This window comes from Pristiophorus japonicus, chromosome 2, assembly GCF_044704955.1.
Source record: "Pristiophorus japonicus isolate sPriJap1 chromosome 2, sPriJap1.hap1, whole genome shotgun sequence".
NCBI lineage: Eukaryota > Metazoa > Chordata > Chondrichthyes > Pristiophoridae > Pristiophorus > Pristiophorus japonicus.
Window position 1 is genome coordinate 138,496,960 of NC_091978.1, and position 72,089 is coordinate 138,569,048.

The 72,089-nt window shown below is 46.0% G+C and overlaps 1 protein-coding gene across 2 annotated transcripts; it reads left to right on the forward strand.

The window, feature by feature from the left end:
* The first annotated feature begins 15,225 nt into the window (after positions 1–15,225).
* Positions 15,226–55,290, forward strand: frg1 (FSHD region gene 1). 2 transcript variants are annotated; one of them, XM_070869636.1, is made up of 9 exons: positions 15,226–15,330; positions 15,881–15,948; positions 21,291–21,413; positions 23,325–23,385; positions 28,165–28,279; positions 44,268–44,369; positions 52,609–52,700; positions 54,488–54,598; positions 54,714–55,290. In XM_070869636.1, the coding sequence occupies exons 1-9, from the start codon at positions 15,275–15,277 to the stop codon at positions 54,748–54,750; spliced, it is 765 nt and encodes a 254-aa protein (XP_070725737.1). In that variant the 5' UTR covers positions 15,226–15,274; the 3' UTR covers positions 54,751–55,290. The 2 variants fall into 2 exon arrangements, with proteins under 2 accessions (XP_070725737.1, XP_070725745.1); XM_070869644.1 differs by having other exon boundaries at positions 23,328–23,385.
* Positions 55,291–72,089: the final 16,799 nt, after the last annotated feature.

Consider the following 72,089-nt stretch of genomic DNA (forward strand, 5'->3'; position numbering starts at 1 on the left):
CGCACTCTTGGACCACTGGAAGCCCTCTGCCACCAGTGTTCCTGGCTAACAGCTCCAGGGCCTCCACCATCCCTTCCATGTTATATCTTATTTGTTGGACAAAAACTTGGTGCCAACTATGCTCTTTGTGCTTAGTAGGCTTTTTGCTGCTGGTGAATCTCCCTCATGCCTCCCACAATGGCCAAACAAGCACACAACATACCCACACATACCTTCGGTCTCTCTCAGCTCCCTCTCCTCTTCTGCGCATGTCATGATAATCCTTGACCTCCTGAATTGCGGGAATCGAGTGTTGTCATACCGTTGCTAAGGACGGCGACACTTTACGGCAGAAGGTCAGCGAGATTTAACACTACCGCCCATTTCATATCGCTCACGGTAACGCCCAATTTTAAAAATGGAGACTAGGTGCTTTGAGAATGGGCGAGAAGCCGGCGGTCTGAAAACCCATTTTTACTGCCCACGCCGGAAATAACGCCCATTTTTGGGCAATATGCACAAAAGGTAAAATCTAGCCCTATATCTTTAAGGGGGGGGAGGGAGAGAAATAGATCACACGGGGGAGAAATAAATCGCTGGGTGGGGGTGGGGGAGGAACATTGTAGTTTACATACTGCCAACGTACCATTGGCATAAAACCACCTTTTTTCAGACAGTGTGCAGGTGGTATGTCAGCGGTATGCTATCAATGTTGGACTTTTGGGCAATCTGTAGGGTGCTCCGTGTGGGTGGACGGTATGCAAACCACCCAGTGGTATGTCACTGATGAATTTCCCTTCGGGCGGTATGTGAGATCAATTTCACAATTTTGGGCAGCATGTCGGCAGTCCGCGGGCGGTATGTCCACCAATTTTGGCCCCGTAGTATTTTCTGGTAATCATCTGCAGATTGTCATTTGTTAAATCTGCAGTGATTTAACAATTTGTCAAGAGTTCAACTAATGTTCAGTAACTCCCCCCACCCACCGATGTTCAATTAGCCTGTCAACACTGCCTATCTAGGCTTACACATCGGAATGTCCTCTTGGCTGAGGCAATCGATGGTTCACTGTACCCGCGGGGTTATACTCCAGAAAGATTCAACATTTTCAGAACAGAAAAGGAGGAGGGGGCGGGTGGGAGGGGAGTGCAAGGTAGTAACTCATCTTTATTCAGGGCAGATTTTGCAATCAAATAAAATTAATTTAGCCGAACCCTGCAAATTTGGGGGAAATATTTTGAAGCAATAGAATTTTACTGAATGAGACACTAATGTTCTCTGAATTGTGAGTGAATGGCAACAGTTGGGAACCCTGCAAAAGCAAGGGAGGGTTTCTGTAAGATTTCAGGGTAATAATACTTCTTTGAAAGCAAGGCAAAATAAAACAGAAGACAGGAAACAATTTGAAGAAGACAGAAATATTAACCTCAGTTGTAATATTTCCTTAGGCCTCGAGATTGCTGGGCCAACTGATAATCATTTGTTTCTAATCAAATGCTTGTCCTTGTTCAATGTACATTGGGAGTGAAAGATAAACTAAAAATGCAACCTTTTCCACATAGAGAAAATAAAATGGAGGCATAAAGCTGGCACAAAGTAAGGTAAGTACCTAAAAAATGGGTGGTTCCGATCCTGAGTGATAACGGGCCATAGCGGGCAGTAAAATCAACATTTTTATGGAAATTAGCACTGCAGGGGAATTTTGTTTGATTTTTGGGTGGGAAACGTGGGCAGGTGATGTGCAGCAATGCCGGCAGTAATCGTAGGCCGAAATTACCACCGGCAATAATCGGGAGTAAAACGGGCGACAAACGGGCGGTACACGGTGGTAATTTGCCTTTTTGGCAATAACGGGCAGTAACTGCAATCCCAGTGGAAATTCTAGCCCTTACCGCCAAGTTACTGGCCGTTTCTTGGGGCAATAGCTGATGAAAGCCATTTCCTGGAGACTCGATACGAGAATACGCTGTCATATGTCAGCACCTACCATGATTAGATTGTAGAGGAACAATGCACTAACACAAGGTGAGTTATGTAGCCCATCGTGTCATTGGTGGGGAGCTGTTGGTACCTGTGTTTGCCTTGCGAAAGCTGACACCTGTCTTTGTCAGTTATTTAAGACCGTTGATATCTTTTAAGGAAAAAATAGATAAAATAGGATAAAGCAGAGGAACCACCATGTTTATTTACATGCCTAAAGTTTTGCACGATACAGAGATTGCTCTGGAGATGAATTATGATTTAAAAATTAAAGCCTCAATATTGGTGTTGTCAATTACTTTCCTAATTTGAACTGTCACTACCTACAAAAGTAGTTGTACATCCATGTTGAGTTTTTTTTTTGTTAGTGTGTCTATAACATGGTACATAGAAATAGGTGCAGGAGTAGGCCATTCAGCCCTTTGAGCCTGCACCACCATTCAATAAGATCATGGCTGATCATTCCCTCAGTATCCCTTTCCTGCTTTCTCTCCATACCCCTTGATCCCTTTAGCCGTAAGGGCCATATCTAACTCCCCCTTGAATATATCCAATGAACTGGCATCAACAACTCTCCAATGTAGAGAATTCAACAGATTAACAATTCTCTGAGTGAAGAAGTTTCTCCTCATCTCGGCCGTAAATGGCTTATCCCTTATCCTTAGACTGTGACCCCTGGTTCTGGACTTCCCCAACATCGGGAACATTCTTCCTGCCTCTAAACTGTCCAATCCCGTCAGAATTTTAAATGTTTCTATGAGATCCCCTCTCATTCTTCTAAACTCCAGTGAATACAGGCCCAGTCGATCCAGTCTCTCCTCATATGTCAGTCCTAAAGTAATTCATTGAGAACAGCTTTGACAATAAAGTGCGATATAAATGCAAGGGTCATTTATTGCTGGACAGCCCATCCTTGCCTTTCAATTCTTTTGGTGTTAGATGTGATATTTATCCTGTTCCTTTGCATTTCAGTACATGTATGACAGTTAATTGACTAATGTATCTTTGTAACCCTTGTTGTCCCCATCCCCTCATTATCTTGGTGCACCTGTTGAACAGCAGCTTGTTACCACTACTAGCTGTTACAAATATCAAGTATGGTGTTTTATTGTTATTCTGCAGTTGTTATTTGGGGTTCCAGTTCTATCTAATTAAGCATTTCCATGTCTTTCTCGATTCCGAGTGACTGCCTATGATGATGAATTAGGCATTATCATGACAAAGCCAGCAATTAATAAGAAAAACACTGCATAAGGATCCCTGAACTTCCCTATCCCTTCCTTAAATAGCATGGTGAAAGGATAAAAGTATGTAAATGCCAGTGGTTCTGTTGTTCTTTGGTACATACCCCAGATATCTCTTTACAGCTCTTGTGGGATTACATAGAGTTACATTGGGATAATTTTAACGAGGGTGAGCGCGTGGGTTTGGTTGCGGGTGGGGATTAACATCCAGGAGAGGCGGGTTGTCAATTTCAATATGGTAATCGGTCAATTAGATTGATATTAACATGGGTTTTGCAGTTTAACTTTGGCTCCATGGGTTTCCCGGGATTTGTGGAACTCACCAGTAAAAGCAAGGTGAGAAGACACTGGCAATTAAGGGGGCTGAACCTATGGAAGTACGCCAATAAGTACTCAGTCCTCACAGCTGCTTTCTTATCTGCTTGTGTGAAAGGGTTTGTTCGCAGTACTTGTGCTGAGAGGTTACTTTACATACTTTGGAAGTCTCATTTGCACTTTGGAGCTCTGATCTAAAGATCAGCATGGGTGCTGCTTGGGACCTCAGATGAGGACCAAGATAACCACTAGCAGCACCAGGAGCAGGAGCAGAAGCAGGATCTGTACCAGCAACAGTCTGCTGCTCATAGACCTGTAGCTCCACAGGAGAGAAGGCATCAACAGAGAGGTGCAGCTCACAGGAGGCCCTACCTGGCAAACAGGGTGTACATGCAGAACATAAGCTCCTCCACATGTCAGAACACCAGTGTCCGAGATGGCTCAAGATGTCGCATCAGATGGTGGCGGACATTTGCAGCCTATAGGAACAAGACCTGCTGCCAACTGGTCCTCGTGGCCACGCTTTACCGTGGTTGTCAAAGTCACCAGCGCCCTCAACATTTTTGCCTCAAGATCCTTCCAGGGCTCATCCAGAGACATTTGCAGGATCCCACAGTCGGCGGCACACAAATGCATAAGACAGGTGACTGATTTGGCTTGTTTGCCAATGCCGGCAATTATTTGAACTTCGTCTGCGATGACGCCAGTCAGGATGAGCAGGTGCTCAGGTTTGCAGCTCTGGCAGGCTTCTCACAAGTGCAGGCCACCATCGACGTCACACGTGGCAATTAAGGCACCCCCAGATCACACAGGAGAATGTGTCAACCACAAAGGCTTCCACTCCATCAATGTGCAGCTGGTGTGCAACCACAAAAAGATATTTATGCAGGTGTGCGCAAGATTCCCGTGCAGCTGCCGTGGTGTTTTCATCCTGCGGCAGTCATAGAATCATAGAAATTTACATCACAGAAAGAGGACATTCGGCCCATTGTTTCTGTGGACAGGCACTTCAAGATCCCTCGGTTTCTCTACATTTCTCAGTGTCCTACCATTTAATGTGCATTTCCTTACTTTGTTAGCCCTCCCCAAATGCATTACCTCACACCTCCGATTGAATTCCATTTTGCCACTATTCTGCCCACCTGACCAGTCCATTGATATCTTCCTGCAATCTACAGCTTTCTTCTTCACTATCAATCACATGGCCAATTTTTGTATCATCTGCAAACTTCTTAATTATACCCCCTACATTTAAGTCTAAATCATTGATATATACCACAAAAAGCAAGAGACCTAGTACTGAGCCCTACGGAACCCCACTGGAAACAACCTTCCAGTCACAAAAACACCCATCAATCATTACCTTTTGCTTCCTGCCTCTGAGCCAATTTTGGATCCAACTTGCCACTTTGCCCTGGATTCCATGGGGCCCCGAGTTTGGTGAGATCTAAGTTCCGCCCAAGTACCGCCAACATCCTGATGGTACTTTGGGCAGAAGTTTCGTGAAAAAATGTGGGAAAAACCATCCGGCAGAAAAGATGGGCCTTGCACGCCGATTCTGGGCAGCAGTGGGTGGTAGCTCCCATTCTGGCGGCAAATGCGATCCTCGGCAAAGTACCGCAGAGGATAGAGTCGGGCCCAGGGAGGGGGGAACAGCTTAAATTAAAAATTTTCAAAACAATAAAAAAAACACCAGAAACCCTTCAGAGACCCCATCGACCAAAATCCCTGCAAAAGAAATAAAGAAAAGAAGTGCACTAACCTTTTTTTTCAGGTCTTCATACTTACCGTTCAGGTAAGACCTGCCTCCATGTGGCAGTCTCTTCTGCTGCTGGAGCGGAGGACCGCCCAGACCAAACTGGGGACGCAACGGGGGGATGTGGTGTTGCACGCCAGCACACGTCAGCGCACACCAGTGGATGGTCCCCAGCGGTCTCTCCCAGCCAGCGTGAGAACCTGACCAAACTCGCTCGGCGGGGAGAGCACCCAGAAAACATTGAGACCGCCGAGTTTGGCAGCCGGCGGTGAGTCAACCAAACTCGGACCCTTGGGCTTTTACTTTTGCTGGAATCATTACTAAAGGTGCCTACATACACTACAATTGGCAATACGAGATCACGAACTACACGCTCAACATGTCTAACCTCAGCAACTTTCAGCAATTTATAGAGGCAGGGTATGATACTTAAACTGTGCAGACCTGTAGTCCTTTATTAGCAGCTCCTGAGTGACAAAAACAAGCTGTGAGTTTTCTTTTGTACTGGGTTACCTGCCGTGTGCAGGCAACCACTGGGCCTCCAGCAACAGCACCCTCTTGTGTACCGGTAAGGTGTGTACAGTACAAGGGTACATTCAATGTGGCATAACAGTGTTACAGACATCACACAGTGAACAGGCATGCATACACAACAGTCACCAAAGTAATGCAAACCATTCATGTATGATCTGCAGACACAACAGTTTTGCAGCTGTGTAACTAGCACCAATGTTATTTCAAGCAAAGCACTCGTTTATGAGCTGCTGATTCAACAGTCTTGCAGCTGTGTAGCTACCACGGGCCCTTTCCTGCAGTCTAGAGGGGGGTGGGGACATGGTTTCGACGTCAGCCTGATTGTCTGCCCCGAGGTCAGCGTCCACCTCATCTTCTTCCTCTTCTCCTCTCTCCTGAGGTGGACCGGCAATCCCATCTGGCAATTCTTGTCCCCTCCTGATAGTCAAGTTATGCAGCATGCAGCACACCCCAATGAATTGAGCTACCTGCTCAGGGTGGTATTGTAACTCACCTCCTGAGTGGTCCAGGCATCGAAAGCGCTGCTTAAGCACTCCAATTGTCTTTTTGATGATATTGCGTGTGGTAACCCCACTTTTTAAAAAAGGAGGGAGAGAGAAAACAGGGAATTATAGACCGGTCAGTCTGACCTCAGTAGTGGGTAAAATGATGGAATCAATTATTAAGGATGTCATAGCAGTGCATCTGGAAAATGGTGACATGATAGGTCCAAGTCAGCATGGATTTGTGAAAGGGAAATCATGCTTGACAAATCTTCTGGAATTTTTTGAGGATGTTTCCAGTAAAGTGGACAAAGGAGAACCAGTTGATGTGGTATATTTGGACTTTCAGAAGGCTTTCGACAAGGTCCCACACAAGAGATTAATGTGCAAAGTTAAAGCACATGGGATTGGGGGTAGTGTGCTGACGTGGATTGAGAACTGGTTGTCAGACAGGAAGCAAAGAGTAGGAGTAAACGGGTACTTTTCAGAATGGCAGGCAGTGACTAGTGGGGTGCCGCAAGGTTCTGTGCTGGGGCCCCAGCTGTTTACATTGTACATTAATGATTTAGACGAGGGGATTAAATGCAGTATCTCCAAATTTGCGGATGACACTAAGTTGGGTGGCAGTGTGAGCTGCGAGGAGGATGCTATTAGGCTGCAGAGTGACTTGGATAGGTTAGGTGAGTGGGCAAATGCATGGCAGATGAAGTATAATGTGGATAAATGTGAGGTTATCCACTTTGGTGGTAAAAACAGAGAGACAGACTATTATCTGAATGGTAACAGATTAGGAAAAGGGAAGGTGCAACGAGACCTGGGTGTCATGGTACATCAGTCATTGAAGGTTAGCATGCAGGTACAGCAGGCGGTTAAGAAAGCAAATGGCATGTTGGCCTTCATAGCGAGGGGATTTGAATACAGGGGCAGGGAGGTGTTGCTACAGTTGTACAGGGCCTTGGTGAGGCCACACCTGGAGTATTGTGTACAGTTTTGGTCTCCTAACTTGAGGAAGGACATTCTTGCTATTGAGGGAGTGCAGCGAAGATTCACCAGACTGATTCCCGGGATGGTGGGACTGACCTATCAAGAAAGACTGGATCAACTGGGCTTGTATTCACTGGAGTTCAGAAGAATGAGAGGGGATCTCATAGAAACGTTTAAAATTCTGACAGGTTTAGACAGGTTAGATGCAGGAAGAATGTTCCCAATGTTGGGGAAGTCCAGAACCAGGGGTCACAGTCTGAGGATAAGGGGTAAGCCATTTAGGACCGAGATGAGGAGAAACTTCTTCACCCAGAGAGTGGTGAACCTGTGGAATTCTCTACCACAGAAAGTAGTTGAGGCCAATTCACTAAATATATTCAAAAGGGAGTTAGATGAAGTCCTTACTACTCGGGGGATCAAGGGTTATGGCGAGAAAGCAGGAAGGGGGTACTGAAGTTTCATGTTCAGCCATGAACTCATTGAATGGCGGTGCAGGCTAGAAGGGCTGAATGGCCTACTCCTGCACCTATTTTCTATGTTTCTATGTTTTCTATGTTATGTGGCTTTTGTTGTATCGCTTCTCGGCTTCTGTCTGCGTCTTATGCAGGGGGGTCATCAGCCAGTTGGCGAGGCCATATCCTTTATCACCAAGTATCCAGCATTGATCTTGTGGCTGACTCTTAAACAGGTCAGATACAGTGCTGTCACGCAAGATGTAACGAACAGGGTGGATAAAGGGGAACCAGTGGATGTGGTGTATTTGGACTTCCAGAAGGCATTTGACAAGGTGTCACATAAAAGGTTACTGCACAAGATCAAAGTTTACGGGGTTGGGGGTAATATATTAGTATGGATAGAGGATTGGCTAACTAACAGAAAATGGAGAGTCGGGATGAATGGTTCATTTTCTGGTTGGCAACCAGTAACTAGCGGGGTGCCGCAGGGATCAGTGCTGGGACCTCAACTATTTACAATCTATATTAACAATTTGGAAGAAGGGACTGAGTGTAACATCATCATCATCATCATCATAGGCAGTCCCTCAGAATCGAGGAGGACTTGTTTCCACTCCCAAAGTGAGTTCTTTGATGGCTGAACAGTCTGATACAAGAGCCACAGACTCTGTTACAGGTGGGACAGATATTCGTCAAGGGAAGGGGTCGGTGGGGCTGGTTTGCCGCGCGCTCCTTCCGTTGCCTGCGCTTGGCCTCTCTCTTATGAGTGTAACATAGCCAAGTTTGCTGACGATACAAAGATGGGAGGAAAAGCAATGTGTGAGGAGGACACAAAAAATCTGTAAAAGGACATAGACAGGCTAAGTGATTGGGCAAAAATTTGGCAGATGGAGTATAATGTTGGAAAATGTAAGGTCATGTACTTTGGCAGAAAATATCAAAGAGCAAGTTATTATTTAAATGGAGAAAGATTGCAAAGTGCCGCAGTACAGTGGGACCTGGGGTACTTGTGCATGAAACGCAAATGAATAGTATGCAGGTACAGCAAGTGATCAGGAAGGCCAATGGTATCTTGGCCTTTATTGCAAAGGGGATGGAGTATAAAAGCAGGGAAGTCTTGCTACAGCTATATAAGGTATTGGTGAGGCCACACTTGGAATACTGAGTGCAGTTTTGGTTTCCATATTTACGAAAGGATATACTTGCTTTGGAGGCAGCTCAGAGAAGGTTCAATAGGTTGATTCCGGGGATGAGGGGGTTGACTTATGAGGAAAGGTTGAGTAGGTTAGGCATTTATTCAGAAGAATGAGAGGTGATCTTATCAAAACGTATAAAACAGAGATGAAGAGAATTTTTTTCTCTCAATGGGTTGTAAATCTGTGGAATTCGCTGCCTCAGAGAGCTGTGGAAGCTGGGACATTGAATAAATTTAAGACAGAAATATACAGTTCTTAAATGATAAGGGGATAAGGGGTTATGGGGAGCGGGTGGGAAGTGGAGCTGAGTCTATGATCAGATCAGCCATGATCTTATTGAGTGGCAGAGCAGGCTAGAGGGACCATGTGGCCTACTACTGTTCCTATTTCTTATGTTCTTATGTGCACATCATTCATGCTCCCTGGAAATTTTGCATTTACTGCCTTGATTATTTGCTTGTGGTCGACAACGAGCTGCACATTCAGGGAGTGGAATCCCTTTTGGTTCCGAAAAACCTCTGCATCCTGAAAAGGTGCGTGCATGGCAATGTGCGTACAGTCTATTGCTCCCTGCACCTTGGGGAAGTTTGCTATTCTCGAGAAACCCCGAGCCCTCTTACTCTGTGCCTCCCTGGTCATAGGGAAGCTTATAAAGTCCATCCTGCTTGCTTAAAGGGCTTCAGTCACCTGTCGAATGCAGTAATGTGTGGCATGCTGAGAGATAGAGCAAATGTCGCCAGCTGAGGCCTGAAAGGAGCCCAATGCATCGAAGGAAAGTGCCACAGTTACCTTGACCTCAACGGACAGTGTGATCTTGATGGTGCTGTTAGGCTGCAGATCTCCCCTAATGAGCTGGCATATCTCAATGATGACCTCCTTTTGGAAGCGCAGTCTCCTAAGGCACGTGTCCTCGGACAAGTTCAGGTAAGACCGCTTCTCCCTGTAACTTCGGCGGGTGTAAGTTCTCCTCCTCCTCAGTCTGCCACCTCTTTGAGCACATAATGCTCTTCAATGAATCTTCTCCCATCTCTAGTCTGCAGCATGTGAGTAGTCATCAATATTGGCTGAGAAATTATAGGCCCCATTACAATTACTATTATACCTATTCTTCACAAACAATAAATTTTTCTACTAAAACTCATAAAATAAATTCAATTCATCCACATTATGATAAGATGTTTCTTCAGATTTTAAAATCACCTTAAAAGAACTTACAGATTAAATCAAAACTCCCCAGAACTTGAAGCAGCCTTTTATATGAAAAGTCTTCCAATTTACAAAATGACATCCATACCGTTGGGTTAAGGTCAGGTGAGTGTAGCTTTTTTTCAGCGAACTTTTTGGGCGAGTGATATTTTCGACGATATATGGACGATATGCCGAAAATAAGGCTTGGTCATATTATGGGCAGTTTCTGGGCATTAGTTTTGTTTAAAAATTGTATTCTGTGCCTTTACGGCATAAAAATATGGGCAGGCTGTTTAATTAATTCTCGCCGTTAACTTGATGCCGAAACTAATGCTGGCGATAAATGAGCGATAAATGGATGTTAGTTTCCATTTTGGGGAGAAATGGGCGATAAATGGCCGTTATACTTCATCTCAGCATTAAAATGGGCGGTAAGTGGGTGATAGCAAAGCGAAACTGATGAAAAGTCTAGCCCATGGTCTCTAATAGGCCCTACTCTTTCTTTAATTATTCTCTTGCTCTTAATGTATTTATAAAACATCTTTGGGTTTTCCTTGATTTTACTTGCCAATATTTTTTCATGCTCTCTTTGCTTTCCTAATTTCCTTTTTAATTTCACCCCTGCACTTTCTGTACTCCTCTGGGATTTCTGCAGTACTGAGCCTTCGGTATCTATCATAAGATTCCCTTTTTTTCTATATCCTACCCTGTATGCCCCTCCCTGATCTCTTCACACCTCAAAGCAGAGTTGCCTGCTGGCTGCCTGGAGACAAGTGTTTTCCACTTAAAACGATCTGATGGCACCTCTTAGAAACCCAAGGAATGAGACCCAGGAGCGATACAATAAATGCCATATGATCACCAGATGTGTCATTGAACAAGATATCGGCAGGGTGCAGCTGCACTTCAGATGCCTGGATAGATCTGGAGGCACCCTTCAGTATGCAGCAGCTAGGATCTCCAGAATGGTTGTGATGTGCTGTCCTCTGCACAACATTATGCAGCAGCGAAGTTTGGACCTGCAGGAGGAACAAGATGTCCCCCAAGGATCTATCCTTGGCCCCATCCTATTTCTCATCTACATACAGCCCCTAGGCAACATCCACCAAAAATACAGCATCAGTTCTGCCTTCCATAAACTTGAGATCATCCATAACTCTGCTTCCCATGTTCTAACTTGCACTCAAGTCCCATTCACCCATTATCCCTGTGCTTGCTGATCTTCATTGGCTCGAGATTAAGCAACACCTCCATTTTAAAATTCTCCACCTTGTTATCAGTAGTGTCAGCTGTGGCTCAGTTGGTAGCACCCTCACCCCTGAGTCAGAAGATTGTGGGTTCAAATCCTACTCCAAATACTTGAGCACAAAAGTTTAGGCTGACACTCCAGTGCAGTACTGAGGGAGCACTACACTATCAGAGGCACCGTCTTTTGAGATATTAAACTAAAGCCCCCCTGATTGCCTTCACAGGTGGATATTAATGAAGAAGAGCAGGGGACTTATCCCCGGTGTCCTAGCCAATATTTATCCCTCAATCAACATCACTAAAACAGATTATCTGGTCATTATAACATTGTTGTTTGTGGGAGCTTGCTGTGTGCAAATTGGTTGCTATGTTTCCTACATTACAACAGTGACTATACTTCAAAAATTACTTAATTGGCTTTAAAGTGCTTTGGGACATCCGCTGATTGTGAAAGATGCTATGTAAATGCAAGAATTTTTTCTTTTCCAAATCCCACCATGGCCTAGCTCCTCCCTAACTCTGTAATCTCCTCCAGCCCTGCAACCCTCCGAGATATCTGCACTCCAACAATTCTGGTTCTGAGAATCCTCGATTTTAATTGCTCCAGCATTGGTGGCTTGTAAGCTGCCAAGGCCCTCGGCTCTGGAATTCCCTTCCTGAACGGGAACGTTGTGCATTGTAATATAAAAACAGAAAATGCTAGAAATCTCCATGGGTCAGGCAGCATCTGTGGAGAGAAACATAGCTAACGTTTCAGGTCGATGACCCTTCGTCAGAACTGGCAAAAGTTCGAAATGTAACAGATTCTTAAGGAAGTGCAGAGGCACTGAAAGGGGAGGGGAGGAAAGAACAAAAGGGAAGGTCTGTGATAGAGTGGAAGGCAGGAGAGGTTTGAGAGACAAAACAGATGATGGGCTAAATTGAGATGGTAATGGCACAAATTAGGAAACAAAAGATGAGTCTGGATAGAGTGTGAATGAAAGAATAATTACCAGCTGCCGTGGGAAACAGAGAAAAAAATAAAAATAAAAAGGGGGGCTTTGTAAAAAAAAAAGGGGAGGAAAGGGAACAAAATATGGGCAGAGGTTATGATCTGGAATTGTTGAACTCGATGTTGAGTCCAGAAGGTTGTAAAGTGCCTAAACGAAAGATGAGGTGCTGTTCCTCGAGCTTGCGTTAAGCTTCATTGGAACAGTGTAAGAGACCGAGGACAGAGAGGTCAAAGTGGGAGTGGAGTCGAGAATTAAAGTGACAGGCGACCGGAGGCTCGGGTTACCCGTGCGGACTGAATGGAGGTGCTCCGCAAAGCAGTCACCCGATCTGCGTTTAGTCTCCCCAATGTCGAAACCACATCATGAGCAGCGAATACAGTATACTAAATTGAAAGAAGTACAAGTAAATCACTGTTTCACATGGAAGGAGTGTTTGGGGCCCTGGACAGTGGGAAGAGAGGAGGTAAAAGGGCAGGTGTTGCATCTCCTGCGCTTGCACAGGAAGGTGCTGAGGGAAGGTGTGGGGTGCTGGGAGTGATTGAGGAGTGAACCAGGGTGTCGCAGAAGGAGCGGTCCCTTCGGAATGCTGAGAGAGGAAGGGAGGTGCAGATGTGATTGGTGGTGGAAATGGCGGAGAATAATCCATTGAACATGGAGGCTGGTGAGGTGAAAGGTGAGGACAAGGGGAACCCTGTTGTGATTCTGAGAGGGAGGGGAAGGGGTGAGAGCAGAAGTGCGGAAAATAGAACGGACTCAGTCAAGGGCCATGTTAACCACAGTGGAGAGGTGTTGGGGTAAAAGGAAGACTTCTCTCCCTCGAGGCGGACTACCTGATATAGGTAATCGACACCTTGCCCGTCGCCCTCCGTATAACGACCACAGACTTAAACAAACGAAACCTTAGGTTCAACTGACTTTATTTCGAGCAAATGCAAGGGAAGGTTCAATCGTGGAACCTTCAAAATACAAGTTTCGAGAATAATTTATACAGGTTTTGGAGAGGAGCTACCCTCCTACAAAATCATCGATAGGTCTATTGCTATCAGCAGAGTTACATTGATTTGTTGACTCTTATCAGACTGGCTCTGAATGGTACATGCAATTGTCCATCTCCCATCACATGTTAATTGTGTTTGTTCCATGATTTGCACTTTGCCATAGTCTATATGACGCTTGAAGTAACTGTTCCAAAATACTGGCTTTCTTATCTCTTCCTCAGAGACTTCTAATCAAAATTGTAACTGCTGACTTCTGCTGTTTTGTTAAGTGTTACTAAGGTTAACCATACAGTTTTAATGCGTTATAAGTGTGTTATACCTCCATACAATAGGCAATTATTCCTCAGATCCTCCTAATACTGATTAGTTCACTACCTTCAGCATTGTGTTCTGACCAACTATCTGTCTGCTCTTTGCCTGCTATATCCCTTACAAGGGGAATCCTTGGTTGAGGAAAAAGCAAGACATATCAGAGGCACTAGTGTGAAAGGTGGCGTTGTCAGAACAGATGCAACGGAGACGGAGAAACTGGGTGAATAGAATGGAGTCCTTACAGGATGCAGGGTGGGAGGAAGTGTTGTCCAGGTAGCTGTGGGAGTCAGTGGGCTTATTGTGAATGTTTGTCATTAGTCTATCCATGGCAGCTGATAATGATTCCGTTATTCACACCCTATCTAGACTCATCTTTTGTTTCCTAACTTGTGCCATTACCATGTCAATTTGGTCCATCATCCCTTTTGTCTCCCAAATCATTCCTGCCTTCCACCTTATCACCTTTTGTTCTTTCTTCCCCTCCCTCCTTTCCTTGTCCCTTGCACTTCCTTAAGAAACTGTTACATCTCAAACTTTTGCCAGTTCTGAAAAGGGTCATCGACCGGAAAAGTTTCTCCACAGATGCTGCCTGACCCGTGGAGATTTCCAGCATTTTCTGGGTTTTTTCAGATTCCAGCATCCGCAGTATTTTACTTTTGTGTTGATGTTGTGGATCTTGCTGTCCACTGGGTGTCGCTGTCATCATCATCATAGGCAGTCCCTTGAAATCGAGGAAGATTTGCTTCCACTCTAAAAGTGAGTTCTTAGGTGACTGAACAGTCCAATATGAGAATTACAGTCTCTGTCACAGGTGGGACAGACTGGTTGAGGGAAAGGGTGGGTGGGGAGTCTGGTTTGCCGCACGCTTCTTCTGCTGTCTGTGCTTGGTTTCTGCATGGTCTCGGTGACAAGACGGTCCACTGGGTGTCGCTGTATCCGTGGGTCCTCCCACTGGGTGTCGCTGTAACCCGGGTCCTCCCACTGGGTGTCACTGTAACCCTGGGTCCTCCCACTGGGTGTCGCTGTGACCCTGGGTCCTCCCGTGCACTGGGTGTCGCTGTAACCCTGGGTCCTCCCACTGTATGTCGCTGTAACCCTGGGTCCTCCCGTGCACTGGGTGTCGCTGTGATCCTGGGTCCTCCCGTGCACTGGGTGTCGCTGTGACCCTGGGTCCTCCCGTGCACTGGGTGTCGCTGTAACCCTGGGTCCTCCCACTGGGTGTCGCTGTGACCCTGGGTCCTCCCGTGCACTGGGTGTCGCTGTAACCCTGGGTCCTCCCGTGCACTGGGTGTCGTTGTAACCCTGGGTCCTCCCGTGCACTGGGTGTCGCTGTAACCTGGGTCCTCCCACTGGGTGTCGCTGTGACCCTGGGTCCTCTCGTGCACTGGGTGTCGCTGTGACCCTGGGTCCTCCCACTGGGTGTCGCTGTAACCCTGGATCATCCCGTGCACTGGTTGTCGCTGTGACCCTGGGTCCTCCCGTGCACTGGGTGTCGCTGTGACCCTGGGTCCTCCCGTGCACTGGGTGTCGCTGTGACCCTGGGTCCTCCCGTGCACTGGGTGTCGCTGTAACCTGGGTCCCCTGCGCCGGTTACTGAGGCTCACTCCCAATATGGCGGAATATGCCTGTGTGAAGAGCACGAAGCTGGTGCTGAAAGGGGTGAAAAGGTTAGAGTTTAAACTGTGAACAACGGACCAGAGTGACAGCATGGGCGGTATGTGAGAGTCTGAGCCCCGGGGCGGGGGCTCTCCGGACAGGCTGGTCCTGGAGAGTGGGGCTGGTATTTGCAGGAGGGGCTGTGAGGGCTGCTGAATGATAATGTACATCCTCTGAATTGCACAGAGTTTGTGTGTCTGTTTATCACAGTCATTGAGTGAAGTGCCAGTCTGGAGGCGTGTTCTCCATCATGTTTATTGTTGTAGTTTGTGGGAGTACTTTTACTGCAGTATCTGCAAGTCTCCCCGCCCGCCCCCGACTACTGCCACCCACTTAGGCCTGCAACAATTTTGAGATTTATTTCCTATCATGCAACAGGGAAATCGTTTACCAGTATAAATTGTAATTAATACAGCTTACTTTTATTTTACAACCCAGAACTTATTTTCTGCCAGTTTTGCATTTGCATAAGTGAAGCTTATGGGGTCAGGCGTCATAGCTCCAACTCTTTTTTTTATATAAGATTTACATGCTCCAATCAATCGTTATATTTTTCTTTAGCAAGAAGAAGAAAAACAAAGGAAAAAGAAAACGAGAGGAGGAGGAGGAACAGTTGGTTGATATTGTTGGTGAGTCTGGTAACAAAATGTCTCTTTGCTCTTTTGGGTTTTCCATGTATATCTTCCAGCCACGGGATTTGAACATGAGAAAACTGTACATTACGGTCTATGCAATGGGCTCTTGGCTGGGAGTTCATCAATACAGTGTCTGCTTCAAGCAGCAGCACAAACGTCAACCAATTTAGAAATTGTTCACAGAAATTGTACATTACAGAAGCTGATCTATTATTCCATAAATTGCAATGTGATCTTCACTAATTTTATAATGCAATAGTGTATTACAATTAAATATTTTCTGAGAATTATGTTAGAATTTAGATTGTTTTTAATCCAAAATGTTTCCTTAAACCAGTCATTACAAACCTAAACAGGAAAACAGTTGAACAGTTGAGGTATAAATATATTGATTTTTTTTTAAGGGGTGGATTGTACACAGTAATGTTGTCCCTGTAATATATTTTAACATGGCATTTACAGGACGGAATGTTGACAGCACAGTTCCTGCCAGGCATTTTACCTACTGATCGAACCTTATGTGTGATCTTTTATAACTCATGAGGTTTGTAAGTGCAAGTGATTGATGTAGGAAGGGAACCCCCACAGTGATTGCTGTTTATGGAACACTCTTGTCAGGTTTACAGCTGTTCCAGAATGGGAATGTCATATTGTGTTTCCTTGCCTATGCAAATTATTCATAGAAACATAGAAAACATAGAAACATAGAAAATAGGTGCAGGAGTAGGCCATTCGGCCCTTCTAGCCTGCACCGCCATTCAATGAGTTCATGGCTGAACATTCAACTTCAGTACCCCATTCCTGCTTTCTCGCCATACCCCTTGATCCCCCTAGCAGTAAGGACCTCATCTAACTCCTTTTTGAATATATTTAGTGAATTGGCCTCAACAACTTTCTGTGGTAGAGAATTCCACAGGTTCACCACTCTCTGGGTGAAGAAGTTCCTCCGCATCTCGGTCCTAAATGGCTTACCCCTTATCCTTAGACTGTGACCCCTGGTTCTGGACTTCCCCAACATTGGGAACATTCTTCCTGCATCTAACCTGTCTAACCCCGTCAGAATTTTATATGTTTCTATGAGGTCCCCTCTCATTCTTCTGAACTCCAGTGAATACAAGCCCAGTTGATCCAGTCTTTCTTGATAGGTCAGTCCCGCCATCCCGGGAATCAGTCTGGTGAACCTTCGCTGCACTCCCTCAATAGCAAGAATGTCCTTCCTCAGGTTAGGAGACCAAAACTGTGCACAATACTCCAGGTGTGGCCTCACCAAGGCCCTGTACAATTGTAGTAACACCTCCCTGCCCCTGTACTCAAATCCCCTTGCTATGAAGGCCAACATGCCATTTGCTTTCTTAACCGCCTGCTGCACCTGCATGCCAACCTTCAATGACTGATGTACCATGACACCCAGGTCTCTTTACACCTCCCCTTTTCCTAATCTGTCACCATTCAGATAATAGTCTGTCTCTCTGTTTTTACCACCAAAGTGGATAACCTCACATTTATCCACATTATACTTCATCTGCCATGCATTTGCCCACTCACCTAACCTATCCAAGTCGCTCTGCAGCCTCACAGCATCCTCCTCGCAGCTCACACTGCCACCCAACTTAGTGTCATCCGCAAATTTGGAGATACTACATTTAATCCCCTCATCTAAATCATTAATGTACAGTGTAAACAGCTGGGGCCCCAGCACAGAACCTTGCGGTACCCCACTAGTCACTGCCTGCCATTCTGAAAAGTACCCATTTACTCCTACTCTTTGCTTCCTGTCTGACAACCAGTTCTCAATCCATGTCAGTACACTACCCCCAATCCCATGTGCTCTAACTTTGCACATCAATCTCTTGTGTGGGACCTTGTCGAACGCCTTCTGAAAGTCCAAATATACCACATCAACTGGTTCTCCCTTATCCACTCTACTGGAAACATCCTCAAAAAATTCCAGAAGATTTGTCAAGCATGATTTCCCTTTCACAAATCCATGCTGACTTGGACCTATCATGTCACCTCTTTCCAAATGCACTGCTATGACATCCTTAATAATTGATTCCATCATTTTACCCACTACCGATGTCAGGCTGACCGGTCTATAATTCCCTGTTTTCTCTCTCACTCCTTTTTTAAAAAGTGGGGTTACATTGGCTACCCTCCACTCCATAGGAACTGATCCAGAGTCAATGGAATGTTGGAAAATGACTGTCAACGCATCCACTATTTCCAAGGCCACCTCCTTAAGTACTCTGGGATGCAGTCCATCAGGCCCTGGGGATTTATCGGCCTTCAATCCCATCAATTTCCCCAACACAATTTCCCGGCTAATAAGGATTTCCCTCAGTTCCTCCTCCTTACTAGACCCCCCGACCCCTTTTATAACCGGAAGGTTGTTCGTGTCCTCCTTCGTGAATACCGAACCAAAGTACTTGTTCAATTGGTCCGCCATTTCTTTGTTCCCAGTTATGACTTCCCCTGATTCTGACTGCAGGGGACCTACATTTGTCTTTACTAACCTTTTTCTCTTTACATATCTATAGAAACTTTTGCAATCCGTCTTAATGTTCCCTGCAAGCTTCTTCTCATACTCCATTTTCCCTGCCCTAATCAAACCCTTTGTCCTCCTCTGCTGAGTTCTAAATTTCTCCCAGTCCCCAGGTTCGCTGCTATTTCTGGCCAATTTGTATGCCACTTCCTTGGCTTTAATACTATCCCTGATTTCCCTTGATAGCCACGGTTGAGCCACCTTCCCTTTTTTATTTCTATGCCAGACAGGAATGTACAATTGTTGTAATTCATCCATACGGTCTCTAAATGTCTGCCATTGCCCATCCACTGTCAACCCCTTAAGTATCATTCGCCAATCCATCTCAGCCAATTCACGCCTCATACCTTCAAAGTTAGCCTTCTTTAAGTTCCTTTTCTAGGAAGTGGAAATCACATTTATTTGTTGACTAATTTGTTATTTATAGAATAGATACAATAGACATGATCTTCACCGTTCAACAACTACAAGAGAAATGCAGGGAATAGCACCAATCCTTATACATGGCCTTCTTTGACCTCACAAAGGCCTTTGACACTGTCAACCGTGAGGGAGTATGGAGCATCCTCCTCTGTTTCGGCTGCCCCCAAATTTTTTGTCACCATCCTCCGCCTGCTCCACAACGACATGCAAGCTTGATCCTTACCAACGGATCCATCACAGACCCAATTCACCTCCGGAACGGGGTCAAGCAAGGCTGCATCATTGCGCCAACACTCTTCTCGACCTTCCTCACTGTAGTGCTTCATCTCACGCTAAACAAGCTCCCCGCTGGAGTGGAACTAAACTATAGAACCAATGGGAACCTGTTCAACCTTCGTTCCCTCCAGGCTAGATCCAAGGTCGTCCCATCCTCTGTCATCGAACTACATATCGCGCACATTCAGAGACTGAACTCCAAGCTATCATCACCATCTTCACTGAGCCATATGAAAGCATGGGCCTTAGACTATACGTCCGTAAGACAAAAGGTCCTCCACCAACCTGATCCCGCCACACAGCACTGACCCCCATTCATCAAAATTCACGGCGCGATCTTGGTTAATGTGGACCATTTTCCATACCTCGGGAGCCTACCAGCAGCAACAGCAGACATCAACGATGAGGTCTAACACCGCCTCCAGTGCGCCAGCGCAGCCTTCGGTTGCCTGAGGAAGAGAGTATTCGAAGACCAGGACCTCAAATCTGGCTCCAAGCTTATGGTCTACAGGGCTGTAGTGAAACCCGCCCTCCTATATGGCTCAGCGACGTGGACTATATACAGTAGACACCTCAAAGCACTGGAGAATTACCACCAACGCTGCCTCCGCAAGATCCTGCAAATCCACTGGGAGGATAGACGCTCCAACGTGTTCTCGATCAGGCCAACATCCCCAGCATCGAAGCACTGACCACACTCGACCAGCTCCATTGGGCGGGCCACATCGTCCGCATGCCCAACACGAGACTCGCAAAGCAAGTGCTCTATTCGGAACTCCTACATGGCATGCGAGCCCCAGGTGGGCAGAGGAAACGTTTCAAGAATACCCTCAAAGCCTCCTTGATAAAGTGCAACATCCCCACCTGTACCCTGGCCCAAGACCGCCCTAAGTGGAGGAAGAGCATCTGGGAGGACGCTGAGCACCTCGAGTCTCGTCGCCAAGTGCATGTAGAAAACAAGTGCAGGCAGCAGACAGAGCGTGCGGCAAACCAGACTCCTCACCCACCCTTTCCTTCAACGACTGTCTGTCCCATCTGTGACAGAGACTGTATTTCCCGTATTGGACTGTACAGTCACCTGAGAACTCACTTTAAGTGGAAACAAGTCTTCCTCGATTTTGAGGGACTGCCTATGATGATGATGATGATGAATTTCATTTGTACCATAGGTTTGATCTTGGTGGTATTAATGTTGGCTTACCCAATAGTGGTTCTTGAGTTTCTGGTATCCCTGCTAATGAATAATTCTCATTTTCCTTGCAACACCCCCCTCCCTCCTTATGCATGTTTTCCTTTCTCCAATTCTGTCCTCATTTTTTAAAAATCTGCTCTGTCTTTTTATGGAGCTCCCTGGTGTGAACAGTAGTTCCCCGAGCCCTTCAATTATACTAATATGACTGAGACTTACATCATTCATAATGTGTCTAAAAGTAGAAAGAACGCAATTCCAATGGGGCAACAGTGAATTACAGGAAATAAACAATTTCTGATTGGCCAAGTGAGTTATGCAGCCAATATGATTCAGTTTATTTTGCAGTTTTTAATGCCAAAGCTTTCTACAGTATTTATAATGTAGGTTCTTTCCCAAGATCATGTACTAAATAACTGTTACCTTGATTCACCTAGCAGCACTCTCACTTGTGTCAAAAAGCTGTGTATTCAAAAATCCCATCCAGAGACTTGAGTGCATAAACTATGCTGACACTTCAGTGCTGTACTGAGGGAGTGCTGCATTGTCACAGGTGTCTTTTTGATGAGATGTTAAACCAAGGTCCCATCTGCTTGTTCGGGTAGACATAGAAGATCTCATGGCACTATTCGAAGAAGAGCATAGGAGTTCTCCCTCGACCAACATCACCATATCAGATTAACTGGCATTTATCTCATTTGTTTTTTGTGAGACCTTGCTTTGTACAAATTGGCTGCTACATTTGCCTACATAATCAAAGTGGCTACAGGTTAAAATAATTCATTGCCTCTGAAGTACTTTAGGTTGTCATGCAGTCATGCTAGGCGCTAAGTGAATGCAAGTTCTTTCTATGTGTTGCTGATTTAATTTTTTTCAAATGTGTCTCTTTTTATATTTTCATCTTAGGAGGATGGTGGGCAGTTCAGAATTTTGGAGAAATTACAGGAAGTGTGGCAATAGAGATGGGAACAGGCACCTACATCCATGCTCTCGATAATGGTCTTTTTACTCTTGGAGCACCACACACAGGTTTGTTGGCACAATTTGAAATGTTTTAATCTGGGCTAATCTTTGCTCTTAAATCGAAATAACATTGTAAAGTTCCTTCTCGTGTATTCATTAGCTGAATCTCTCACTTTATTGGTCTGATATCACTACAAAATTGTTATATTAGCAAAGCATTTCTGGTAATATCTATAGTTAGATTGATTTGTTAAATAATACAAACTGCCATTTAGAATGAGCAAAAGTAATTGTATTTGGACTGGTAGGTTTGTGCATTGCTGTCTATGTAGCCTCTTAGTAATTGACTTTTTCAAAACGATATTTAGGGGGAGACCATCACCCCTGTGCTCGCTGACCTACATTGGATCCCGGTTAAGCAACGCCTCGATTTTAAATTTCTCATCCTTGTTTTCAAATCCCTTCATGGCCTCGCCCTTCCCTATCTCTGTAATCTCCTTCAGCCCCAAGATATCTGCGCTCCTCTAATTCTGGCCTCTTGAGCATCCCTGATTTTAATCGCTTGGCCATTGGTAGCCGTGCTTCAGCTGTCAAAGCCCCAAGCTCTGGAACTCCCTCCCTAAACCTCTCTGCCTCTCTACCTCTCTTTCCTCCTTTAAGACACTCCTTAAAACCTACCTCTTTGAACAAGCTTTTGATCATCTTTCCTAATTTCTCCTTCAGTGGCTCGGTGTCAAATTTTGTTTTATAACGCTCCTGTGAAGCGTCTTGGGACGTTTTACTACGTTAAAGGTGCTATATAAATACAAGTTGTTGGTGAAGTTGTAGTAGACTTGCCATCTGGGTAATAACGAGTGTTGTTGGATCGACTGTTCAATTTTTATTTCTGTTGATTTCAATGTTGCACGCCCAATGTCGGATTTATACCAGAGCAGGAAGTTGAAAATCTACCCCTTCGCCTCTTTGTTTTTCTGGAATGTGCACCATATGTTGCCAACAAATTGGGAAACCTGCAACTTCCATCAGTACTGCTTTGAATTGGAAGTCAGAAGGTTCAGAACAGACGAAGGGTCATCAACCAGAAACGTAACTCTGCTTTCTCTCCACAGATGCTGCCTGACCTGCTGAGATTTCCAGCATTTTCTGTTTTTATTTTAGACTAAAGATTTTCCTCCTTTCTCTGGAAACACACTCGACCATTACTTGCCATTTCTCAGCTGTGTTGGAGCTGAAATTGGGAACTCAGTGGAGTGAGGAACATCAAGCCCATCTTTTACACTCCGTGATACCTTATGTACAGGAGATTTGTACTTAAAACAAGTTCTGAGTGTCTATTGAAAAAATTCTCAGAAATAAGTTACAAGATATCAGTGCTTTTAAACTGTAACTATTCATTATGTATTAGCTTGGTTCAATGATGGCACACATTCAAAAGTTGTGGGTTCAAGCTGCACTCCAGGACTTGAGCGCATAACTTAGGCAGACTTCACCACAGTACTGAGGGAATGCTGTATAGTTGGAAATGCTGCGTTTCAGCTAAGACATTAAACCAAGGTCTCATTTGCCTCTTCTGATGGACGTAAAAGATCCCATGGTACTAATCAAAAAAGAGCAGGAGAGTTCTCCTGGTGCCCTGGCCAACATTCATCCCTCAACCAACACCACCAAAATTGGATTAATTGGTCATTTCTCTGATTGCTGTCTGTGCACAAATTAGCTGCTGCATTTGCATTCATAATGGCAGTACTACACTTTAAAATTATTAATTTGCCGTAAAGCACTTTGGGATATTTTGAGGACATGAAAGGTGCTATATAAAAAGAACTGTGCTTATTCATTCTTTATGGAAAGAGCAAACTTTTAGAAGTAGTTATAGTGCTGCAGCTTTCAGCATCATTTGCTGCATGGCAGTAATGAACAATTGTCTTTCTCATTGTAAGATATTATCTTCCTGTATATATTTTTTTTCTTCCACAGCAGATAATGAAATCCCTGATCCCCCAGAACAGTTAACAGCTATTAAATTATCTGAAACCAGGTGAGAAATACAAGTTACATTTTTTTTAATTTGTTTTAAGAGGAGGAAGAATTATGCACCTCATTTACCCCATAATGGAGGACCCCCAGCAGATAATGGAAATTGACAGGTACAATATGGTCCTTTGAACAGATCCTCAGACTGTCTTTGGTAAATGGCTGTTTGGAATGCAGAACATTTTGGGGAGCAGGCAGCTAGAAGTGAATTGGAACAGCTGCCCTTCGAGCCAGAGGGACCCGGATACTTGCTGTATTAACATAAATGACAGTTTGTTTCAGTTAATGCACCGCTTGGCGTTACCAAGTTATACCAAACAGGACGGTCCCAGGTCTAAGCCCCTTATCTGTTCTGAGCTGACTGACTGCAGCCTCCCTGGGGGAAAGAATTCAATTTTAGCAGCTGCTGCTTATAAAAAACCTACTCTGCCAGAGACCTGGTTACTCTGCAGCATATCACTCAGGAAATTGATAGACCACGGTTTCCTGCCGGGCAGGCTATATATACAAAGTTACTGTATCCAATACTGTCACCGGCTGGCTTTAATCTTGCTCAGTCCATTCACTTGGTGCACTCAGTTTGATTTGAAAATTTGCTGTGTCCTGGATCTGGACCACACCACAAATAAGAGGTCTGTATATTCCTTGGCTTGTGATCTCTGCCAACTTCAACACTTTGCAGGATCTCTGGTTCATTATGGGATTATCCTTCTGTAATGTCTGTAAGTGACTTGGATAGGTTAGGTGAGTGGGCAAATGCATGGCAGATGAAGTATAATGTGGATAAATGTGAGGTTATCCACTTTGGTTGTAAAAACAGAGAGACAGACTATTATCTGAATGGTGACAGATTAGGAAAGGGGGAGGTGCAACGAGACCTGGGTGTCATGGTACATCAGTCATTGAAGGTTGGCATGCAGGTACAGCAGGCGGTTAAGAAAGCAAATGGCATGTTGGCCTTCGTAGCGAGGGAATTTGAGTACAGGGGCAGGGAGGTGTTACTACAGTTGTACAGGGCCTTGGTGAGGCCACACCTGGAGTATTGTGTACAGTTTTGGTCTCCTAACTTAAGGCAGCGAAGGTTCACCAGACTGATTCCCGGGATGGCGGGACTGACATATCAAGAAAGACTGGATCAACTGGGCTTGTATTCATTGGAGTTCAGAAGAATGAGAGGGGTTCTCATAGAAACGTTTAAAATTCTGACGGATTTAGACAGGTTCGATGCAGGAAGAATGTTCCCAATGTTAGGGAAGTCCAGAACCAGGGGTCACAGTCTAAGGATAAGGGGTAAGCCATTTAGGACCGAGATGAGGAGAAACTTCTTCACCCAGAGAGTGGTGAACCTGTGGAATTCTCTACCACAGAAAGTTGTTGAGGCCAATTCACTAAATATATTCAAAAAGGAATTAGATGTAGTCCTTACTACTAGGGGGATCAAGAGGTATGGCGAGAAAGCAGGAATGGGGTACTGAAGTTGCATGTTCAGCCATGAACTCATTGAATGGCGGTGCAGGCTCGAAGGGCCGAATGGCCTATTCCTGCACCTATTTTCTATGTTTCTAATCAGGAAAGCCATTAAATTAAACTACAATGGAATGAAGACTAATTCATTAATCTACCTTAATGAATGGTATTCGTTCAACCAATCCATTCACTGAAATGGATGGCCATATATATAAAATCACTCACTGATAGTAGGTGCAGTGAAGTCTCATTGTGATAAACTAATTTCCTGCATCTGTTTTACCAACAAAAAAAACTCTGATGCTTACAAAAGTTCCTTTTTTAAAAAAAAATTGAAATGAACCCAGAATGTGCTATCAGGAACTTACTTCCAGATTTGCTAAGTTCAATGGTACCACTATTTTTTAATCATGAAAGATGTAACAATTTAATTTATTCTTGAAAGAAATAATTTGTTTAAAAATGTCTTTTTCCCGATATTTTCTGTGGGTGACACATGATCTAGTGTTTGTTCACTGCTTTCATGTCCATCCTAAAGAGTTACTTTCCCGTTGACTTTGACATGGATACAAAGCTACCTTCCTGTTGGTTCTTGTGCAATCATATCCAGAGACCCAAGGAAACAATAGCAGCAGCAATGTTAAATCAAAGCCAAAGTGGAAGTAATATAACTGATTCCTTCTGCTTTCCTGACTCGGCCTCAACTTCACGCCGCCCCCCCCAGAAATATTTGTGGATAATCAGCTAATACAAGCTAGATAATCAAGGTCAGAATGAACCTGGTGTACTTGCTCTTGGATGCTGATACCATTTCAGCAATTCATAAAACATTGGGGTCAAGTTTTGGCCTGAGTTGCTCCTATTTTTTTGGAGCAACTAGTTTAGAATGGATCATCTTATAAATTGCAATTCTCGGCATTTACTTTGCTCCAGTTCTAGTCAGTTAGAACAGTTCCATTTTAGAACATTTTTTTTTACAAAAGGGGGCGTGTCTGGCCACTTAAGCCTGTTTTGCAAGTTTAGGCAGTAAAAACTTATTCCAAACTAACTTAGAATGGAGTAAGTGTAGATTTTTGTACACTCAAAAACCTTGCCTACACTTGGAAATCAAGCATAGGGAACAAGAGATGGGAGGAGGGATGGGGAGTTTACAAACATTAAACACTTCACTTTTACAAATAAAGAGCCATCATCAATAATAAACCAATAAATCAATCCAAAAAAATGTAAAATTAAAAATCACTCAATAAATAAAAAATTATTTCTACTCACCTACTGCAGCACCGGGAAGAAGGGGGGGGCGACAGAAGAGGAGAGGGGAGAGAAGAAGATGGAGGGGTGGAGGGGGGAGAGAGGAAGAGAAGAAGATGGGGAGGGGGAGGGGAAGAGAAGAAGACGGGGGGGAGACGATGATGACGATGCCGGGCCCCGCCGAGGACTTTGGGCAGGGCCCGCCACCAGGTAAAATGCGTCAGGCCACTCGGCCTGCGATAGGGGCGACGTCCCTTTGGCCTGGCATAGGATCGTCGCCCCGGAGACAGGACGCGCTGGGAGGGCCAGGAGGTACTGCGCACGCGCGCAGCTGCTGGCACTGTTTTTGGTGCAGGGCTGTAGCTCCGCCCCCAGCAGCTCCTGCTGCGCCATGCCGAGGTGGAAATGGGTCTACAGCTATCGGAGAATCGCAAGGTAAGTATTCGGCGCAATTTATGTTCTATAAATTAGGCGGGCCTCTCCGATGTGCACAGTTCTAGCGGGCATCTGAAACTTGAGCCCACTGTCACTGAGATTGAAGAGACTGTAGACTAAGTCAGTCAGCAGGTGAGTACTTCTATTCAGCAAAGTGAAAGATGTGCATAATTGCAGGGCAACATATGATTACAATTTGTGCTCATACTCACAAACAAATTTATTACACATACAAAAATGTAGATTAATGTGTGTGCATATCTATTTAGATATGGGCAGTACATAAATTACAGTATGTATTTGAGATATATTTGAATGAACTAGTTACATTTGCTTTGCATACAATTTTACAGGACTTCAAGAATGAATTATAGAGAATTTAAAATAATTTATTAAAGTAAATTTTTGTAGTGTCCCCATAAATGCCTTAGTACAATTCTTAAAGTTTTAAATACAGATGGCTATTGTGACGATATGAACATACAGGACCAGAGAAGATTATTTTGGTTCCTCTACCTAGCTCCAGAGTGCAGAATCAGAATGCACTGTCCCTCACTTGTTTTATTTCGCCAAATGCCAACCATTTTCCTCTTATAATTACTGCGGTTATGAGCCTAGATCGCCTCACTGGGCAGTCCATTCCAAACATTCACCACCCTCTGTCAGATAGTTCCATCTGATTTGTCCATTCACCTTCCCTCTTCAGAGCTTGATCCCCTGCCCCCCTCCTCTCCCAGTCATTCTCTGGGCCTTGGTAAACAATTCTCAGAGTTCAACCATGTTGATGCACTTGAACTTGAACACCTCAGTAAGATCTCTTCTCACAAACTCAATTCTGCAGCCTTTCCTTGTAGCTTAGATAGCTGATGAATCTATCAGACGGGCTGCACAGTTGCTACCTTTTCCAGTGAAATTATATCCTTCCTGTAATATGGCAACCAGAACTGCATGCAGTACTCTAGTTGGGAATAAATCAGTGCTATATACCTGTTCAATATCATGTGTGATTTGCATTCTATTCTATGTACTGTGGAATCCAAGATCGGATTTGCCTCATTTACCAGGCTATGCTATGCAACACCAACTTGCATTGATATAATGCCTTTAATGTAGTAAAACGTCCCAAGGCGCTTCACATGAGCATGTCAGAAAAAATTTGATGACCGATGATCTCAACAATCTGCTAAGACTACAAGTTTATCAGCAATCAGTTCTTTTGTTCACGTTTTATAAATTCATCATACAGTTGCTCTGCACTGTTTGTGTATTTTATATTGATACGCTTTTGTATCAAAAATCCCAACAGCCCCATTGTCAATGATCATATTTGTAATTTCAGTTAGAAGGAGACATTAATATATGTTACACAAGTAGAAAGGTATTTGCTGTTATTACTATCAACTATAATGCATTAAAAGCAAGGCAAATATGTGGGATTGCAATATTTAATAAACTTTGGCCTATGGTAATCAGACACCTCGACAGTTTGTAACGTCAATATCATGCTGAGGAACATAGAATTTATGTAAAATACACTTGTAATAACTGTAAATCAAAGTACTGTATATTTAAAACTTTTTTGTGCATTAATATTGCAGAATTTATTTTCACTATTTTTGGTTTCCTATAGAATAGCGCTGAAGTCTGGCTATGGCAAATATATAGGAATAAATTCTGATGGAGTTGTTACTGGACGATCAGATGCAATTGGGTCAAGAGAACAGTGGGAGCCAGTTTTTCAGGATGTAAGTTGCTTCTCCTTATTTCTATTTTGAGGGTACTGTTAAATAGCCAATTATATACTACTTTCTCCTTTCCCTTATTCCAAATACAGAGCTTCAATCAACAAAGCCAATACAAAATACTGGTTCAGCCTCAGCTGCAGTTTGGGGTTCAATTCTGGGTACCACACTTTAGGAAGGAAGGATGTCAGGGCCTTAGAGCGGATGCAGAAGAGATTTACTAGAATGGTATCAGGGATGAGGGACTTCAGTTAGAGCAGATAAGGTTAAGAGAAAATTTGATAGAAATGTTCAAAATCATAAACAGTTTTGATAGAGTAAATATGGAGAAACAGTTTCCAGACTGCTTGTCCAATGGATGAGCAGAAATTTACTCCAACTAAATATTGGGAAGACCGAAGCCATTGTTTTCAGTCCCCACCACAAACTCTGCTCCCTAGCTGGCAACTCCATTCCTCTCCCTGGCTACTGTTTGAAGCTGAACCAGACTGTTCGCAACCTTGGTGTCATATTTCACCCCAAGGTGAGCTTCCGACCACATATCTGCACCATCGTTAAGATTAGCTATTTCCACCTCCATAAAATTGCCTGACTCCACCACTGCCTCAGCTCATCTGCTGAAACCCTCATCCATGCCTTTATTATCTCTAGACTTGACTGTTCCACTCACTCCTGGCCGGTTTCCCATCTTGCATGTTCCATAAACTTAAGCTCATCCAAAGCTCTGCTGCCCGTGTCCTAAGTCGCACCAAGTCCTGTTCACCCATCAACCTCGTGCTTGCTGACTTCATTGGCTCTCAGTTAAGCAACTCCCTGATTTAAAAATTCTGATCCTTGTTTTTAAATCCTTCCATGGCCTCGCTCTTCCCCATATCTGTAATTTCCTCCATATCTATAACAACCCTCTGAGATATCGGCGCTCTCAATTTTGACCTTTTGTGCATCCTCAATTTTAATCGCTCCACCATTGGTGCCTTCAGTTGCCAAGACCCTAAACTCTGGAATTCCCTCCCTAAACATCTCCGCCTCTCTACCTCTCTTTCCTTCTTTAAGACGCTCCTTAAAAGCTACCTTATCTGACTAATGTCTCCTTATGTGGCTCAGTATAAGTTTTGTTTGAAAACGCTCCTCTGATGCACTTGCGCCGTTTTACAACATTAAAGGTGCTATAAAAATGCAAGTTGTTGTTGCGGCAGAAGGGTCGGTAACCAGAGGACAGAGATTTAAGGCGATTGACAAAAGAACCGGAGGCGCATGGGGAAACTTTTTCTAACACAGCAAGTTATGATCGGGAATGCACTTCCTGAAAGGGGTTGGAAGCAGATTCAATAGAGAATTGGATAACTACTTAAAGGGAAATAAATTGCACGGCTATGGGGAAGGAGCAAGGGAGTAGGATCAATTGTATAGCTCTACCGTCGAGCTAGCACAGGCACGATGGACTGTATGGCCTTCTGTGCTGTGTCATTTTATGATTCTAGGAATGTTAAATTATATAGCCAAAACAGAATGCACGTCAAAGGAATAAAAGCAAAATACTGCGGATGCTGGAAATCTGAAATAAAAACAGAAAATACAGGAAATACTCATTAAGTCAGGTAGCAACTGTGGGGAGAGAAACAGAGTTAACTTTTCAGGTCGATGACCTTTCGTCAGAACTGTACGTCAGAGGAAGTTGTGATCAAATTGTGAAGTGCTCTGGTCAGATTGCACCTTGAGCACTGTATCCAGTTCTAATTGCCAAAACACATGGGAACATTCACACATTGAAGACAGTGCCAAGAAGAGCCAAAATACTAATCCTTATTTTAGAGGTCTAAGTTACAAGAAAAGACAGCCTTAGAGGAAAGTATTTGAGAGGTCATCTTATAGAGATATTCAAGATTGTAAATGATATGGAAAGGTTATATGGAAGATATGGAAATGAATTGGGAAAACTATTTTAAATGAATTTGAGAGAGGTCATAGGTTCAAACAACTAAAAGGCAAATCTAGGACTGAACCACGAACAGGCAGATTGTGTGTTACATAGTAAATCTGCCTCACTGTGTGATATATAATTAAAAGTATTGCATAGGCAGCCCAGCATATATAGGGTGTTACACCTCAAAAGTATAAATTATTTTTTTTTTTGATTGGCTTAGGAAATCATTATCTGTTAATTTAATGTCACTGCTCAAATATAGATCAGCAGAAAAAGATACCATTCAGCAACCAGAACTATAATCAATCAATCGCTTGAAAAAAGTTCTTTAGTGGACATATTGATTTGCAATTAAGTCCACACTGCCCAACTGAAAATAACATTTGAAACATAAATGTTTAAAATTTAAACAATTCTGAAAAAGAACACTAAACTTGCACACATAGGGCTAGACTTTCGGCACATCACCATTTAGCGCCCATATAAGCGCTGAAATGCGGGCTATCGCCCATATTTGATGAAAAGTGGAAACTAGCGCTCGATTATAGCCCATTTATCACCGGCCCAACTTTCAGCACACATGAATGAGCTGCATCACCCAGCCTATTTAAAAAAAAATACATCATCCTCGTGCAAGGCCGAGAATAGTGCTTATAATGGAAACTTGTGCCCGATTATGGCCCAGATTATTGCCGATCGTTACTTTTGGCATTTCGCCCAAATAATCGCTGGCCGAAAAAGATGTTGAAGAAAAGCTGCAATCACCTGACCTCGGCACTACGGACACCATTTTCTAACTGAGGATCTGTAGTGAAAGGCTGCTTCAAGTGCTTATGAGGAGAATCAATTTGATTTTAAGGGCCCTTTTGACTCTTACCAATCATCTAATCACATTTGTATTTGTTGAGGACAAATTAAAGGCATTTATAGCGATTTATAGTGATGGGGCCTGTAATTTCTCAACCAGTATTGATCACTAATCACATGCTGCAGAAGAGAGATGGGAGAAGGTATATTGAAGAGCATTATGTGCTCAATCAAAGAGATGGCAGACTGCTGCAGAGGAGGAGACGTTGCACCCAACGCATTTACAGGGATAAGAGATCATACCTGGACTTGTCCGATTACACGTGCGTTAGGAGGCTGTGCTTCCGAACGGAGGTCATCAGTGAGATATGCCAGCTAATTGAGGGAGATCTGCAGCCTACCAGCACCATCAGGACCGCACTGTCCGTTGAGGTTAAGGTTACTGCAGCACTTTCCTTCTACGTATCGGGCTCCTTTAAGATGTCGGCTGGCGACATTTGCGGTATTTCTCAGCACGCTACACATTGCTGCATTCGACAGGTGACTGAAGCCCTTTACGCACGCAGGATGGACTTTATAAGCTTCCCTGTGACCAGGGAGGCACCGACTGAGAGGGCTTTGGGTTTCTCACGAATATCAAAGTTCCCCAAAGTGCAGGGAGCAATAGACTGTAAACACATCGCCCTGTGAGCACCGTTGCAGGATGCAGCGGTGTTTCGGAACCAAAAGGGATTCCACTCCCTGAATGTGCAGCTCGTTGTCGACCACAAGCAAATAATCATGTCAGTAAATGCATATTTTCCAGGGAGCATCCATGATGCACACATCTTGCGTGAGAGCACTGTCTCTCAGCTGTTTAAGAGTCATCCACAAGGTCACGGTTGGATGCTGGGGGATAAAGGAAATGGCCTTGCCAGCTGGCTCATGACCCCCACCTGCGTAAACCCCAGATGGAAGCTGAAGTGCTACAATGAAAGCCATATCACTACACGCAATATCGTCAAAAAGACAATTGGAGTGCTTAAGCAGCGCTTCAGATGCCTGGCCCACTCAGGAGGCACCCTACAATACCACCCTGAGCAGGTCGCTGAGTTCATTGTGGTGTGCTGCATGTTGCATAACCTAGCTATGAGGAGAGGACAACAATTGCCAGATGGGACTGCCGGTCCACCTCAGGAGGGGAGGAGGGGAGAACAATCAGCCTGGCGATGAACTCACGCCCGCGCCCTCCCCCTCCCCCCCCTCACCCGTAACACTGGAAAAGCCTCATGGTAGTTACGCAGCTGCAAAACTCTTGCGTCAGCAGCTCATAAATGAACGCTTTGCGTAAACTTACATTGGTGACAGTTACAGTTTCGTTACATTTCATCCTTGCCTGGCCATGGCCATTGTTTCCAACCATTGCATTAATGTTTTACCTTGCATTATTAGAAGACACTCCCTCCTGCACCTTGAGCCCTCCACGCCCTTGTATTAACCCCCCGTTTCCCAGTAACTCTCCGAGTAATGGGACCAAGACGTCTTGCAGCAGGGGACCTCAAGGCCTGCTGCTGTGGAGGGGGATGACATCGGCAGAATCTCCTCAGTGGCTGGAGAAGACATTTCCGAAGAAACGTCTTCCGAGTCAGAAGGAAGTTCTCCCTCCTGTCTCGCATCTGTCGTGGTACTTGGTGGGACGGCACCGTCTCCCGAAACTATCGCAAGTCGCAAGGCATCGATAGCGTCGGTCATTCGCCCCATTACCACAACTATCCGATCCATGCATTCTGTTATTCATGCGGACATTGTGGCAATATTTCCGGTCAACCCACGAAGTGCCTGGAGGAGCGCTCTACCTATGTCGATGCTCGCCCTTGACGGTGAGACCATGTCCTCGTTTGGATCTGCCTGTCGCAGTGCATGCCTACCTCGCCGACTCAACCTCCGCAGGTTCTGTGTGGGCACTGGATGCCTTGGAGTGGCCTGCTGCAAGCCGCTTGGCCCCGCTACTTCATCTGTAGATGAAAACGTGGCCGCAGGTACCACAGATGACTGCTGCTCATCCTCCTCCTCCTCCTCGGTTTCGTCTTCTGCACCCGTGGTGATGACCACCTGCAGCGGCAGAAGGGTTGTTGCAGGGGCCTCCCTTTGCGCCTCGAGAGTCTGGGGAGCTGGAAAACATAATTGAGGTTATTGGAAGAGAAGGGTTGACATGAGAATGCTTGCGCTGCGCTGGCATATGGACGAGGGGCAACACTACTGCAATAAATATGAACGAGAGATGTTACATATGATTAACCTGAGAGTACAGAAGCTGCATGCATAACATTACATCATTCATATATTACAGGTTGAACCTCCCTTATCCGGCACCCTTGGGACCTTGCCTGTCCCGAACAAGGGAGTTTGCCGGATGAGGGAGGTCAGGTGTTTAGGTGGACTGCGCCTTTAAGTGCCGTTGCTGGAATAAGTATGCGTGTGCGCCGATTGGTTGGACTGATTGTCAGTTAGTCAGTCAGCCAATTAGTGTGCAGGGTGCCCCAAAGAACCAACGGACCCCGAAGAGCCGGTGGGTCCCGGTTCAGTCAGCGAGCTGGCAGGCCTCTGAACAGTAGGCGGACCCCAAAGAACCAGCAGGTTTCGGAACAGTCGGCGAACCTCTGAACGATCGGCGGGCCCTGGAGAGTCAGCGGGCCCAGAAGGGCCGGCGGGCCTCGGAACAGTCGGCGGACCCAGAAGCGTTGGCGGGCCCAGAAGATTCGGCCCGACCCCCTGAGGGAGCGCTTTGTGGAGGGCGGCTGGCCCAAGGACTGTGGTTGCAGCAGGGCTATGAGGATGAAGCAGCCGATTGAGGAGAAAGATTATATTGGTGAGTGAAATTTTGACAGTCGCATTCTGCACATGCGCCACCCAGCGGCCGGGAATGGTACCGGACGAGGAGCGGTGCCGGATAAGGGAGTCCCTGATGAGAGGATCAATCTGTATAATGAAATTCCATTAAATTAGTTTAAATTACCACTGATTTACCACTGCTTTACACCTTACTCACGTGGTGCAACAATGGGATCTGCACCAACACGGGTGGCAGAACGGCTGAGAGTGCCCACTAGTGCTGCAACACGTTCTTCCAAATCAGTGAGCGGGTGGAGCTCAGCAGGGCCTCCTCCAGTCCGCCCAATTCTTAGATATCTTCCTCTGCAAATGTGACAAGAGCATGGCATAAGGTAATTGACTAGGTACTATCACAGAAACACAACAGATATTGTTATCCACAATTAGTCACCCTGCATTCTATTCTTAACGTGAAATGCAAATACGGTTTGTATCCACAATGGATGCATGGTTATAACATCTACATTCAGAGAAAATATTTAATAAGATCGTGTTTAGGACGAATACTTGACACCAAACATCTCGTGTACAATCTCCAGGAAAGGCCCCATCCACGGGCCGTGCCATTCGGCGCCAGAGGGGAGTTAGGCGGTTTATTTGAATCGATGGAGGTCCCCTGGGCGGGGGGAAATCAGGACTGTAATGGGAGGGGGCATCGTCTCCATGGGCTGTGCTCGGAGACCTCAGTGTGGCCGGAGCTAATGTCCCAAAGTGTCCCAGGGCAGACAGTGAGCCAGGGCAGCTCTCCCCCAGTTTAGGCTGGGTCACTGTGAGTGACAGCAGCCGGAGAGACTCTCACAGTCTGGGTAAAGGTGACCGGACCACTCAGTGCTCAGTCATGCCCCATCCACCAACGTAACCAAAAAAGAGACGGTGCCCAAGTTAAAGACTTCCACATTGCGCACACAAATTCTCCTTCTAAACTAACGTGGTAGAAATGCCGAATGTTTGTGGTCTGTCTGTTTCCCGTCATTCTTTTAAATAATAATTAATACTGTTGATTAAATGTAAGGCATCTGAGCAAAATTAGACTTCAAGGGCGCAGGTTCCGACCCCAGTCCAAATCTTAGCAGGGAAGCTACCAAGATTACCCAGCTTAATTACAATCCGGCAGATTTACATTCTAATTAATTCAGTGGACCACTAAAATTTAAAATGTAATAATTTTATACTTACTCTCACCGAAGCAACCAGGCTGTTTCACCTCTTCCGGCACTGGTCTGTCTCACGCCTATCATGGGCCACTGAGGATACAATCACTACAATATTGCCCCATATTTTCTGATAGGTGCAGGGGGGAGGTAGGCATGCACTGCGACAGGCAGATCCGTTTTTCGGCGGTCTCCGGGTGGTGCATCATTTTTTTTACTGCTGAGGTCGAGTGGGCGGGAGTGTCATCCCACTTTTCTCAGCGGTAACAGGAGTGGAGTGCAGCGGGTAGAGGAAGCCTTTTGACTCCGGAATCTACAGCTCCCGAGTTGTGCACACACAGCTGTCAAGCTCTGCTCCCCGAGAGGCACCGACGAGAGGCCAGCGACTGCCGACCTGAGGTGGTGGGGGGAGGGGGGTGAGAGATTGCTGTGGGGGGGATGAAAGAGACAGGTGTGGGAGAGATTAATAAAATGTTTATTATCGTTCATTAATAAAGGAGTAAATAAGGCTTTACTAGACTATTTATATTATTGCCTAACACTAGAAAATACTACAATCCATTTAAAAATACATCAAACTGTGGAGAACTATAAAGATCAGTGTGGTATTAAACAAACCTGTCAGCTCTGTGTACATACCGCCCACTTAAGATCCACTTAAAAGCACCTTCTCCAGGACGGTACGCAGTTCCGGTGGTATGTTGGCGGTATGTCATGAAACTTGCACTTTTGGGCAACATGTTGGCAGTCTGCAGGGGCAGGCGGTGTGCATATCACCCGGTGGTATATCATTGATGAAACTTCCGCCGGGCGGTATGTCGGCGATATGTACCAGTTTTTTGACTAAACTTGTGTTTTGGGGGCGGTAAGTGGGTGGTATGTCGATGAATTTCGGGCCCTTAATGTTAGATGGAAAATATTGTGACACGGTAGTGACGTTTAGATAGAGTTGCATATTGTGTGCGATATTTAAAAACTGACCAAATTTGCATAAAATGTTGGAATCAATTATTAAAGATGAAATAGCAGCGCATTTGGAAAGCAGTGTCAGGATCGGTCCAAGTCAGCATGGATTTATGAAAGGGAAATCATGCTTGACAAATCTTCTAGAATTTTTTGAGGATGTAACTGGTAGAGTAGACAAGGGAGAACCAGTGGATGTGGTGTATTTGGACTTTCAAAAAGCTTTTGACAAGGTCCCACACAAGAGATTGGTGTGCAAAATTAAAGCACATGGTATTGGGGGTAATGTATTGCCGTGGATAGAGAACTGGTTGGCAGACAGGAAGCAGAAAGTCGGGATAAACGGGTCCTTTTTAGAATGGCAGGCAGTGACTAAAGGGGTGCCGCAGGGCTCAGTGCTGGGAGCCCAGCTATTTACAATATACATTAATGATTTAGATGAAGGAATTGAGTGTAATATCTCCAAGTTTGCAGATGACACAAAGCTGGGTGGCGGTGTGAGTTGTGAGGAGGATGCTAAGAGGCTGCAGGGTGACTTGGACAGGTTCGGTGAGTGGGAAAATGCATGGCAGATGCAGTATAATATGGATAAATGTGAGGTTATCCACTTTGGTGGCAAAAACAGGAAGACAGAATATTATTTGAATAGTGACAGATTAGGAAAAGGGGAGGTGCAACAGGACCTGGGCGTCATGGTACATCAGTCATTGAAGTTTGGCATGCAGGTACAGCAGGCGGTGACGAAGGCAAATGGCATGTTGGCCTTCATAGCTCGAGGATTTGAGTATAGGAGCAGGGAGGTCTTATTGGAGTTGTACAAAGCCTTGGTGAGGCCTCACCTGGAATATTGTGTTAGTTTTGGTCTCCTAATCTGAGGAAGGATGTTTTTGCTATTGAGGGAGTACAGCGAAGGTTCACCACATTGATTCCTGGGATGACAGGACTGACATATGAGGAGAGACTGGATCAACTAGGCTTGTATCCACTGGAGTTTAGAAGAATGAGAGGGGATCTTATAGAAACATAAAATTCTGATGGGATTGGACAGGTTAGAGGTAGGTAGAATGTTCCCGTTGCTGGGGAGTCCCAGAACCGGGGTCACAGTCTAAGAATAAGGGCTAAGCCATTTAGGACTGAGATGAGGAGAAACTTCTTCACTCAGCGAGTGATTAACCTGTGGAATTCTGTACCGCAGAAAGTTGTTCAGGCCAGTTCGTTAGATATATTCAAAAGGGAGTTAGATATGGCCCTTACGGCCAAAGAGATCAAGGGGTATGGAGAGAAAGCAGGAAAGGGGTACTGAGGTTGAATGATCAGCCATGATCTTATTGAATGGCGGTGCAGGCTCGAGGGGCCGAATGTCCTGCTCCTGCATCTCATTTCTATGTTTCTAAAATATGAAACACTGAATAAGTTAATTGAAACATTGTAGAACATATATCTGTAACAACAACTTGAATTTATAATGGCGCATTTAACAGTAAAACATTCCAAGGCGTTTCACAGAAATGTTATCAAAAAAAATTTGACATCCGACCACATAAGGAGATACCAGGACAGATGACCAAAAACTTGATCAAAGAGGTAGGTTTTAAGGAGCCTACTAAAGGAGGAGAGAGAAGCAGAGAGATTTAGAAAGGGAATTCCAGAAGTTGGTGCTTAGGCAGCAGAAGGCACGGCTACCAGTGATGGAGCGATATACCAGGAATACACTTGGCATGTTTCAGATTTAAAAGAATAATATTTATAGCTTGCGAGTATTGTAATTGTTGTAAAGTTGTCTCCTGCGACTGCCTCTAGGATAACTGTCGATGCGGAATCCAGTGATATGGAGATCAGTCGAGAAAGTGGAGTTGAGGTTGAAAATCAGTCATGAACTTATTGAATGGTGGAGTAGGCTCGAGGGGCTGTATGGCCTATTCCGACTCCTCATTCTTATTGTTATATATATAAACTTGTATTTACTCAGTACAGCCACCAGAGGGCTCGTCCCCTGGAGTCCCAAGGGATCCCATAATCCCTTGGGAGCACAGGTATTGAAGGCCTCATTGAAACATCGAACATAGAACACAGAGAAAATAGGTGCAGGAGTAGGCCATTCGGCCCTTTGAGCCTGCACCCCAATTCAATAAGATCATGGCTGATCATTCACCTCCATACCCCTTGATCCCTTTAGCCATAAGGGCCACATCTAACTCACTCTTGAATATATCTAACGAACTGGCGTCAACAACTCTCTGCGGTAGAGAATTCCACAGGTTCACAATTCTCTGAGTGAAGAAGTTTCTCCTCATCTCAGTCCTAAATGGCTTACCCCTTATCCTTAGACTGTGATTCCTGGTTCAGGACTTCCCCAACATCGGGAACATTCTTCCTGCATCTAACCTGTCCAGTCCCGTCAGAATTTTATATGTTTCTATGAGATCCCCTCTCATTCATCTAAACTCCAGTGAATACAGGCCCAGTCGATCCAGTCTCCCCTCATATGTCAGTCCTGCCATCCTGGGAATCAGTTTGGTGAACCTTCGCTGCACTCCCTCAATAGCAAGAATGTCCTTCCTCAGATTAGGAGACCAAAACTGATCACAATGTTCCAGGTGAGGCCTCACCAAGGCCCTGTACAACTGCAGTAAGACCTCCCTGCTCCTATACTCAAATTCCCTAGCTATGAAGGCCAACATGCCATTTGCTTTCTTCACCACCTGCTGTACCTGCATGCCAACTTTCAATGATTTATGGACCATGACACCCAGGTCTTGTTGCACTGCCCCTTTTCCTAATCTGCCATTCAGATAATATTTTGCCTTCGTGTTTTTCCCACCAAATTGGATAACCTCACATTTATCCACATTATACTGCATCTGCCATGCATTTGCCCACTCACCTAACCTGTCCAAGTCACCCTGCAGCTTCTTGGCATCCTCCTCACAGTTCACACCGCCACCCAGCTCAGTATCATCTGCAAACTTGGAGATATTACACTCAATTCCTTCATCTAAATCATTAATGTATATTGTAAATAGCTGGGGTCCCAGCACTGAGCCCTGTGGCACCCCATTAGTCACTGCCTGCCATTCTGAAAAGGACCCGTTTATTCCGACTCTCTGCTTCCTGTCTGCCAACCAGTTCTCTATCCACGGCAATACATTACCCCCCAGTACCATGTGCTTTAATTTTGCACACCAATCTCTTGTGTGGGACCTTGTCAAAAGCTTTTTGAAAGTCCAAATACACCACATCCACTGGTTCTCCCTTGTCCACTCTACTAGTTACATCCTCAAAAAAATTCTAGAAGATTTGTCAAGCATGATTTCCCTTTCATAAATCCATGCTGACTTGGACCGATCCGGTCACGGCTTTCCAAATGCACTGCTATTTCATCCTTAATAATTGATTCCAACATTGAAGCCTCACAGGTTGAAGAGGCACTCTGGAGACCTGCAATAAAAGACTATGGTCACACTTTACTTTGAGCTCACAATGTTCAGTCTAACTCTTTCTCCATACATAACAACTGGTGACGAGATACAGGTAGTGAACCCAAAGATGCAGAGAACAGTGGGCAGCCTGGAGAAATTCTCGGAGGGAGATGATTGGGAAACTTTTGTGGAGCCACTCGACCAATACTTTGTAGCCAACGAGCTACATGGAGAACACTGTCAAACAAAGGGCGATCCTTCTCGCCGTCTGTGGGGCACCAACATATGGCCTCATTAAGAATCTGCTTACTCCAGCGAAACCCACGGAGAAATCATACGATGATTTGTGCACACTGGTCCGAGAGCATTTGAACCCGAAGGAAAGCGTTCTGATGGCGAGGTACCGGTTCTACACCTGCAAAAGGTCTGAAGGCCAGGAAGTGGCAAGTTATGTCACCGAACTAAGATGCCTTGCAGGACATTGCGAATTTGAAGGACATTTGGAGCACATGCTCGGAGACTTTTTCGTACTTGGCACTGGCCACGAAACCATACTTCGCAAACTTTTGACTGTAGAGACCCCAACCTTGAGTAAGGCCATAGCGATAGCCCAGACGTTCATTGCCACCAGAGACAATACTAAGCAAATCTCTCAGCACACAAGTGCTGCTACAAGTACTGTAAACAAAGTGATGTTTTCAAATCCCAACGTACAGGGCAGGTCTCACATACCTGCAGCTGCACGTCCGCAGATGTCTGAGTCCACCACCAAAGGGGATGAATGCAAGGCCATTAACATCTTGTTGGCGCTGCGGGGGTGATCATCATTTCCATTCATGCCGATTCAAAGGGTATGTTTGCAAGGGCTGTGGAACAATGGGACACCTCCAACGTATGTGCAGGCGAGCTGCAAATCCTGCTAAACCTCCAAACCACCATGTTGCAGAGAAGGACAGATCCACGGAGGATCACGACGAACCAGTGCCTCAGACCGAGGAGACAGAAGTACATGGGTTGCACACATTCACCACGAATTGTCCCCCAATAATGCTGAATGTTGAACTAAATGGACTCCCGGTGTCAATGGAGCCGGACACTGGCGCGAGCCAGTCCATCATGGGCAAAAAGACTTTCGAGAAACTGGTGCAGCAAAGGCCTCAAGGCCAGTCTTTGCTCCAATTCGCACGAAACTAAGAACTTACACAAAGGAACTGATTCCCGTAATCGGCAGTGCTACCATAAAGGTCCCCTACGATAGAGCGGTGCACAAGCTACCACTCTGGGTGGTACCGGGCGATGGTCTCACGCTGCTCTGCAGGGGCTGGCTGGGAAAGATACGCTGGAACTGGGGCGGCATCTGAGCACTATCGCCCGCTGACGATACTTCGTGTGCCCAGGTCTTAAACAAGTTCCCTTTGCTGTTCAAACCAGGCATCAGGAAATTCCAAGGAACAAAAGCGCAGATCCATCTAATTCCGGGGGCGCGACCCATCCATCACAAGGCGAGAGCAGTACCATACATGATGAGAGAAAGGGTAGAGATCGCGCTAGACCAGCTGCAAAGAGAGGGCATCATCTCACCAATCGAGTTCAACGAGTGGGTCAGTCCTATTGTCCCAGTCCTCAAGGGAGACGGCACCGTCAGAATCTGTGGCGATTACATAGTAACTATCAATCGTTTCTCCCTGCAGGACCAATACCCACTACCAAAGGCCGACGACCTCTTTGCAACGCTGGCGGGAGGAAAGACGTTCACGAAGCTGGATTTGACTTCAGCCTACATGACTCAGGAACTGGAGGAATCATCGAAGGCCCTCACCTGCATCAACACGCTCAAAGGTCTTTTCATTTATAACAGATGCCCATTTGGAATTCGAACAGCGGCGGCGATATTCCAGAGAAACATGGGAAGCTTACTGAAGTCGGTCCCGCGCACCGTGGTCTTCCAGGACGACATCTTGGTTACAGGTCGGGACACAGTCAAGCATCTGCAGAACCTGGAGGAGGTTCTTAGTCGACTCAACCACGTGGGACTCGGGTTAAAATGCTCGAAATGCGTTTTCCTGGCACCTGAAGTGGAGTTCCTGAGGAGGGGGAGGATCGTGGCGGACGGCATCAGGCCCATCGATTCGAAGACGGAGGCAATCGCGAACACACCGAGGCCACAGACCTCGAGGTGACGAAGCTGCGGTCGTTTCTAGGACTCCTGAACTATTTTGGTAACTTCTTACCAGGTCTCAGCACACTGTTAGAACCACTGCACGTCTTACTGCGTAAAGGAGACGAATGGGCATGGGGCAAAAGCCAAGAAAATGCCTTTGTTAAAGCTAGAAAATTGTTATGCTCAAACAAATTGCTTGTGTTGTATAATCCATGTAAGCATTTGGTATTAGCATGTGATGCGTCATCATATGGCATCGGGTGTGTATTGCAACAAGCTGATGATTTTGGGAAATTGCAACCAGTAACTTATGCATCCAGGAGTCTGTCTAAGGCTGAGAGAGCCTACAGCACGATTGAAAAAGATGCGTTAGCATGTGTCTATGGGGTAAAGAAAATGCATTATTATCTGTTCGGGCTAAAATTCGAATTGGAAACTGACCATAAGCCACTCATATCCCGGTTTTCCGAGAATAGGGGGATAAACACCAGTGCATCGGCCCGCATCCAGAGATGGGCGCTCACATTGTCCGCATACAACTATGCCATCCGCCCCAGGCCAGGCACAGAAAACTGCGCCGATACTCTCAGTAGGCTGCCATTGCCCACCATGGGGGTGGAAATGGCACAGCCCGCAGATCGAGCCATGGTTATGGAAGCATTTGAGAGTAAGCAATCACCCGTCACCGCCTGGCAGCTCAAAACCTGGACGAACCAGGACCCCTTATTGTCCCTAGTCAAAAACTGTGTGCTTCACGGGAGCTGGTCCAGTGTCCCATGGAAATGCAGGAAGAGATAAAGCCGTTTCAAACACGCAAAGATGAAATGTCTATACAGGCAGACTGCCTTCTGTGGGGCAATCGAGTAGTGGTTCCCAAGAAGGGCAGAGACACCTTCATCTGTGACCTCCACAGTACCCACCAGGCATCGTAATGATGAAAGCGATAGCCAGATCCCACGTGTGGTGGCCCAGTATCAATGCGGACTGAAGAGTCCTGTGTTCACAGATGTAATACATGCTCGCAGTTAAGCAATGCACCCAGGGAGGCGCCGCTAAGTTTTTGGTCTTGGCCCTCCAAACCGTGGTCTAGGGTACATGTCGATTATGCAGGCCCGTTCTTGGGTAAAATGTTCTTTGTGGTTGTAGATGTGTACTCTAAATGGATTGAATGTCTTATAATGTCGGCTAGCATGTCCGCTGCCACTACTGAAAGCCTGCGGGCCATGTTTGCCACACACGGCCTACCCGATGTCCTGGTGAGCGACAACGGGCCGTGTTTTACCAGTGCTGAGTTCAAAGAATTCATGACCCGCAACGGGATCAAACATGTCACATTTGCCCCGTTTAAACCAGCGTCCATTGGTCAGGCAGAGAGCGCAATGCAAACCATCAAGCAAGGCTTGAAAAGGGCAACTGAAGGCTCACTGCAGACTCACCTATCCCGAGTCCTGCTTAGCTACCGCACGAGACCCCATTCGCTCACTGGGATCCCATCTGAACTGCTCATGAAAAGAGCACTTAAGACAATGCTCTCACCCTGATCTACATGAACAGGTAGAGAGCAGGCGGCTTCAACAAAGTACATAAGCATGATAACGCAAATGTGTCACGCGAGATTGAAATCAATGATCCTGTATTTGTATTGAGTTATGGACAAGGTCCCAAGTGGCTTCCCGGCACTGTTGTGGCCAAAGAAGGGAGCAGGGTGTTTCGGGTCAAACTTTCAAATGGACTCAATCATCAGAAACACTTGGACCAAATCAAATTCAGGTTCAGGGACTATCCTGATCAACCCACTTTGGGCCCTACCTTCTTTGAACCCTCCCCCCCCAACATACACACCAGTGGCAACCAGCACCATGGTTGGCCACGAAGCAGAATCCATCATCCACAGCAGCCCAGCAGACCCACCATACCAGGCAGCCCAGCAAGGCCAGCTGCACAGCAGCCCAGCGAGGACCCAACAGTTTATTCACCAACACCAGCTTTCACATCGAGACGATCAACCAGGGCAAGAAGGGCCCCAGGTCGACTCACCTTGTAAATAGTTACACTGTTGACTTCAGTCGGGGGGTGGCGGGCGGGTGGTGTTATATATGTAAACTTGTATTTATTCTATACAGCCACCAGAGGGCTCATCCCCATGGAGTCCCAAAGGATCACTTGGGAGCACAGTTATTTAAGGAGGCCTCACAGGTTGGAGAGGCACTCTGGAGACCTGCAATAAAAGACTACAGTCACACTTTACTTTGAGCTCAGTGTTCAGTCTGACTCTTTCTCCATACATAATACTTATGTTCTTGTGTTTCCATGTACATGAGAATGTGTGACGTATGACCTATGACCTGTTGTGTAGGTTAGGACCAATGTGCCCTGTAATTTTTTTTGGGTGTGGGCCCATTCACAGTTTTGCACATGCGCAAACTTTAACATTGCAAAAGCTAGTCCCGGGCTGCGTGGGACCGGCAAAGAGCTGCGCAGCCACGCAGCTTATAAGGGAACGTTGGTTAAGTCTACAGTATCGTGACCTATAACTATTCAAATAGTGTAACTTTGAGTCTTTTTTCTTGCATACATGACTATCGTCTATTGCGTGTGTATGTATGTGCTTGCAGACAGATTTCAATAGTATTTATAAAGCATGCATATTTGTATGGTTACAGCATTGTATACTCACTAGCTTTTCTTTTCCCAGGGAAAGTTGGCATTAATGGCTTCAAACAGCTGCTTCATCTCTAATGATGAAGGTGACATTATTGCAAAGCGAAAAACAGCCGGAGAGGAGGAGATGATAAAGGTATTCCTGTGGATTCTGGTTTGATTGTAAATTAAACCAGAGGATAACCTGTTTCTTCCACTTTTCTTTTTAAGTTGATGTGGCTTCACTCTCACATGCCTGATTTGATTTATTACCAAGTAACAAATTCTACATTCTGAATGACTTAGTTGTAATTACTGAAAAGACACTGGTGTGCCAGGATTCAAACAGTTAATGCACTGAATCTAAATAATAGTGGATGCAGGTTTCCTATTATCAGTCTGTGTGTATAAAAACATAGGAATTGATGGATGAAAAAAAGACCAAGATCCATCTAGTTCACCATCTTCAATCCTGGTAGTTGCACGAAAGAATAATGGAGTTGTTGACTAATGATAGCAATCAATCTGTATCAATGGGTCTACAACAGACTCCGACATGAAGCAAGGAAAACTCCAATTGTAGAGAGATTTGGGAACCATAGGTCCAAAGTCACCTGTTCCTCCCAAGCATGCTACACCACATATGCCATGTCTCAAATTATTCATGTATATGATGGTATACAGTATTATGTTCTGAAAAAAATTACAAATTTGCATCTGTTCCATAGATTGATTACTCATCACTGAAATAGAGCTGATTGTAGAATGCTTTTATGATCTAAATAAAATTATTCACTTCAATAACCATCCACTAGTTCTGTGCTTTTCTACCTTTTATGTACTTGAACTATATTGAAAGCCTTGTTGGAATATAGATGAACAATGTCACATATCATTTATGCACAAGCTCTGAAACCACCTCAAGGAGTTCTAACAGATCCTTTTGCAATTTTCTGCACTTTTTTTCAAAGTTCACTATATTTCCTATCCTAGTATAATCTGAAAATTTGCATATACTCCCCTCTATTAAATATAGGTCATTTATACATTGAATGAAAAGCTGGAATTCCAGCATGAATTACTAAGGACATTATTTTTTTGCCAATCTAAAAATAATCCTTGTATCCCAAGTCTCTGCCTTCTATCTTCCAATCAGTTTCCGATCCTTTTCATGAAGGAACCTTCAATTCCATGTGTTTCCGTTTTAGCTGGTAATCTCATCTATGAATTTTGAAATTGAAATTAAATTTCTAAGTTGTTAAATATCAAAATTGTTAAATATATCCTTTAATCTGTGCAGTCTCAGGCATAACAGATTCTTCAAAGGCGTGGAGGGAGGAAAAATTGAGTTGTTCCCTGATGCACTTGTGCATCTTTCAGTATTTGGTTCAAAGTGGTATTGGAGCATGTCATCCCCCTGTCCATTGGCCACAAGTGCTTAGCCCGGAAGGGAGGAGACTACCTGCAAATAGATTATTTTTATTATTTCATTAATATATATTAGCTTTGAGCTAAGTAACAAGTTGTTCATTGATATCTAAAACCATTGTTTTTTGGCATAGTTAATCTGTATACCTCCTTCTGAGTTCAAATTAATGTAAATGAACATCAAACATCAGATTTCCATTGTTTCTGCCTCTTTAATATGAAAGACAAATGATGCCTTTTACCAGGAGGCTGGCATTTAATAGCTGCTTCAGAGTTTACACTGAGCCTGCTTCACACAATCACTTTCATCAATTAAAGCCACTTATTGGCTGGTCACAGTTATTCTTGGGTAATGTTGACACGAGGTTTGGCATTTCCCAATGAAATAATTTGAGATAATCTAAAATGTTCACTGTGCTATATTTAACAGACTGAAAAATGCTATCATATTCTGGCTGAATAAAAGATAGAGTGCACTTAATTAATTAACAAAATCATTGACTACTGTATAAGAGCAAGCTATTTAGCCTATCATAACTGTGCTGTTTCTTTGCTAGTCAATACAAACTAATCGACTGCTCCACTGTTTCCCAACACCATGTATCTTCCTCTTTAAATATTTATTCAGTTATGCTTTCAATACAATTCAATTACTTCTGAATGTATCTGGCCAGTGTGCAATGTTAACTTCTATAACCTTTCTCTCTGTGTGGGAGATTTTTACAGAGACACCCTTCTACATATAGCAGACAAAGAACTACACCTTCTACAAGAACAATTGAAAGAACTAGAATAAAACTAAGAACTGAAGACTTTAGTCGCAAAACACCAACTTGCATATCCTCCATTTCCAAAGAAACCTCCTCAATTCTGTTGACCATTGAGTGACATGATAGAAGAGTTCACCTCTTGTTGTCAATCACCTCACACAATCCCTTCAGTATCCCAGATGACCTCCAAATCAATGAAGCAACAACACCTGGACATGCCGGGTCACATGTTTATTCCCTAGCTTCTCACCTAGAGATCTGCACATTTTTCCAGACCAATTTCTTTTTTTAGTTATTTCTACAATTCTATATGCTTACATTCCCTTTTGTATTATCTACTAGCTTATTTCCCCCCTTTTTACCTTCCCATTGCATTTTCTATATTCCTCATGATTTTCCTTAGTCCTAGTTTTATCATATGCCACCTTTGTTTCAGTTGGCTTTAATCTCCATCTTTCTCCACATAACTCTATTCTTTGATGCATTCCCATTTTATCTTCTAGAAATATATTTATTTTGTACTCTATGCATCTAATATTTTAAGAATCTGACTGCTGATCTGACAATCCAGTTTGGTAACTTTTCTGACCAGTTAATTTGCACCAGATCCTTGCTATTATCATTGAACTTTGCCTTTTCCAAATTTAGGACCCTTATCTTTGACTGTTCATAGTCCTTTTACAGTCTTACTTTGAACATAACTATGTCTCTATTTCCCAATTGTTCTCACAATCTGACATCAGATATTTGCCCCACTTCCTTTCCCAGAACCAAATCAAACAATGTTTCTTCCCTTGTTTAATTAGAAACGTACTGACCTGGGAAGCAGTCTTACTTGCATTTTAAAGATCATTCGCCACTTTCATCACTAGCATTTTATCCAAGTTTATCTTGGGATAGTAATAAGCACCCAATATTATTGCCCTTTGTTTTCACTATTTGCTGAACTATCAGCAAATCTAAATCCCTATCTTATCTCCACACTTTGATCTGCATTATACACCGAGAATTTTACAATTTTCATTTTATTCCTTAACTCAATGCATTTAGATTTTTAATATAAGACCCTGGAACATCCTTACTTTCTAACACAATGATAGAAAGAAAGACTTGCATTTAAATATAGCGTCTTTCATGACCACGGGATGTCTCAGCACTTATTAGCCAATTAAGTTCTTTTGGAGTGTAGTCACTGTTGTAATAGGCTCCTTTATTAATGTTGCCATCGTTCCATGTTATGTCTCCTGAAACTATTATAACCAGGAATAGTAACTTTCCAATATGATAGAAAGAGAAAATGCTGGAAATACTGAGCAGGTCAGGCAGCATCTGTGGAGAGAGAAACCGAGTTAACGTTTCAGGTCGATGACCTTTCATCAGAACTGGAAAGTAGTGGCAGTAATTTTGCTTTTGTAATAGTAATTTTCCAGTCCTATTGAAACTGAAGCCATGAGTCTGTTGTAACTAATGTATTAGACATAGAAACATAGAAAATAGGTGCAGGAGTAGGCCATTCGGCCCTTCTAGCCTGCACCGCCATTCAATGAGTTCATGGCTGAACATGCAACTTCAGTACCCCATTCCTGCTTTCTCGCCATACCCCTTGATCCCCCTAGTAGTAAGGACTTCATCTAACTCCTTTTTGAATATATTTAGTGAATTGGCCTCAACAACTTTCTGTGGTAGAGAATTCCACAGGTTCACCACTCTGTGTGAAGAAGTTTCTCCTCATCTCGGTCCCAAATGGCTTATCCCTTATCCTTAGACTGTGTCCCCTGGTTCTGGACTTCCCCAACATTGGGAACATTCTTCCTGCATCTAACCTGTCTAAACCCATCAGAATTTTAAACGTTTCTATGAGGTCCCCTTTCATTCTTCTGAACTCCAGTGAATACAAGCCCAGTTGATCCAGTCTTTCTTGATGGGTCAGTCCCGCCATCCCGGGAATCAGTCTGGTGAACCTTCGCTGCACTCCCTCAATAGCAAGAATGTCCTTCCTCAGGTTAGGAGACCAAAACTGTATACAATACTCCAGGTGTGGCCTCACCAAGGCCCTGTACAACTGTAGCAACATCTCCCTGCCCCTGTACTCAAATCCCCTCGCTATGAAGGCCAACATGCCATTTGCTTTCTTAACCATCTGCTGTACCTGCATGCCAACCTTCAATGACTGATGTACCATGACACCCAGGTCTCTTTGCACCTCCCCTTTTCTTAATCTGTCACCATTCAGATAATAGTCTGTCTCTCTGTTTTTACCACCAAAGTGGATAACCTCACATTTATCCACATTATACTTCATCTGCCATGCATTTGCCCACTCACCTAACCTATCCAAATCACTCTGCAGCCTCATAGCATCCTCCTCGCAGCTCACACTGCCACCCAACTTAGTGTCATCTGCAAATTTGGAGATACTACATTTAATCCCCTCGTCTAAATCATTAATGTACAGTGTAAACAGCTGGGGCCCCAGCACAGAACCTTGCGGTACCCCACTAGTCACTGCCTGCCATTCTGAAAAGTACCTATTTACTCCTACTCTTTGCTTCCTGTCTGACAACCAGTTCTCAATCCAGGTCAGCACACTCAATCCCATGTGCTTTAACTTTGCACATTAATCTCTTGTGTGGGACCTTGTCGAAAGCCTTCTGAAAGTCCAAATATACCACATCAACTGGTTCTCCCTTGTCCACTCTACTGGAAACATCCTCAAAAAATTCCAGAAGACTTGTCAAGCATGATTTCCCTTTCACAAATCCATGCTGACTTGGACCTATCATGTCAGCTCTTTCCAAATGCACTGCTATGACATCCTTAATAATTGATTCCATCATTTTACCCACAACCGATGTCAGGCTGACCGGTCTATAATTCCCTGTTTTCTCTCTCCCTCCTTTTTTTAAAAAGTGGGGTTACATTGGCTACCCTCCACTCCATAGGAACTGATCCAGAGTCAATGGAATGTTGAAAAATGACTGTCAATGCATCCGCTATTTCCAAGGCCACCTCCTTAAGTACTCTGGGATGCAGTCCATCAGGCCCTGGGGATTTATCGGCCTTCAATCGCATCAATTTCTCCAACACAATTTCCCGACTAATAAGGATTTCCCTCAGTTCCTCCTTCTTACTAGACCTTCTGACCCCTTTTATATCCGGAAGGTTGTTTGTGTCCTCCTTAGTGAATACCGAACCAAAGTACTTGTTCAATTGGTCCGCCATTTCTTTGTTCCCCGTTATGACTTCCCCTGATTCTGACTGCAGGGGGACCTACGTTTGTCTTTACTAACCTTTTTCTCTTTACATATCTATAGAAACTTTTGAAATCCGTCTTAATGTTCCCTGCAAGCTTCTTCTCATACTCCATTTTCCCTGCCCGAATCAAACTCTTTGTCCTCCTCTGCTGAGTTCTAAATTTCTCCCAGTCCCCGGGTTCGCTGCTATTTCTGGCCAATTTGTATGCCACTTCCTTGGCTTTAATACTATCCCTGATTTCCCTTGATAGCCACGGTTGAGCCACCTTCCCTTTTTTATTTTTACGCCAGACAGGAATGTACAATTGTTGTAGTTCATCCATGCGGTCTCTAAATGTCTGCCATTGCCCATCCACAATCAACCCCTTAAGTATCATTCGCCAATCTATCTTAGCCAATTCACGCCTCATACCTTCAAAGTTACCCTTCTTTAAGTTCTGGACCATGGTCTCTGAATTAACTGTTTCATTCTCCATCCTAATGCAGAATTCCACCATATTATGGTCACTCTTCCTCAAGGGGCCTCACACAACGAGATTGCTAATTAATCCTCTCTCATTACACAACACCCAGTCGAAGATGGCCGCCCCCTAGTTGGTTCCTCGACATATTGGTCTAGAAAACCATCCCTTATGCACTCCAGGAAATCCTCCTCCACCGTATTGCTTCGTTTGGTTAGCCCAATCTATGTGCATATTAAAGTCACCCATTATAACTGCTGCACCTTTATTGCATGCACCCCTAATTTCCTGTTTGATGCCCTCCCCAACATCACTACTGCTGTTTGGAGCTCTGTACACAACTCCCACTAACGTTTTTTGCCCTTTGGTGTTCTGCAGCTCTACCCATATAGATTCCACATAATCCAAGCTAATGTCCTTCCTAACTATTGCATTAATCTCCTCCTTAACCAGCAATGCTAACCCACCTCCTTTTCCTTTTATTCTATCCTTCCTGAATGTTGAATACCCCTGGATGTTGAGTTCCCAGCCCTGATCATCCTGGAGCCACGTCTCTGTAATCCCAATCACATCATATTTGTTAACATCTATTTGCACAGTTAATTCATCCACCTTATTACAGATACTCCTTGCATTACGACACACAGCCTTCAAGCTTGTTTTTATAACACCCTTTGTCCTTTTAGAATTTTGCTGTACAGTGGCCCTTTTTGTTCTTTGCCTTGGGTTTCTCTGCCCTCCACTTTTCCTCATCTCCTTTCTGTCTTTTGCTTTTGTCTCCTTTTTGTTTCCCTCTGTCTCCCTGCATTGGTTCCCATCCCCCTGGCATATTAGTTTAACTCCTCCCCAACAGCACTAGCAAAGACTCCCCCTAGGACATTGGTTCCGGTCCTGCCCAGGTGCAAATCGTCCGGTTTGTACTGGTCCCACCTCCCCCAGAACCGGTTCCAATGCCCCAGGAATTTGAATCCCTCCCTGCTGCACCACTGCTCAAGCCACGTATTCATCTGTGCTATCCTGCGATTCCTACTCTGACTAGCACGTGGCACTGGTAGCAATCCCGAAATTACTATTTTGAGGTCCTACTTTTTAATTTAGCTCCTAGCTCCTTAAATTCGTTTCGTAGGACCTCATCCCTTTTTTTACCTATGTCGTTGGTATCAGTGTGTACCACGACAACTGGCTGTTCTCCCTCCCTTTTTAGAATGTCCTGCACCCGCTCCGAGACATCCTTGACCCTTGCACCAAGGAGGCAACATACCATCCTGGAGTCTCGGTTGCAGCCGCAGAAACGTCTATCTATTCCCCTTACAATTGAATCCCCTATCACTATCGCTCTCCCACTCTTTTTCCTGCCCTCCTGTGCAACAGAGCCAGCCACGGTGCCATGAACTTGGCTGCTGCTGCCCTCCCCTGATGAGTCATCCCCCCCCAACAGTACCCAAAGCAGTGTATCTGTTTTGCAGGGGCTGACCACAGGGGACTCCTGCACTACCTTCCTTGCACTGCTCTTCCTGCTGGTCTTCCATTCCCTATCTGGCTGTGGACTCTTTCCCTGCGGTACGACCAACTCGCTACACGTGCTACTCACGTCATTCTCAGCATCGTGGATGCTCCAGAGTGAATCCACCCTCAGCTCCAACTCCGCAACGCGGTCCATCAGGAGCTGGAGGCTGATACACTTCCCGCACACGTAGTCGTCAGGAACACTGGTGTCGTCCCTGAGTTCCCACATGGTACAGGAGGAGCATAACACATGACCGAGCTGTCCTGCCATGACTTAACCCTTAGATAAGCAACAACAATGCTAAAGTTTACTCACTGTTATAGAAGAGAAAAAATAAAAACTACTCACCAATCACCAGCCAATCACTTACCCCCTTGGCTGTGACGTCACCTTTTTGTTTCTTTCTACTTTTTTGCCTTCTCCCTGTAGCTGCACAAGTACGCCTCACCAACGAACTCCCGACTCCTCTCCACGCACCTCTCGCCGACGCTGGGCCCCGGACTCCCTGCTGTGCCTTTTACAGGCCTCACCAACGAACTCCCGACCCTCTCCACGCACCTCTCGCCGACGCTCAATTGAGGGCTCGTCCGGGATTGAGTCCTTCCAAATAGTCATTAATGTTTCTAAATGCTTCAATTCTGTTTGGAATGATTTGTACATTCACAAGCATACCACTCAAACTTGACTCCATTTTGGTTAAACATTGTACCTTATTTTTTCTGATTTTCTTTAATTTTTTTAACATGCCTCGCCCCTTCTAAAACAGTGTCCTTATTTCTCACTACTACTTTCTTCTCTGGCAATAATTTCTTACTATTTTTCATTAAACCTTCTGCTTCTATTTCAGCAGCTTTGTTAATCCTGCTCTCCCTCTCTATGCTAAATGTATATAGATTAGCCGGGTCTGACTAGGTACATTTTTACACTTTATTTGCATTTTTTTACATTTTTAAACTTACATTTTTGTTTTAAACAGATCCGTTCCTGTGCTGACATTGTAATAAAGACAAAAGATGAGCTTATAGATGAAGACAAGGGTAATGTGAAGCAGTGTGAAATCAACTATGTGTAAGTACAACTATTTTGGTTGTACCTGTAAATCAAATGCCCCCTTATTAAAGGGGCACTAAAACCGACAATTTAAACAAATTAACTTTTAACAATAATGGTTCAAATTAAAATTTGGTTGCCGGGGGTGATGATGCACTCCGGTCTCTCCAGTGCCCATCTCTCGCAGAAGGCCGAGAGAGTATGTATAAGTACATAGAAACATAGAAAATAGGTGCAGGAGTTGGCCATTCGGCCCTTCGAGCCTGCACCACCATTCAATGAGTTCATGGCTGAACATGCAACTTCAGTACCCCATTCCTGCTTTCTCGCCATACCCCTTGATCCCCCTAGTAGTAAGGACTACATCTAACTCCTGTACAACAGTTCTGAGCAGGATTGAGCTACACCACAGAATAGAATTTACATATTTATACTTTTTTAAATTTACTACGGGTAGAGAGAATGGATAGCTGCAGAATGATAACGACCTTTCATCACCAAATCAAGGTTCATATCCTGCTCAAAGATGAAATGAGTACTTATTTTCCTTGGTGCCTGGTACCTAATGAAAATTATTTGGGATCGTTTTTACAGTTTCTTATGAAACAGTCCACAGTACAAAATTGTTTCCAATCTTTCTCTGGTCGATCAGGTGAACAGTCAGGTTTTATTCTTGTTCCTTGTAGCGTTATTTTTTTAGAAATGAGTGGCTTGCTAGGCCATTTTAGAGGGCAGTTAAGAGTCAACCACATTGCTGTGGGTCTAGAGTCACATATAGGCCAGACCCGGTAAAGATGGCAGATTTCCTTCCCTAAGTGATATTAGTGAACCAAATGCGTTTTTAACGACAATCCGATAGTTTCACTAGCTTTTTATTACAGATTTTTTTATTTAATTAAATTTAAATTCCACAGCTGCTGTGATGGGATTTGAACTTGCGTCTCTGGATCATAAGTCCAGGCTTCTGGATTTCTAGTCCTGTAACTTAACCACGATGTTACCATTCCCGTTTCTAAAGTAAATAGTCCCAGTTCCAGTTTTCTAAGCCAATTCTGTGTGTTCAGTTCTGGGCATCGCACTTTAGGAAGGATGTGAAGGCTTTAGAGAGGGTGCAGAAAAGATTTACAAGAATGGTTCCAGGGATGAGGGACTTTAGTTACATGGATAGATTGGAGAAGCTGGGGTTGTTCTCCTTAGGCCAGAGAAGAGTGAGAGGAGATTTGATAGAGGTGTTCAAAATCATGAGCGGTCTGGACAGAGTAGACGGTGAGAAACTATTCCTATTGGCAGAAGGGTCGAGAACCAAAGGATCTACGGTGATTGGCAAAAGAACCAAAGGCGATATGAGGAAAAACTTTTTTTACACAGCAAGTGGTTAGGATCTGGTATGAACTGCCTGAAAGGGTGGTGGAGGCAAATTCAATCATGGCTTTCAAAGGAGTTAGATAAATACCTGAGGAAAAACATTTGCAAGGCTACAGGGAAAGGGCAGGAGAGTGGGACTAGCTGAAGTGTTCTTGCAAAGAGCCGAATGGCTTCCTTCTGTGCTATGATGAGCCTCCCCTGATAACTGTCAATACACAAATCAAAATTAGATTGATTTATCATGTTTGGTTTCATGGTGAATTCAGTGTATTGCAAAAAAAAAGTTGAAGTATAAAAATTGAAACTTGATCCAGAGTTGTAAGACTTGGAAAAAGTGTATGAGATCTAGTTTTTGAATGTACCATCGCATTGTGCTGCTGTTTATTATTGTGCTAAAGGCTTATTTCAGGTTCCCATTGTATTTCATTCTTCCGTTGCAGAAAGAAATTCCAGAGTTTTCAAGATCAAAAACTTAGAGTAAATGTAGAGGACAGTAAAATGCTGAAAAAAGCCAGGCAAGAAGGTACTTTCCATGAGGCCTTGCTTGACAGGTATGTGCTTGAGTTTTTAAATTTAGCAATTAGTAAGAAGGCTTTAAATTTTAAATTCTTCACACATTTTTATCTTTACGCATTCATAATGAAATTTCTGTGTTTTGCTCTGCAGGCGATCCAAAATGAAAGCTGACCGATATTGCAAATGAAGCAACGGATATGTTTTATTACCTTGATATTTTCACTGGATGTGTGACTATCTTTTTGTCTACAAGACTACTTGCATTCATACAGAACTGGCAGTGCTGTACAACCAGCAGGAATATGTGTAATGTAAACCTATTTTATAAATTACCATTTTACTTTTGTAGGTTGTACTATGTTGGTAGCCTTGAATGGTTACTGGTTATTGTTGTAGATTAATCCTATTGTAAGAATGAACTGCATATGTGTTGCATTCCACTTCATTGTAGTGACCGAGTGTACTGCATTCCAACAAAACTTTTATACTGGCAGATACGTCAAGGAAGGGAAGAGTGAAAGGCAAGCTCAAACACAGACTCTTTGTCAGAGTTATATAAACTGTACTGTTCTGTACACAGCATTTATAATATCTTAATTAGTTCCATTATTCCCTTATTTCATACTTGCTAAATCACAATCCATGCTGTTATCCTGTCAGTGATTTAAGTCTTCAATTTGGGATACGGACAAACCACCAAATGTCAAAAACCTCAGTGTATTAAACATGTATAACATTAAAATATGTATAAAATTAACATTAAGCTTCTGCTATTCTGATTTGTTTTTAGTTTTAGGCTGCAAGGAGAAAATTGAGTACAAACCTAGCAAGCATGTGTCTCAAGATAAATGATAGATTAACAGAGTTATGGTTTGATCTATTCTCTTCTCAAAAGATAATGTGCTCATATTTGTTTTATTTATGCCATATAGAATAGCACACGCAGTTGCATTCCTAATGCATTTTTTCAATGAGAGTGCAAGTCAAGTGTAATCACCTGCTTGGCAAATGAAGGAAACCAAACATTTAATGAATCCTGTTCCTCTAATTTTGCTGTACTAAAATAACCTTGTAAAGGGTTACAGTTCAGATCTTTGATATGAGAAATGGGTGGACATTGGATGAAGCTCTAAAGAGGGAAGGTGAATAGCCAGATCAAATAAAACAATTTTTCACAAAGGTTGGTGAATGTTTGGAATAGACTGCCCAGTGAGACGATCTAGGCTGATAACATCAGTAATTCCAAGAGGGAGTTTGTACAGGCATTTGGTTAAATCAGTTGAGGGATATAAGCAGTGAATTATGTGACCAGTCAGATGGACCTACGTGGTCTTTTTCTGTCCTGTACATTCCTATGTTCCTAATCTGGGCTAGATTGTGGAGGTATACAAAAAATGTACCAAGTCTACACATTAGAGCTTAAAAAGCTGACAGTTGTATAAACTGGCAGTTCAGCTTCTTTCTACCCCTCCCATTGATTGACTACAAGAGACTTTCAGTCCCTCTACAAACTTCCAACACTCAGTCACCAGTAGTGATATTTTGAGTATCACATGATCTGATTGCAATCAGGAAGCCATTCATTACTTACAGAGATCATTTCATCTTTAACCAGAATATTCTATAACTGAAGAAAATCGCTAACCACATTTTCTAACCAGAATATCCCATAATATGGTTGGAATAAATACCTTTTTTTTTAAATTCTAGAATATTAGCTGTGCCATGTTTTGGGATTGTTTGACAATTTTTCCACAGAAAGGACCTGGGGAAAAAAATTACTTCTAACTGTTGGGCTTTAAAAGCAAAGTGTATTCACACCCGTTTTTTAAAAGGGGCATTGAGATAATAGGTGGTTAAAGTGCTCATGGGCCAAGTTTGGATTTTTTCCCCCCCAGAGACTAATTTTTTTTTTCATTCTCTGGATCCAGGCATCGCTGACAAGGAAGGTATTTATTGCCTTTCCCTCGTTGCCTTGAGAAGATGATGATGGGCCGCCTTTTTGAACTGCTGCAGTTAGTGTGGTGAAGGTACTCCACAATTCTATTTTGTAGGGAGCTCCAGGATTTTGGCAGGGACTATGAACTAACTAGCAATATATGTCAAGCAAAGGGGAATTTGGAGGTGATGGTGTTCCCATGTACCTACTGCCCTTGTCCTAGGTGGTGGAGACTGTGAGTTTGAGAGATTCTGCTGAAGAAGCCATGTTGACTTGCTGCAGTGCATCCGGTGGTAGGAAGAGTGATTGTTTTAGTGCAGAGGTTTTCAACTGGGGGTCCGTGGCCTCTTGAGAATCCACAAGAAAAATACACCATCGTGTAAAGGTGGGATTGAGCTGAGCAAACTGGAGACTTCAGCCCCACTTCGCTCCGAACGACTGCGAGGCCGGCCCCTGCTCGCTGAGAAGGAAGAGAGACGGCGGTTGCTGAGCGCAGATCCCCTGGCTTGAGCCCTCCATCCTCCACTCTTCTCTTGCCAGGTATGTACGTCAGTTCCATTTCAGATTTGATTTTTTTTCTCCTATTTTTGTTGTTTCTGCAGCAAGTCAACATGGCTTCTTCAGCAGAATCTCCCAAACCCACGGTCTCCACCTCCTAGAAGGACAAGGGCAGTAGGTACATGGGAACACCATCACCTCCAAATTCCCCTTTGCTTAATATATATTGCTAGTTAGTTCATAGTCCCTGTCAAAATCCTAGAGCTCCCTACATAATAGTATTGTGGAGTACCTTCACCACAATAACTGCAGCAGTTAGTTTGTTGTTTTTTGGTCACGATTGTCAATCAAATGAAGAAGGGCAAGGAAATAGGCAGCAGCTGCAAGAAGGAAAGGAGTTGCTGGAGTCAAACTATTAGGATTGACACTTATTACCAGCAAAACTGAAATAGTTTCCAAACTCACAAAAATATTCTAAACGTTTTCCCCCATTTTCTCTCCTGCTGTCTTCAGAGTGTTGACTCGCACAGTAGTATAGTTACAAGGATGCTGGCTGCCCTTTGGAACCTAACCTCATTCATTCTTAACACTCAAGGTATAGCCTCGCAGGTGAACAGTCTTGCTCTACCAAGGTGGGCATCACAGGCAGACCTGATTGTACACGCCCAATGTTGGCCTCCAGCTTTTCTTTTCAAGCTTCTAGGATTGACCCGGATTCACAAGGAATAAAATATTAATCTGGATACTGCTGCAATCAAATTTGGAAGAAAAATCATATGGGCCTTAAACAAAAATAGTTTTTTCATTTTCATTGTACATGTTTGTTTATTAGTTATGAAAATATTGAAGATGGTGCTGGGGCAGGGGAAGGCTGTTTGATTGACAATCAAGCAGAGAACCAGGACCGGCTGTTGTACTGGAAACAGTCGATGAGGGAGTCGGGGGTTGTGGGGGAAAGGTGATTGGGGCTTTTGTGGAGAGTGGGATGGGTGTGGGGACCAGTATATTCTGCAGTGCCAGGATAGCAGAAGTAACATGGTGAGTGGGAGCGGCGCTGAGAGAATTGTTATACAGAAAAAATACTTGTTATAGGTGTGCTATGCATTAATGCTTGGGGGTCACCAGACACCAGAGGTGTAAGGGGTTTTCACAGGGTTGTTGTGCCTTGGGTGTCTCTCTCTGGGCTTCTGCCCTCACAGCTTATGCCTGGCCTGTGAGGTACCGAGTGCTGCAAGAGCACCCCTGGAGAGACTGTGTCCACAGCTTATGAAGGGGGTTTTGAGACTCGTGCGTCCCCACAGCTTATGCCTAGCCTGTGAGGCACCTGTGAGTGTCAAACACTCCTAACCCCTTCTTCCCTAGCCTGTGACACACAGTTGAGCGTTTTCGAGGTGCTCCTAGCTTCCCTTACACGGTTCTGACATAAGACTCACGATCAGGAGATGTAATACAATAGAACTGAGACAAGGTGATTCCAAGAGGAACTTTAGGCTTCCAATTTATTTGACAAGGTGTAACTCAACAGCAATACACCAACAAAACAATCCCCCTAAATCCCACTAAAACGGACCCAACGAAAATCTTTACACCAGTTTAGCAGTACAATGCCCAACCTCCCACCTTTTCCTGGCCTAACTGAGTTGGGAGTTCTGGGGACCAGAGGTTATACTCACTACTGTGCCTTCCGCAGTCTGGTGGTTTGTTTCTTCTATCTTCGGTGTCTTCGGACACTGGTTTTCCTTCAGTGTCGAGAGGCTTACTGGTTGTGGTTGTTGGATGACGAGGGCAGGGAAAATCATCACTTCTTTTTCACTATGTCAGAAACCCCTTTTTTATAGCCAGATTATCCAGTCCGCCTCTCCTGCTGAAGTCGATTCTTCTCATTGGTGGACTTTTTGATTTTGAAAAATGCAGCAGTTTTTGATTGGGGTTTTTTTTTCCACTGATAACCTACTCAAGGTTTGAGTGGGTGTTGATTGCATTGGCCTCCTGTAGCCATTGTGCTAGTCTGGCCTGAGCCAGATATTTCTATGCCTGATGAAAAAGGTGTTGGAATATGTATGTGGCATTGTTTAAATGCTAATGTTTTCAAGGGGCAAGTTTCGAGGGTATACAGTTCCCAGACAATTTGATTAGTTCCAATGTCCAAACTGGCCCTTTTGATATTGACCCCACCCCTTTTCTTGCAGACCCAACATACACCTTTTAAAAATCCCAAATTCGATTAAAGTTCGTAGTTTCTTCCATGTGCACTTTAGGATTTCAAACTTTCTGGTAGATAGTTCCAAATTAAATTCCCTTTCCTATGAGTCCAAACACTGGGGGGGGGGGTCTCCATGAATGCACCCCCTTTTATCCCCTGCAGGCCTCGTCTGCCCCTATAAAATTCATTTGTGTCCCAAAGTTTCCTTCCATCGGTTTCAATTCACAGCACAGACTGATCCCACAGCCCTTTTCCTTCTGGGTAAAATGAGGGGGTTTTCGTCCTCCCCTACAGAGGGCACCATGGTTGGAGATCATCGGGCTATACGCATGTGGCATGTGTGCTTGGTCATCTGTGTGTAAGCTGGGTGTCTTTGTCACGCTGGCACACTTGGGCTGGAATAAGGATGGATCAGGCTGCACCTGAGTGAGTTTACAGTAACCAGACTCTTGTGTCAATACAAGGTGGTCCGTGAAATTATGTAGGGGGGGCTCAGAAGCAAAAAAGGTTCAGAATCCCTGGGTTAGTGGAAGAGGTGCCGATCAAGCAGACTGTTTTTTCCTGGATGGTGTTGAGCTGATTAAGTAAGTGTTGTTGCCAATCATAAACTAATTCTATTCATTAGACATATAAGAAAGTTTCCAACCAGCAATGATCAAGCATCTATTTTTTTTTAATTGCTCAAATAATGTTTTCACATTGGTTTTAGCTACCATTTTCCTTTTTCGTGAAAGTCAGTGTATATAACTGATATTTATAACAAACAAAAAAAATTACATATCTTAATAAAAAAATTACTAAGCCTTCAGGACATCCCAAAGCACTTTTCAACCGATAGAATATTTATGAATTGCAATCACCACTTGTATGTAGGCAAATGAAGCAGCCAACTTGTGCAGACAGACTCAATAAACAGCAATCAGATGAATGACAAGCTAATCTGGTTTGGTGATGTGAGTTGAGGGATAAATGTTAGCCAGGACACCAGGAAAACAGCTTTCTCTTTAAAGATGTGTCATGGGATCTTTTACATCTACTTGAACAGCCAGGTTTAATAGAATCATTGGAAAGGTAACATCTTCAACAATGCAGCCCTCCCTTCGTGCTACACTGAAATGTTAGTCTAGGTTATATTCTGTGAGGCTTGAAGCCACAACCTTCGAACCCAGAGGCAACAGTGCTGCCACTGAACCAAACTGACATTTGGAAACCATTCACCGGCAGCTAGCCACCACGTTTGAACTGGAGGCCTGAGCTCTTGAACCTGACCCATAGAAGAAATTGAAAAGCACAATGCCAAATAATAACTGCTGCAATTATTAATGCTTCCTGAGGATGCTGTATTAACAATGTACGGACGAACATAAGAACATAAGAATTAGGAACAGGAGTAGGCCATCTAGCCCCTCGAGCCTGCTCCGCCATTCAACAAGATCATGGCTGATCTGGCCGTGGACTCAGCTCCACTTACCCACCTGCTCCCCCTAACCCTTAATTCCCTTATTGGTTAAAAAAATATCTATCTGTGATTTGAATACATTCAATGAGCTAGCCTCAACTGCTTCCTTGGGCAGAGAATTCCACAGATTCACAACCCTCTGGGAGAAGAAATTCCTTCTCAACTCAGTTTTAAATTGGCTCCCCCGTATTTTGAGGCTGTGCCCCCTAATTCTAGTCTCCCCGACTAATGGAAACAACCTCTCTGCCTCTATCTTGTCTATCCCTTTCATTATTTTAAATGTTTCTATAAGAGCCCCCCTCATCCTTCTGGACTCCAACAAGTAAAGACCCAGTCTGCTCAATCTATCATCATAAGGTAACCCTCTCATCTCCAGAATCAGTCTAGTGAATCGTCTCTGTACCCCCTCCAAAGCTAGTTAATCCTTCCTTAAGTACGGTGACCAAAACTGCACGCAGTACTCCAGGTGCGGCCTCACTAATACCCTATACAGTTGCAGAAGGACCTCCCTGCTTTTGTACTCCATCCCTCTCGCAATGAAGGCCAACATTCCATTTGCCTTCCTAATTACCTGCTACACCTGCAAACTATCCTTCTGCGACAAGGACCAATTGTGGAGCAGTGGAGGCGTGTCCTGCACAGTTGGAGCTGAGCTGCAGTGAGAGGAGCAGCTATCAACCTTAGCTCCTGTTTGGAAGGCCTGGAGAGCCCTGAGAACAGCCCAGGAAGAGAAGGAAGGAAGGGGCTTCACCACCAACTTTCACCCAGAGGGAGAGTAGGAAGGCAGAGAACTTTCAACAACTTTTTACCATTTCTGCAAAGAGTTGGAGAGAGGGGGAAAGACCAAAACAACATCCAGTGTGGAAGGAGGGTGACTCTACATCTTCTACAGGTGGGTGTGGGTGCATTTCCCAAAAAGACTTTGTTGTATCGGTGGGGGGAGGAAAGAAGACCACTGAGGGCCGGAACATCGCGGGGGGTATGTGTGTGTGGAAGTGTGTGTGGGGGCCTTGCTTACGACTAGGCCCCCCCAACAATTGAACCCCCCCCCCCCCAATTGCCGAGCCTGGGATAGCTGGAGCTACCAGGCTGAAGATTTTATTTACCACTTACTTAACATCATTAGGAGTGTGTGCCTGGTGGCTCTAGCTGCCCCAGGTGAAGACATCTTCTCCCCACACCTGAAGACCATCCCAAAGACTATTTTGTGTTTTACCATCTGGGGATTGCACCCACCCACAACTGCGAGGGGAGACCTGCCCTCGCAGTTCCCCCCCACCTTCCCACCCCCCTCTCTCTCTGAGACCCCTTCCTCCCAAACTAATTTGTAAAAAATATAAAACAATTGAGACAACTGAGCAGAGGGAGCAAGGCCCCTCCCCAATTGCCAACTAGGGGAGAGGTGTGCCTCGTTAAAAGCTCCTCTGCTCAGTCTAATCAAACGAGGCCTAATTAAGACCATTAAGGCCTGTGACTTTGGGGTGGGTGTAGCCCTTAAAGGGACCCCGTGATGGCGACCCCATCCACGCCGGTGGCAGGGCCAGCGAAGACATATGCACAGGTGGCAACCGCTTCCACGGCACCTCCTGCGCCACCCGCTGCCCTGCCACCATTCAGACTTATAACAAAGAAACACGGGGTCAAGGGCTACACTCACCCCACAATGAGCATCGAGGAGTGCGTGCGGGCGATGGCTGGGGTAGTCGGCCCCTCGGCCATTGTCGCAGCCTCCAAGATGTCTGGGAAGGCCGTGTTCTTCCTGGGGTCGGAGCGGGCGGTGTCCCTGGCCCTTGAAAAGGGGCTCACGGTGGGCGGGACGGTCCTGCCGGTGGACCCTCTCGAGGCCACTACGCAGAGGGTCATCGTGTCAAACGTCCCGCCCTTTGTTCCCGCTGAGCTCCTCCTCCCTCACCTACACCAACTGGGGGAGGTAAGGTCGGGGATCAACCCCATACCGCTCGGTCCGCCGCCAGCTCTTTGTCCGGCTGGCGCGGGAGGACACGACGGAGGGATCATTTAATGTGGTGCACGAGGGGACTGCCTACCGCGTCTTCTGGACGTCGGACGGCGTGCGGTGCCATGCCTGTAGGGAGGTGGGGCATGTTCGTAAGAACTGCCCCGCCTCCAAGGCCGCCAAACCACCGAAGGCGGCCAAGCTGGCGCCGCCGCCACCCCTCCCCCTAGTTGCGTCCGCGTGCCGGGAGCTGTAGGTGCGTGGGCATCGTCGGGGGCCTTTGTTTTCACGGCCTCCGGCGGGGGGGAGGGAGAGCGTCCGACCGGAAAGAAGGCGCGGAACAAGGTGAAACATCTAGAGGCGGGTCCCCTCAGTGCGCCGGAAAGATTGACCACCGCGCTCAGCCCAACCCAGTCACCAGCGAGCGCGGGGTGCCCTGAGCCCGTGCCCGAGCCCTTGACCAATACCGCAGAGGGGCTCGGGCGAGGGCAAGAAAAGGAAAAGGTGGGGGCGGAGCGGGAGGCCTCGGCAGACATGGAGGTCTCCCTGCCTCAGCGCACCCCCAGCAACAAAAGGAGGCGCCGCTCCGATGAGGCGGAGGGGGAACAACATCCCTCCGCGGAGGAGTCGGTGCCCGCCGCGTGTCCCGCGTCCCCCACCAGCAGCGCCGTAGGCGGGAGGAGTCTGTCCCCGGGGAGGGTGAGACAGTCGAGGCTGCCCAGCCTCTGCCTCCCGGGGATGGAGTGGAAGATCTGCCTGTCGTGGGGGGCGTGTGGACCGCGGAGGAATGCATTGCCGCCGGGCCGGGCGTCCCGGGGACTGAGGCGGGCGGGGCCGAAAAGGCCGAACCTGAGCCCGCCCAGCCAATACCCAACTTCCCCCGGGAGTTGCTCGACCCGGCAGAAACAAAATATATTGATTTTAATGAAACTGTAGATGCTGGGCCGGGGGGTGGCAGCGGGGAGGGGGAGGAACACCCACCCTCGCCCCTTACTTTGGAGCTGGAGCACTTGGGGAGCCTGGGGATTTCCTATGGCCGGGTCTCTCCTTGTTCCCCGGTTCCTGGGGCGGAGGGGGAACCCCTTCCACTGTCATTTCCCGACCCAGCACCATTTTTAAAAGAGCCCAGTGGGGACTCCTCTGCCGACGATCCTGGGGGTGGGATCGGGGCAGAGCCAGGGCCGGTTGGAGCGGCCGGTTCATTTGCCGTACCTTGTGCGGTCGATGGGCCGGCTGCTGGCGGCCACCTCCCGGAGGAGGACGGGGACTCGGTGGGGGACGCGGGAGAAAATCTAGAGACCACCGCCAGCGAGGCGGTGGATCTGCTCGCGGCCGCCGCCGAGACCATCCTCATTCCTGCAAAGGAACTCCGGGACTTTTTGGCCCAGAGCCGGGGTCGCTGCAACCAAGCCCGACTGGCCCTGGAAAAATGGTCCGAGCCAGAGCTGATCAAGGGGTCCGTCCGCGCCGCCGTCAAAACCTTGGCCGCGGGCGGGCCCTTGACAAAGGCGCAACACCTTGAGCTGCGCGAGCTCGAGGGACTCCTCGCTGGGCTGCGGAGGGAGTGGAGTTCAACAAAAGACTCCGCTCCCTCCCCCACAATAGGTTAAGGTAGAGGTTGCACTCTGCTTTTGCCATGAAGATAACCATAGCCAGCCTCAACATCAACGGCGGCAGAGGGGCACGCCGTAGATTTGACAATTTTTCGCTCCTGCGGGAGGGGAAATATGCGGTGTGCTTCCTGCAAGAAACCCACACCGTTCCGGGAGACGAAGCCACGTGGCTCCTGGAATGGCAAGGAGAGGTCCGCATGAGCCACCTCACCGCCATTTCTAGTGGGGTGGCCATCTTGCTGGGCCCGCATTTTCAGCCGGAGATCTTGGGGGTCGAGGAGCCCGTGCCAGGCCGCTTGCTGCACGCAACGGTTCGCCTGGGGGACGTGCCGCTCCATCTCGTGAACGTGTACGCCCCTCAGCCTGGCCCGCAGCAACCGCGCTTCTTTGAAGAGGTATCCGCTCGTCTTGGCTCCGTCGACGTCGGCGACTGCATTGTCCTCGGGGGGGATTTTAACTGCACCCTCGAGGCGAGGGACCGCTCCGGTGCCCCGCAGTGCATGACGGCGATGGAGAAGTTGAGGGACCTGGTTGGGTCCTTCGACTTGGTGGACGTCTGGCGAAATCTCCACCCCGACTCCAGCGCCTTTACTTGGGTGAGGCCTGGAGTAGGATGGTCTAGAGTCGACCGCCTTTACGTGTCTCGGGCGTACGTTTCCTGCGTCCCGGCGGCCTCCATGCGGCCGGTGCCGTGTTCGGACCACCACCTGGTGTGGGCGGAGCTCGCTTCGCGCGAGGACGGGGGTCCGCGTACTGGCACTTTAACAACCGGCTGCTGGAGGACGTGCGGTTCCAGGACTCGTTCCGTCGATTCTGGTCCGACTGGAGAAGGAAGCAGGGGGGCTTCCCCTCCTTGAGGCTATGGTGGGACATGGGCAAGGCTCACGTCCGCATCTTCTGTCAAGAGTACGCGAGGGGGTCGACCAAGAGGCGGGCGGCCTAGAAAGAGAGGTGCTCGACCTGGAAGCCCGTCCCGGTCAAGTCGTCCAGGACCCGGCCCTGCGGACGGTATACGAAGCGAAGAAGGCCGCGCTGAAGGACCTGCAGCTCGTCGGGTCCCGAGGCGCGTTCGTGAGGTCGCGGATCCGGTTCCTGCGGGATCTGGACCGCGGCTCCCCCTTCTTCTACTCGCTGGAAAAAAGGCAGAGTGTCCGTAAGCAGCTCTTGACGCTGCTGGCCGACGACGGCTCTCTCGTCTCGGATCCGGAGGGAGTCAACAACAGGGCCCGTGAATATTACGGGGCTCTGTTCTCTCCGGGTCCGTCCAGCGAGGAAGCGCGTAGAGTTTTGTGGGAGGACCTGCCGAAGGTCAGCCCGGAGGGCGCCGAAAATCTGGAAGCTCCGCTAAGCCTGGCGGAGCTGACCGGTGCCCTCGACCGGCTCTCGAGGGGAAAATCCCCGGGGCTGGACGGGCTGACCGTGGAGTTCCACAGGGCGTTCTGGGACGTCCTGGGGAGCGACTACGCGCGGGTCCTGGGGGAAAGTCTGGCGACCGGGGAGATGCCCCTCTCTTGGCGCAGGGCAGTCATCGTCCTGCTGCCTAAGAAGGGCGATCTCCGCCTCCTTAAGAACTGGCGCCCGGTCTCCCTCCTCAGCACGGACTACAAAATCTTCGCCAGGGCGATGTCTGCTCACCTTGGTGCCGTGCTGGACCACATGATCCACCCCGACCAGTCCTACACGGTCCCGGGCCGGACAATCCACGATAACGTCCATCTGGTCCGGGACCTCATCCATTGTTCCCAGGAGGCTGGTCTGTCAGTTGCCTTCCTATCCCTCGACCAAGAGAAGGCGTTCGACAGGGTGGATCACGACTATCTGCTCGGAACTCTGCGCGCTTTCGGGTTCGGGACGCATTTCGTCGCCCGGATCCGACTTTTGTACGCCGCCGCGGAGTGTCTGATTAAGGTTAACGGGTCCTTGACGGCGCCCCTTCGCTTTAGGAGAGGGGTGCGCCAGGGATGCCCCATGTCCGGCCAGTTATACGCCGTTTGCGTGGAGCCTTTCCTGCGCCTCTTGCGGACGAGGTTGACGGGACTGGCTCTGCAAGGGCCGGGCGTGGAGGTCGTCCTCTCGGCTTACGCCGATGACGTGCTCCTCGCGGTAGAGGATCCCGCTGACCTGCGGAGGATGCGTGAGTGCCAGGAGATTTACTCGACCGCGTCCTCCGCCAGGATCAACTGGGAGAAATATTCCGGACTCCTGGTGGGTCAGTGGCGGGTGGACTCCCTGCCGGAGGAGCTCAGGCCTTTTGCCTGGAGCACGACCCATCTCCTCTGTCTGGGAGTCTACCTTAGCCCCGACGAGGGAGCCTGGCCGGCGAACTGGCAGGAGCTGGAGGCCAAGGTCGCCGCTCGCCTAGGGCGCTGGACAGGACTGCTCCGATGCTGTCCTACAGGGATCGAGCGCTAGTCATAAACCAGCTGGTGGCCGCAATGTTGTGGTACCGGCTGGTCACTTTGACCCCTCCCCCTGCGTTTGTCGCCAAGATACAGAAGAAGCTGGTGGACTTCTTCTGGAACAACAGGAAGCACTGGGTCTCTGCCGCGGTCCTGAGTCTCCCGCTTGAGGAGGGCGGTCAGTGTGCGTCAGCGCCCAGCTCGCGACTTTCCGTCTTCAGACCCTGCAGAGATACCTTTACGTCGAGCCCCCTCCTAGGTGGTGTGCTCTGGCGACGTATTTCTTCCGCCAGCAGCGCGACCTCAATTACGACACGCAGCTCCTGTTTGTGAACTTGGGGGGTGCCAGGACCGCCCTCCGGGAGCTGCCTGTCTTTTATAAGGAACTCATCAGGGTCTGGAACAAAGTCTCCACCAAGCGCAGCTCTCCGCCGGCTGGAGTGGTGGCCGTCCTGCAGGAACCGCTGCTCGGGAATCCGTACCTCCACGACCGAGGTTTTATGTGGCGGTCGGAAGAGAGGGCTGTGGCTGGTGAGGTGACCAGGGTCAGGGACCTGCTCGATGGCGGAGGAGCGGGCTGGATGGCGCCAGACACGCTGGCGCGGCGCCTAAATTCTGCCAACGTCCGCCACGCGGCCGATGCCATCGAGTCGTTAAAAACAGCTCTGGGCCCTGACTCCGTTAGGTGCATCGAGGAGGCTCAAGCAAGTGGGGAGATCCCGTCCGAACTGACCCCCGTCCGGACGGAATTCCTCATCGGCGCCAAACCCCGGAACCTCCCTCGGGGGCCGGCGCCTCACAACTTGAGCCGCCTCGGGGAAATCCCCTCCGTGCCTTGCAGTTCCGCGCGGAGGGGTTTCCTGTACGGGCTGCTCCTGCACACTCTCAACTTTGCCATCCTCGCCGGCCGTCCGGACACGCCATGGCGTACCATCTTGCCGTCCGGAAGAGGCGGGGGTCCCCGATGGAGGGCACTCTACGCAGGGGTCCTCCCACTATTCATCGGGGACTTGGCCTGGAGGGTGGTGCACGGAGCAGTGCCGTGCAACAAATTTTTAAGCCGGTTCACGGACTCCCAGGCCGCCTGCAATTTCTGCGGTCTGGAAGAGTCCGTGTTCCATGTTTTTATGGAATGCACAAGGTTGCAGCTCCTGGTTTATTATTTGAAGGGGCTGCTCCTGAAATTCTGGCTGCACTTCAGTCCCACTCTCCTGATCTTTGGGCATCCTGTGCGGAGGGGAACGGGTAGGTCCGAAGGCCTCCTCGTAGGACTGCTCCTGGGCACGGCCAAGGGTGCCATCAGCCGGTCCAGGCAGCGGGCGGTCGAGGGGGTCGTTCAACCTGACTGCCTGCCTCTCTTCCGCTCTTACATCCGGTCCAGGGTGTCCTTGGAGATGGAGCACGCGGTGTCCACCGGTACGCTCGCGGCCTTCCGCGAGAGGTGGGCACCGGAGGGACTGGAGTGCATCATCACGCCCGGCAACCAAATTTTAATTTGATTTTACGTTTTAAAGTTTAATTTGTTTTTAATTGCCGGTGCTTTTAGTGTCCCCCTCCCCTTTTATAGGGGGCACTTGGAAAAATGTGATTTTAGCGCCCAAAAAAAAAACCGAAAAAAAAGAAAAAAAAACCACAAAAAAAAAGGAAAAAAAAAGGGGCCTTGAAAATGTCTGCCGTGTCACCCAGGCGGGTGGCATGGTTTAATGTTTATGTTTTTTTTTTCAGGTAAACTCAAAAGAGTTTCATGCACAAGGACCCCCAGGTCCCTCTGCACCGCAGCATGTTGTAATTTCTCCCCATTCAAATAATATTCCCTTCTACTGTGTTTTTTTCCCAAGATGGATGACCTCACATTTTCCGACATTGTATTCCATCTGCCAAACCTTAGCCCATTCGCTTAACCTATCTAAATCTCTTTGCAGCCTCTTTGTGTCCTCTACACAACCCGCTTTCCCACTAATCTTTGTGTCATCTGCAAATTTTGTTACACTATACTCTGTCCACTCTTCCAGGTCATCTATGTATATTGTAAACAGTTGTGGTCCCAGCACCGATCCCTGTGGAATACCACTAACCATCGATTTCCAACCCGAAAAGGACCCATTTATCCCGACTCTCTGCTTTCTGTGAGCCAGCCAATTCTCTATCCATGCTAATACATTTCCTCTGACTCCGCGTACCTTTATCTTCTGCAGTAACCTTTTGTGTGGCACCTTATCGAATGCCTTTTGGAAATCTAAATACACCACATCCATCGGTACACCTCTATCCACCATGCTCGTTATATCCTCAAAGAATTCCAGTAAATTAGTTAAACATGATTTCCCCTTCATGAATCCATGTTGCGTCTGCTTGATTGCACTATTCCTATCTAGATGTCCTGCTATTTCTTCCTTAATGATAGCTTCAAGCATTTTCCCCACTACAGATGTTAAACTAACCGGCATATAGTTACCTGCCTTTTGTCTGCCCCCTTTTTTAAACAGAGGTGTTACATTAGCTGCTTTCCAATCCGCTGGTATCTCCCCAGAGTCCAGAGAATTTTGGTAGATTATAACGAATGCATCTGCTATAACTTCCGCCATCTCTTTTAATACCCTGGGATGCATTTCATCCGGACCAGGGGACTTATCTACCTTGAGTCCCATTAGCCTATCCAGCACTACCCCCCTAGTGATAGTGATTGTCTCAAGGTCCTCCCTTCCCACATTCTCGTGACCAGCAATTTTTGGCATGGTTTTTGTGTCTTCCACTGTGAAGACCGAAGCAAAATAATTGTTTAAGGTCTCAGCCATTTCCACATTTCCCATTATTAAATCCCCCTTCTCATCTACTAAAGGACCAACATTTACTTTAGTCACTCTTTTACGTTTTATATATCGGTAAAAGCTTTTACTATCTGTTTTTATGTTTTGCGCAAGTTTACTTTCGTAATCTATCTTTCCTTTCTTTATTGCTTTCTTCGTCATTCTTTGCTTTCGTTTAAAATTTTCCCAATCTTCTAGTTTCCCACTAACCTTGGCCACCTTATACGCATTGGTTTTTAATTTGATACTCTCCCTTATTTCCTTGGTTATCCATGGCTGGTTATCCCTTCTCTTACCGCCCTTCTTTTTCACTGGAATATATTTTTGTTGAGCACTATGAAAGAGCTCCTTCAAAGTCCTCCACTGTTCCTCAATTGTGCCACCGTTTAGTCTATTTTAGCCAACTCTGCCCTCATCCCACTGTAGTCCCCTTTGTTTAAGCATAGTACGCTCGTTTGAGACACTACTTTCTCACCCTCAATCTGTATTACAAATTCAACCATATTGTGATCACTCATTCCAAGAGGATCTTTTACTAGGAGATCGTTTATTTTTCCTGTCTCATTACACAGGACCAGGTCTAAGATAGCTTGCTCCCATGTAGGTTCTGTAACATACTGTTCTAAGAAACAATCCCGTATGCATTCTATGAATTCCTCCTCTAGGCTACCCCGTGCGATTTGATTTGACCAATCGATCTGTAGTTAAAATCCCCCATGATTACTGCCGTTCCTTTTTCACATGCCTCCATTATTCCCTTGATTATTGCCCGCCCCACCATGAAGTTATTATTTGGGGGCCTATAAACTACGCTCACCAATGACTTTTTCCCCGTACTATCTCTAATCTCCACCCACAATGATTCAACATTTTGTTCATTAGAACCAATATCGTCTCTCACAACTGCCCTGATATCATCCTTTATTAACAGAGCTACCCCACCTCCTTTCCCTTCTTGTCTATCTTTCCGAATTGTCAGATACCCCTGTATGTTTAATTCCCAGTCTTGGCCCCCCCCTGCAACCACATTTCTGTAATGGCCACCAAATCATACCCATTCGTAATGATTTGTGCCGTCAACTCATTTACTTTATTTCGAATGCTGCGTGCGTTTAGGTAGAGTGTTTTAATACTAGTTTTTAAACCATGATTTTTAGTTTTGACCCCTCCTGCAGCCCCTTTATATTCATACATATTGTCCCTTCCTGTCACCTTGTGGTTTACACTTACCCCAGTGATACTCTGCTCTGTTGCCTCCTGCCTTTTGCATTCTTTCTTGGGGTCCTGTTGATCTGAGCTCTCACCCACTCTAACTAGCTCAGAGCCCTCTCCTGGGTTCCGAATACTCCTCGCATTGAGGCACAGAGCTTTCAGGCTTGCCTTTTTATTACACTTTGCCCCTTTAGAATTTTGCTGTACAGTGGCCCTTTTTGTTTTTTGCCTTGGGTTTCTCTGCCCTTCACTTTTACTTATCTCCTTTCTGCCGTTTGCTTCTGTCTCCATTTTATTTCCCTCTGTCTCCCTGCATTGGTTCCCATCCCCCTGCCATATTAGTTTAACTCCTCTCCAACAGCACTAGCAAAGAAACGCCTATCTATTCCCCTTACAATTGAATCCCCTATCACTATCGCTCTCCCACTCTTTTTCCTGCCCTCCTGTGCAGCAGAGCCAGCCACGGTGCCATGAACTTGGCTGCTGCTGCCCTCCCCTGATGAGTCATCCCCCTCAACAGTACTCAAAGTAGGCGTTTCTGCGGCCACAACCGAGACTCCAGGATGGTATGTTGCCTCCCTGGTGCAAGGGTCAAGGATGTCTCGGAGCGGGTGCAGGACATTCTGCACCTGGGCAGAATCGGAACCAATGTCCTCGGGGGAGTGTTTGCTAGTGCTGTTGGGGAGGAGTTAAACTAATATGACAGGGGGATGGGAACCAATGCAGGGAGATAGAGGGAAACATAAAGGAGGCAAAAGCAAAAGACAGAAAGGAGATGAGGAAAAGTGGAGGGCAGAGAAACCCAAGGCAAAGAACAAAAAGGACCATTGTACAGCAAAATTCTAAAAGGACAGAGGGTGTTAAAAAAACAAGCCTAAAGGCTTTGTGTCTTAATGCAAGGAGTATCCGCAATAAGGAGGATGAATTAACTGTGCAAATAGATGTTAACAAATATGATGTGATTGGGATTACGGAGACGTGGCTCCAGGATGATCAGGGCTGGGAACTCAACATCCAGGGGTATTCAACATTCAGGAAGGATAGAATAAAAGGAAAAGGAGGTGGGGTAGCACTGCTGGTTAAGGAGGAGATTAAGGTAATAGTTAGGAAGGACATTAGCTTGGATGATGTGGAATCTATATGGGTAGAGCTGCAGAACACCAAAGGGCAAAAAACGTTAGTGGGAGTTGTGTACAGACCTCCAAACAGTAGTAGTGATGTTCGGGAGGGCATCAAACAGGAAATTAGGGATGCATGCAATAAAGGTGCAGCAGTTATCATGGGTGACTTTAATATGCATATAGATTGGGCTAACCAAACTGGAAGCAATACGGTGGAGGAGGATTTCCTGGAGTGCATAAGGGATGGTTTTTTAGACCAATATGTCGAGGAACCAACTAGGGGGGAGGCCATCTTAGACTGGGTGTTATGTAATGAGAGAG

What these genes read in the sequence shown, in the direction of transcription:
- frg1 (XM_070869636.1), top strand. Translation starts at nt 15,275, where the DNA reads ATGGCGGAATATGCCTGTGTGAAGAGCACGAAGCTGGTGCTGAAAGGG. An exon ending in ACAGTTGGTTGATATTGTTG is followed by an intron (nt 15,949 to 21,290) that starts GTGAGTCTGGTA and finishes TTTTCATCTTAG; the next exon opens with GAGGATGGTGGGCAGTTCAG. An exon ending in ATTAAATTATCTGAAACCAG is followed by an intron (nt 23,386 to 28,164) that starts GTGAGAAATACA and finishes GGTTTCCTATAG; the next exon opens with AATAGCGCTGAAGTCTGGCT.